Source organism: Carcharodon carcharias, chromosome 5 (assembly GCF_017639515.1).
Source record: "Carcharodon carcharias isolate sCarCar2 chromosome 5, sCarCar2.pri, whole genome shotgun sequence".
In the NCBI taxonomy this organism is placed as follows: domain Eukaryota; kingdom Metazoa; phylum Chordata; class Chondrichthyes; order Lamniformes; family Lamnidae; genus Carcharodon; species Carcharodon carcharias.
In genome coordinates, this window is record NC_054471.1 from 195732215 (window position 1) to 195804303 (window position 72089).

General features: G+C 46.9%; 1 long non-coding RNA gene across 2 annotated transcripts; it reads left to right on the forward strand.

The window, feature by feature from the left end:
- Positions 1-14746: 14746 nt before the first annotated feature.
- Positions 14747-56779, forward strand: LOC121278315. 2 transcript variants are annotated; one of them, XR_005943098.1, is made up of 4 exons: positions 14747-14832; positions 22376-22542; positions 30530-30710; positions 56134-56779. It is a non-coding gene; the product is annotated as an uncharacterized LOC121278315 (long non-coding RNA). The 2 variants fall into 2 exon arrangements; XR_005943099.1 differs by having other exon boundaries at positions 30530-30676.
- The last annotated feature ends 15310 nt before the right edge of the window (positions 56780-72089 follow it).

Below are 72089 nucleotides of genomic sequence, written 5' to 3' on the forward strand. Positions count from 1 at the left end.
ACTAATTGACCAACACTCCTGTGCTGGTCCTAAGTCCACCGCATTTTGCATCCATTTCTAGAGGTATGTTTGTAGCCCAATGTCTCCATTATAAAATGGTGACATCAGGACTTTAAGAGGGGAAGAATAGCAAAATCAAGCACTGGAATGAAGGTAATTTGAATATAACTTCTCTTCAGAAACTGGACAGATAAGCTGGCTAGGCAGTTTAACACTATTGTCTGTGCGTAACAAGGAAACTAGTTATAACTGACAATTGCTTTTAATCAAACTTAGGCAGTGATCCTTTTGATGGTATAGGAAAATATAATTTAGCTGAGCATCAGCTTTCTGTTCCCATTTAATTACCCGACTTGTAGATATCAATTAATAATTTTACTTCCTTCTTGGCCGTGATAATATACCACAAACCTAAAATGATTTCAAAGTTTCTGAGCTTGAGGATCGTTTTGAGTCATGGGTGGCAAAGGATTTCCAGGAGCTGTTCTAGGAGACGGTCATCTTGCAGCTGCAGAGAATTTAGGATAAGCTGAGGTAGGCAGTGCAGGAATTCTCTGTGAGTGTCTTAAATCAATTTTCAGTGCCATATACCGTTGAGAGTGATGAGACCGCAGGGTTTCATGGGACAGTTGACTGCCTGGGGGAGTTGTACAGCAAATTTGGAAATGCAATGGATGTAGGAAATTAAATATTCCAAGAGATAGAAAGGGACTTTTACAACTGCTGATATGAATACCGGGGTATGATGCCAGGGTATAGGACATCATTAAAAGGGTGCAGAATGTTTTGAGGGGGAAAGGGGAACAGCCAGAGGTTGTGGTCCATGTGGGACCCAACGACATAGGAAGGATTAAAGGAACAGTGGCAAATGGCTACGAGACAAAAAGCAGAGAGTGGTGGTGAACTGTTGTTTTTCAAACTGGAGGGAATCATACAGAGGTGAGGAACAGTGTTAGGACAACTGCTCTTTTCCATATATACTAATGATCTGGACTTGGCTATACAGTGCATAATTTCAAAGTTTGCAGAGTGCACAAAATTCAGGGATCAGTTAGATAGAGCTAGCATAGGCTAAATGGGCCAAATAACCCCCTTCTGTGTCATACCATTCTATGACTCTTGATCATGATTAACTTGTTAAGCCAGACATCATACTTGTAAATATAATTATTGAATAATATATATTCTTTGTATGTTAGCAACTTCAACATCCTCAGGGTGTTGCAATGCATTATAATTCTTAATTGTGGAACTGGAAGTTTATTCCCATGGAACATTCTTATGTTCTCAACAAATGGGATATTTCCACTTGCATTCCTGCATGAATCAGAGTAACTAGGACAAATTGCAAATGGTAGAAAGTTGTGTGCTTGCAATATTTGTATTACTTTTTTCCATCTTAATTTTCTCTCATTAACAAAGAGTTAAATTCAGGATCCACCCTATACAATTTGCATTTGTATCATACTTTTCACATTGTAACAGCTCAAATAACTTTAAACGATTAATTAGTTCTAGAAGGCAGTGCTTTTTATTCTGTGACTGATTGAAAAGCGTACCAATATGTGAGCGAACAGCTCTTAACTAGTTAAGAAGATTCTGCACAAGAATGGTTCACACGTACCACAAGTCACTGATTTCTCAGCTAGATCTCTAAGCAAAGCACTTAGCATTAATTGAGCATTTTACTTGAAGCAAGATGATAAAATAACATTGCCCATTTTGGCTTACTGCTCTTGTCAGCCAATCATGAGAGATATGACAGTTGTTGATGTGACTGTGAACAGTGCGGCTGTCTGCATAATACTGCATGGAGACATGGTACCATATGCGGGGGGTGGATGGGACGTGGTGGTGGTGGGGGTGGGGGTAACAGGATGAAATGGAAATATGAAATGTCATTTATAATAGTTACATGCCATGAGAACTCAAACAATATACATGTCACTTTGTTTAATGAAAAACTTTTGATTAAAAGCTAAGCTCAAAGTCATTCTAAGCCCTTTGCTTTTATTGAATATGTGGCAGAGAATATTTAAATATCCCTTAGGATATTCTAAATTGAGCTTTTTAAAAGCCCACCACTATAATGGAAATTTGCACTTTGCTGTCTCCGGCAGAATAAATTACAAACTGGTGTAGCACTCACAAATTAAAAGCTGCAGACAACTGCTGATGTCAGTATATTAGATGCTTTGAAGCCTTGTACTGTAGATTTTAGTGTATCAGACCATGGATGTCCGATAGTATATTAAGCTTTTACCGTACTTCAGGCCAAATATAAAGTTCTGTACTAGTAAATTTTATATGAATTTGTTTTAATATCCAATAATCAAAACATTGTTTCTAACATTCTGAAAGCTTGCTTGCCCAATTTTATTCTATTGCAATGTGACACAGATCTTCATTTTGAGGCTGTAAAGGGTGATGTAGCACAATTTAGCATATGGCAAATTCTAAAGTTTATGCTGTAGAATTTATTTGGGGGAGGGGGGAGGAAATTTAACACCCACCCCACAAAAAAACAGGTAGGCTTAGTTCAGGTGTGAGGTTAAAAAAGTTAACAATATTAACTGCCTCTCCAGCCACCATCACCCTAGTGATCTCTCCTAAATCCACCCATTTCCCCACCCCCACTAGACTTAGCTGTTCTCATAGCGTCATAGTCAGAGTTTTACAGGATGGAAAGAGGCCCTTCGGCCCATCATGTCCGTGCTGGACATCAAGCCCCTGCCTACTCTAATCCCGTTTTCCAGCATTTGGCCCATGGCCAATGGCACTGGCTGTGGCATTTCAAGTGTTTATCTAAATACTTCTTAAATGTTGTGAGGGTTCCAGCCTCTACCATCCTTTCAGGCAGTGAGTTCCGGACATCCCCCCACCACCACACCACCCCCCCCACCCCCACCACCCCCCCACCCCCCCCCCAAGACGAGCAGGCAATGCCAAAGCTTTCACCTTTCAGAAATATACTTGCAGACTCATTCAGCCTGATTTCCGGTTTCGCTGGATGATTGGCACAAATAAGAATCAACATGAATTGGGATACATTCCCTTGGAAAACAGGTATTTAAATTGCTGATAAATTAGTGGTTTGTTCTGTTCCTTTCAAATAGTAATGACAGTCCCGGTGATTGCTTCACATTGTACTGAGTCCACAGCCCTGCTCGGTTTAATCCGCTGGCACATGTGTAACAGCCAGGGTGAAAAAACATTTTCCTCAAACCCCCTCTAAACTTCCTGCCCCTTACCTTAAATCTATACCCCCTGGTTATTCTTCCTTAAGAAGGAAAGTTGCTTCCTAACTACCTATCTATGCCCCTCACAATTTTGTACACCTCTATCAGGTCCCCCGTCAGCCTTCTCTGCTCTAAGGAAAACAACCCCAGCCTATACAGTCTCGCTTCATAGCTAAAACACTCCAGCCCAGGCAACATCCTGGTGAATCTCCTCTGCACCCTCTCCAGGGCAATCACATCCTTCCTATAGTGTGGCAGCCAAAACTGTACACAGTGCTCCAGCTGTGGCCTAATTAGTGTTTTATACAGCTCCATCATAACCTCCCTGCGCTTGTATTCAATGCCTCGACTAATAAAGGCAAGTATCTCATATTCCTTCTTAACCACCTTATCTACCTGTGCTGCTGCCTTCAAGGATGTACAGACACGCCACCAAGGGTCCTCTGATCATCTACTTCCTAGGGTCCTACCATTCATCATGTACTCTCTTGCCTTGTTAGTCCTAAAATGCATCACCTCACACTTTTCAGGATTAAATTCCATTTGCCATAATTCTGCCCATCTCACTAGCCTGTCTATATAGTCCTATAGTCTAAGGCTTTTCCTCTCACTATTTACCACCAATTTTCCTGTCATCTGCGAATTTACTGATCATACCTCCTACATTCACGTCTAGATCATTAATGGACACTACAAACAGCAAGGGACCCAGCACTGAACCCTGCGGTACGCCACAGAACACAGGCTTCCAGCCACAAAAACAACCTTTGACCATCACCCTCTGCCTCCTACCACTAAGCCAATTTTGCATCCAATTTGCCAAATTGCCCTGGATCCCATGGGCTCTTCCCTTCTTGACCAGTCTCCCATGCGAGACCTTGTCAAAAGCCATACTGAAGACCATATAGACTATGTCAACTATACTATTCCCATCTACATACCTGGTCACCTCCTCGAAAAATTCAATCAAATTTATTAGATATAATCTCCCCCTGACAAAGCCATGCTGACTATTCCTGATTTATCCTTGCCTCTCCAGGTAGAGGTTAATTCTGTCCCTCAAAATTTTTCCAAAAGTTTCCCTACCACTGATGTTGGACTCAGTGGCCTATAGTTCCCTGGTTTATCCCTACCAGCCTTCTTGAATAACGATACCACATTAGCTATCTACAGTACTCTCCCAGCAATGTGATTACCCCCTTTTTGTTTTTAAGTTCTACCACACATTTGAGGAACCTTCTAAGATGTCATCCCTCTTTATTGCAGTAATTGACTCCTTGATCAATATTGCAACACCACCTCCTCGTTTACAATCCCACCCCCGGCTTGCCTGAAGACCTTATACTCTGGAATATTGAGCTGCCAATCCTGCTCCTCCCTCAACCATGTCTCCATGATGACAATGATATCCATGTGTCAATCAACGCCCTCAACTCATCTGCCTTGCTCGCAAGACTCATTGCGTTAAAATAAAAGCCATCCAGCCTTGCCATGCTCCCTTGTGCCTTAACTTGACTACATAGGCTCTGCCTTCTACACTGACTTGGTTTTACTTCTATATTTATAATTATACATCATCCCCTACTATACCTCCACTGTATATGCCATCCCCCTGCCAAATTAGCTTAAACCCCCACCAACAGCACTAGCAAACCCTTCTACGAGGATGTTGGTCCCGTTCCGGTTCAGGTGCAACCCGTCGGACTTGTACAGGTCCCACCTTCCCAGAAACAGACCCAGTGATCCAGGAATCTAAAGCCCTCCTTCCTGCACCAACTCTTCAGCCACGCATTCATCTGCTCTATCCACCTATTCCTATATTCACTAGCACGTGGCACTGGGAGTAATCCAGATTACAACCTTTGAGGTCCAGCTTTTCTATCTGCTGCCTAGCTCCCTAAATTCTTGTTGCAGGATTCATCCCCCTTTCTACCCATGTCGTTGGTACCAATGGAAACCACGATCTCTGACTGTTCGACCTCCCCCTTCAGGATACCCTGCAGCCGTTCAGTCCCATCCTTGACCCTGGCCCCAAGAAGCCAACACACCATCCTGGAGTCACATCTGCAACCACAGAAATGCCTGTCTGTACCCCTTACTATTGAGTCTCCTACCACTAATGCTCTCTTTCTCTTTCTCCTCTCACTTTGTGCAGCTGAACTCTGGCTGCACTGTCCATCACTCTTACTCTTCTAACACAGAAAAGCTGTTCTTGAGGGAGATGCACTTTGGGGCTTTCCTGACTCCCTGCTCACCTCCCTTTCTCTGACTGGTGGTCACCTATTCCTTCTCTGGCTTCACTTCCTTAACCTGCGGGGTGACCGTGCCTAAAAATGTGCTATCCACGTAACTCTCAGCCTCACAGATGCACTGCTGTATCTCCAACCAACACTCAAACTCCAAAACCCGGCACCCAAGCTGGTCAAACCAGTGGCACTTCCTGCAGATGTGGTCATCCAGACTGCCAGGAGCGTCTAAGACTTCCCACATACTGCAGGCCGTACAACACACGGGTCTGAGCTCCCCTGTCACACCTTTAGTTAAAATACTCTTACCCTAAATTTAAGCCAAGTAGAAAACTATTTAACTTTCTTCCTTTTTTTAAAAAAAAAGCTAGAACTCTTACCTTTCTTTAATGTAGCTTTAAAGTGGAGAAAAACAACTTACCCACTACCTACCAACCAGCTCTCTGCTTTGCGCTGACGTCACTTTCGTCGGCCTTTTTTGAATTCTGGCGGGGTTCCTGTTGGGGTTAGCTGTTGCGCCGACTGACTCGATCTGGGCCTTGACCCTCAGGCTTTTATTGAGAAGCTCCACTGGCACCATTCACCCCCAGGTTCACTCCGCTCCGCTCTGGCTGCTATATCTGACTGGCCCGCAAGTCTCCTTACCTTAAACTTTATATAAAGTCTTTACTCAACTGTCACTCACCAATTGTCTCCTCTTTTCCCTCCTGCGCCCCTTTATGAAGTCCCGCTGCTCCCTCCCTCTCGCACTTTTTTATCACCTGAGCTCCTCTCTAGTTCCCCATGACTTTACACTTGATTTTCTCCAAATCTGGTCAGTCCGCTTGAGACCCACCCTTTGAACTCCCGGCACATCTCACGCTATTTTATTATATGTTAATTCATTTAATTATTTTTCTTAATTTAATTTATAATTAACAAATCCTATTCTTCAGGATAAACTTACTACAATTTATAAACCATGCTGAAGCCAATAAAACCTTACAATTACAAAAAGGTGACCAATTTGAATGACAATCAAAGCAAAGGCAATCACCAGCCAATCACCTACCTGCTCCTCTGTGATATCAAACCTTGATTTTTGTTTTAGAATGCGGAATCTGGTTAGAGGTTGCTCCCCGCTGTTCTTGTCAACTCTCGGAGTGAACTCCCACTCTCTCTCTCTCTGCGCTATCAGCCCCCGCTGTTCTTACTGACTCTCAGGTGAATTCACGCTCTCTCTCAATCTCTCCGTGCTTTCAGCCCAAGCTGTTCTCTTCAACTTTGGAGTGAACTCCTGCTCTCTCTCTCTGCGCTTTCAGCCCCCGCTGTTCTCGTCGACTCTCGGAATGAACTCCCGCTCTCTCTCTTTCTCTGCGATTTCAGTCCCCACTGTTCTCACCAACTCTCAGAGTGAACGCCCGCTTTCTCTCTCTCCGTGCTTTCAGCTCCCGCTATTCTCACCGACTCTCAGAGTGAACTCCCATTCTCTCTCTCTCTCTACGCGCTTTCAGCCCACGCTATTCTCGTCAATTCTCAGAGTGAACTCCCGCTCTCTCTCTCTGTGCTTCCAGCTCTCACTGTTCTTGCCAACTCTCAGACTGAACTCCCACTGTCTCCCTCTCTCTTGGTGCTTTCAGCTCCTGCTGTTCTCATCAACTCTCAGACTGAACTCCCGCTCTCTCCCTTTCTCTCGGTGCTTCCAGCTCCTGCTGTTCTCATCAACTCTCAGAGTGAACTCCCGCTTTCTCTCTGTGCTTCCAGCTCTCACTGTTCTTGCTGACTCTCAGACTGAACTCCCGCTCTCTCCCTCTGTCTCGGTGCTTTCAGCTCTCACTGTTCTTGCCGACTCTCAGACTGAACTCCCGCTCTCTCTCTCTGTGCTTTCAGCTCTCACTGTTCTTGTCGACTCTCAGACTGAACTCCCGCTCTCTCCCTCTCTCTCGGTGCTTCCAGCTCCTGCTGTTCTCATCAACTCTCAGAGTGAACTCCCGCTTTCTCTCTGTGCTTCCAGCTCTCACTGTTCTTGCCGACTCTCAGACTGAACTCCCGCTCTCTTTCTCTCTCTCGGTGCTTTCAGCTCTTACTGTTCTTGCCGACTCTCAGACTGAACTCCCGCTCTCTCCCTCTCTCTCGGTGCTTTCAGCTCTCACTGTTCTTGTGGACTCTCAGACTGAACTCCCGCTCTCTCCCTCTCTCTCGGTGCTTTCAGCCACCGATGTTCTCGCCAACTCTCAGAGTGAACTCTGGCTCTCTCAGCTGCAGCCCTGCATTGCAGGGTTCTCCAGCTGACAGGCAGCCAGATGTAACTGAGAAATGTAAAGAAAGAGAAATTAAAGAGAAAGTTGGGGAAACCAGTAGTTTCAGGTTTGCTGACCTCAGCACAGACTCCCTGCTCCCTCCCTGCCTGTCAGTTAATATCCATATATTTTATCCTCTTAAATCAACTGCTCCCATTACTGTAGGACACATGGAGCTGGATTTCCAGCTTTGGTGGAGTCCCAGGCTGGAATTTTCCTGCACTCCCATCATGGGTCCCCTGTCGCATGCTGAACAAGCCATTAAAATCTTCATTGACAATGGGGGGGGGACCGGAAAATCCCCCCATTGGCGCGAGGGGCTGGAAAATTCTGACCCCAGTGTCTGTACGACTGAATGGACATTCCAGTGGCCTCAATGGTGGACCCCCCAAACTATGCTCTTTGCTGACCTTGGGGAGTTAAGCTTGAGGGAAAGAGGAAAATCATTGAGTCTGCTGTAGTGTGACTGAGCCAGGTGTCTCCGGGAAAGCTGGAAAAGGCTGGGAAGTTGAACAAATCGGCCCTCGTGCACCGAGGCAATAATGGATGGCAAGAACATAACAGCACACCCAGGACCCAATGCTAGTGGGGTGTGAATGGCAGGATAGATGCTGAGTGACATGCTCTGATCATTTGCATTCCCTTGGAATATGCACCCCCCCCGCCCCCAACCCATATTCAACATTCCTTGACATTTCTGCATTAAAAGTTCCTGAAAGTGGCAGTAGAAGTTAGCAGAATAACTCTGAAACAACTCTTCCAACTCCTGCTCACAGGGTTAACGTGGAGAAGCCAAAATAAACCCAGTGGAAATTCTGCCCTCTGGTATATGAAATCAAGTACTTTCAACACACTCCTCATCAATATGATTGTTTTATATAGGGCTTGAATACATACTAAATTGCTTGATTAATATGAATTTTGCTTATTGTTTGTCTGGAAACTTTAGTAAAACAACTTGAATTAGAATTTTTGAGAATTTCTATGCATAATAACAATAATATAACTGGATTCAGATCTATTCTAAATACCTATGTTGTGGTCACTTTGACAAATGGACCACAGGAGTCTCAGGTACAGGTCACGATCATTTATTCGAGCAATTGCAGGTGGGGAACCATCTCAATGCAGCTTGAGGTAGCACTCTGCTAAACTACAAATGTTCAACATATTTATACATTATTGGTCACGTACAAGAACAGTTTCCAGATTCCGATCTCGTCAACATACAGGTTTACATTAAACAGACATCTCTGGTAACAAGTATATACATCGTATGTCCCTATTTGGTTTCACCCAGGCAGAGACCCTCCCTGCTACCTAAAGTAGGACCATCTGTTCTTCCCCTATCTGTTGAAGAGCACACTTAATCTTAGTTGTTATTGGCAATGCTCTGACTGCAGTCCAGCTCCCAAAGCCTTTCTGTTGTTTGCAGGTCCTAAGGCTGTGCACGGTTCATTTGGTAACCTGTAACTGCCAATGTGCTTGGAGATTTTAAGTAACTCATTCCCTTTCAATAAGTTCTTACTGTACCCCTATATTCCCCCTAATAATTACTGTATCTCTTTATTTCCCCCTAACACCTACTTAAATTAGTCTTTTGCCAAGGATTTAAACATTTCAATGGCATGAAAAGAAAACACTTCAATGCTCTGCCATCTGACTCTGACACAGATTGATCTGGAGATCATTATATCGAGCTGTTTTGATTTTCTTCTTCCGTTGCTCCTAAATTAATTAATCAAATTTTCAGTTTGATACCAAGTTCTAAAATGGCTTTACTGAAGTCTGGCAGTTGGCTTAACCTGCTAGTTTTCACGCTAAACAAGACTTTTACAGCAGTTGTATGGCGTTTAAACTTGACAGTTTTAAGGTTAAGAGGAAATTCTGTAACAGCTTGTGTGCTCCTGACATAAGCGTGGAGGTATGTCTTAAATGCTATGGGGCCACTAAAGTTATAACTTTGACAAACAACTCAGGCAAATCTCCGCAATATTTTATGAAATAGAGTTTAATATGGAGAACATCAACTTCATCATCCAATGGGCTGTACAGCTTTGGACTACTTGAACATATCTGTTGCACAACTGATTTAGCTGTTTGTTGTAAGATTTAGCTAAGCTACATCAAGCTCTGCCAAGCAACGTACTTGTCTGCTAAAACTGCCCACTCCTTTGGGCTCATCCTGTAGACCACTACCATTCACTCCTTTCAGCTCCTCTGCGCTGCCCCACCATCTTCATCTCTAACAAGTCATGAGCAGCTCATGGCTTTCTTTGTTATCAAAATTTGCGACTTGCTAGTTCACCTGCCTTTTCTGCTTTCCCTTTGTCTGCCAAGGCAAACCTCTTGCCATGTCCCTCCAACCACAGTGTTGAACACTTTGCGCTCTCTCTCATTTCACCCTTACATTCTCCTGTGTGAACTCCAAACCCAATTCATCCATGAGACCCACCTCACGCTTCTTTAACCCCATTCCCATAGAACTCCTAAACTATCTAACTTTTTCTTTGCCTGCCCCTGCAATGACCTCAGCCCAACTTTGGCTGGAAGCCTCAACCATGCCTTTGTCACTTTTAGATGCAACTACTCCAATGCACTCCTGGCTAGCCTTCCATCCTCCACACTCTGCAAACTTTAGCTCATCTAAAACACTGTTCCATACTCAATGCTGGCTTGTTGACCTAAATTGGATCTTGGTCCCCTGTTTCCTCCACTTTAAAATTCTTATCCTGTGTTTAAATCCTTTCATGGTCTTGTGTCTCCATTTCTGTATCATCTTCTGCAATGTTATGACACCATCCCACTAAGCTCTCTCTTCCTCTGACCCAAGCTCTAGTGCATCCCTCCCTCCTTTTGACCCATGGTGGCGTGCTTTAAGCCCTGATATTATATCCCTAAACATCTCCATCATTACACTTCCATCTTCTCTTGTATGATCATCATTTAAACCTATCTCTTCTCCCAAGATGTCTTCCAAACATCTCTTTTGAAGCAATTGGGGCATAATGGCATGCTAAGGGAGGTGCATAAATGCAAGTTTCTCCTTGTATCTATTGTTGCTAGTGTGCAACTGCTGGGAAATGTATGAAATATTCTTTTACATTTGCAGGTTTTTACAATATCCACCAATAAATGAAGAGGTACATTAAGGGCCTCTTTCAAAACAACATATTCTTCATTCTAATGGGCAGCTTTGATTCGGATCTCCTGCAGAAAGTATGTTCCACTCATGGCATCTCTGATGTTAAATTGTAATCCTAAGGACCCAACAGCAAGGTACAGATAGGGCAAACACCATTGCTAATCCTGGTAAAGTTGCGGCTGTGTTGAATCAATCATGTCGTGAGAATGGATGCAAGTCAGCTGCCAAAATAGTTCTTTTATGGCAGGCTCGAGGACAAAACTCTTTGAGTATAAACATTTTGAAGTGACCCTTGTAGAAAATGCTTGCTGTTAGTAGATTATTTGTAAGATGCCAAACTGGCATGATACTGTTAAGAAAGAAGTGGTGCACAGCTCCGAGTTGAATTATATCAGAAAAACAGAAAGGAAAAGACGAGTTGGCTGATAGCCTAGTTTGCTGATGTTGAATTCCAATGATAAAATTGTACAAGATTTTTTTCTGAGTCTTCAGCCTTGCTTGCCATCTGCCACATTCATATAACACAAAATAAATATGCCCAAGAATACAAAAAAGTTTAGAACAAGCAAAGGCTGCTATGTCTGTGTTAAACTATTCATTCTTGGATATGTTTTCCACCCAAACTTATCAATTGATTGAGAATTTCTAATAACCTGCTCTACATATTCACTATTTTATGGTAAACATCTAATTTGAATGTTGTAATTGTGTCCTTACGTTTTGTGCTTAATGTTCAAGCCTAACCTCTATTTCATGTATAGCTTTTATTTATTTATATATATATATATATATACACATACATAATGATAAAGGCCTCAGACTCTATTGTCATCTGACAACAATCATCTGTGCTGTGGTTACTCTAGCTTATAGCTACATAAATGTTTGAAGCTAATAATGAATAGCACCTACAATAAATTAAGCAATAATGAGTCATGAATGTGCAGGTGCACTCAGTTGTAATTTAAGAGCTACAGCTTGATTGAAAGCTAGGATTGGAGAGCAAATCTTTCAGTCAAATTAGCACCAATTACAATTTGATCCATGGCCACAGCATCATTTTTTCCAACAAATCCCTTTTGCCAAAGCATCTCCCTTCTCTCAATTATAATGCTGGAAATAATTGATTCCTAATCGTTAAATCTACTGCTGTCAGTGTCTGGGATTTCCACCCTTGGTGGTGCTATAACTTATGGACTGATCATTTACTTTAAATATTTTTGTGATAGAAGTACCACTTTAACTTCGGTGCTCTATCGCTAGGCAAAATCTACCGTAAGAAGGTTTTCCTATTATCATTATATCAGGAATGTGTACAAGATAGCCTAACCAGATATGAAGCAGTACCCCAGGCAGCTAAACATTTGGACTGTGATCCTTCTCTGAAAGTGAATATTTTAAAGTACAGATGACCTGGCAATGTAAAGATAAGCCAGAGATATGTTTTTGTTTTCTTTACTCCTTTGCCTTGTTGATTTCTAAGGGTCATTTTTTCCCCAAATGGGAATGCATCTTGGGAGTTCCTGCATTCCAGGAGGACTAGGCTCCATATCCAGACGGCATGTTTCTAAACTCTTCCCCCTACCGTCAGATCAATTCAAAGAAATTACTCAAAAATGCACCAAATTCAATATGTAAGCCTTCTGCACTTGTTTTCAGTTCACAAATTTCAATTACCAAAACTGCATCATTTTTTTTTTGAAAATCGATCAAATACCCATTATTCATAATTGTTTTTGACCTACTAATAAATGGTGAGACTGTGCACTTTGAAGCGTACAGCTTCTGAGTATGCAATTTTGTAAGAGGTCAAAACAATTAACCGGAATGTACCAGGAATAATGATCCTGTTACTCTTTTCAAGCAGCTGTACCGTCTTTATAATTTACTAAAGAGAAATTAAGTGCAGCAAAAAAAAATGTCAGTGCAGTTGTGGACTGATCAAATTTATTTGAATATGGCTCAGCAACAGCAGGAAAGAGGCTGATTTGGCTACCTGGCATTGCACACCCTTGTGGTCGATATAATGGAAGATTCTTTGATGCAGGACAATAACCCAATATGTGATATGGTGGCAACAAACATACGAAAATGTCCCAGGTAGCATGAATTCAACGTCAACAATTCTATGGACCTGTCACAAGTTTAAGAAGATGCTGACTGATTTAAAGAAGTGCAAACTGGTATAACCATACATTATCAATATAGGACAAATGTGGACCTGGACAAAAGTCATGTCATTATAAATTTAAATAATGCTGCACCAACGTATGTTAGCAAAGTTATAGTAAAGAAGTTAGTAAGAGAAAAATTTATGGTTATACAAATGCAATGATGTACTTCAGAGAAGCCATGGGCCCCATCACCCTATCTCAAATCACATTGTTCTTAATTTAAATGTAAAGCTGTCACCTACAGCATAACATGGAATAGCTAGTGGGATACATATGCACAAATAACTCACTGCATAAAAGGATAGAATAGTAAATTTATTTAGAGGAAGAATTTGGAAGGCTCTGGGGACTGCCAATATGGAAGGCTTATAAAGTTGATTTCCATCTAGAATGTTTATTCTATTTCCATATGTGTGAATAATCACATCAGTATATTCATACACATTGATTGTGTACAATAATGCTTTCAATAAAAATATAAAGCCTAAATGTGTGAATAAAGTTTTATAGTGTCTAGATTTTTCTACTCAGAGAACAATGTTAAACCAAACCATATTGATAGAGGACCAGTCACCAAAGTGCCAGACATCACTGCCCCCATTTGAATCAGACACAGGTTGAAGGGGAAATATGTATGCAAAATACTATGACCAAGGGCTAGCAATGGTGAATATTAATTTGTTTTTTTTTTTACCTTCACACACATTTTTTCTCCCCTGTGGGAATAGTGAGCAAACATTAGAAGACTAACAACCAACCCATTTGAACCATGTCCTGAACATTCCTTCCCTTGCTTAAGAGTCTTGGCATGAGACTTGAACCCAGAAACTTCTGGCTTAGAAGCAGGGCCACTAGTTACTGAGCCTCAGGGCCTCCTTGTTAATGGTAATGGAAGAATAGCAGAGGGTGGTCTAGTATGGCGAATGTTCCACCTCAGTTGCATGTGAACACATATATATATGCAAATCATGTATCTGCTGTCCAACAGAGGATGTTGCAGGATATGCTCTGTGCTGAACAGTCACTTCGCTCATGATATAAAGATGGAATGCTCAGGTGGGACCAATAGCTCTCTGCATTGCAACTTTTCATGGAGATGTGGTAACAATATTACAGACCTCAGTAAGAAAGTCCATTGATACAATAGGAGCAGCTCCCACGAAAGCTAGTATTGCTGCTATGGATATTTAGGATCCAAACCCGTTGGTTTCAACTCATTTGGTGTAAGCTTCAAACCTTAACCTATGCTAAAATGGCACTGGAGTAATATAAGAACTCCAAAAGGGAGACAGTTTCAGGAACAGTTCTATGTCATCATGTAGTCACAGCAAGTGTCCCTTCTGCAAACAGTGAAACCACAAGCTAAAGATACAGATCCATCAGTGTTTGCTGTAAATTCAAGTAGTGATCCTGCATCCTTTCTAATGAAACAGTCAGTTATCTAGGCACTTAGTTTCAGATTTCCAGCATCTGCAGTCTTTTGCTTTTAACTTAATTAGCCAAAGTAGCATTAAAGCTAGCGTTATGTGAACATCCATCGTGCAAAGATTTAGGATCCACATAAGGAAAACGTATCAATAAAGCACATCAAACACATATGCAGTGAAATACTTAATAAAATTTATTGAGTTAAAGCTTATTTTTCAGTCTCTCATTCTTTGTGCAGGAAATAAAACATTAGTTGTCCAAAAAGAATGTATGCTGTTCCCCGAAAAAGCATCCAGATAAAGGAGCTGGACATCCACGCTTGTAAGTATGATCAATTGTAAGCCCTTGTCCCGCAATATACTGACCAGTGCCATCATTGATTTTGCTCCCAGTGGATGGAAACTAAATTAAGCTTATTTTTAAGTCTGATTTGGGCACCGCACACCGAGCACAAGTCCCCAACCAGGAAGCAATTTTGTGCTTGTTATCAGACAGCTGGCTAAAATATGGATTTGGGGCTGCTTACCTCATCAGGGTAGGTGTGGAGCTGCAACAAAGAGGGGTGATTAAGATACTGTGGAATCACCGGAACCCCAAAACATTTTTTTTAAACAAACATTTAGTGGTGACTGCTGCCTAGATAATGCCCAATTTAGGTAAAAGGACTTAAAACAGGCTTTAGGCATTTTATCAACACAAGCAAAGATGCTAACACCCGTTTTAGGCAGCTGCCAGGGACGCCTGAAATGTGGCTCAACTTAGTGTCAAGTCATATGCCTTTCAGGTAGCTTGAGGATGTGACACTGGCCTTCGAAATTGGCTATCATTATATTCATTCTACACCCAAATATCTAACATGTACTGGAGACATCTGGCGTACTGGAGGGAATACTGATGCTAACTATTCATTTTGCATCTTTGCATTAATTCTGTTGGAGTTGTGATGATGTGCATTTCATCAATATTCAAATTAATCAATGGTATAAAAAGCAAAGCAATTTTTAAATTATACTGGGTTGCCTCCAATGCCAGTATATCTTTCCTTAGATAAGGGAACCAAAACTATTCACAGTATTCTAGGTGTGGTCTAACTGGTGCCTTGCACAATTTTAGCAAGCCTTCCTGATTTTTATACTCCATACACTTTGAAATAAAGGCCAACATTCCATTTGCCTTCCCTATTACCTGCTGGACTTTATGTTAGCTTTTTGTGATTCATGCATGAGGATTCCCAAATCCATCTGTGATGTAGCTTTCTGCAGTCTTTCTCCAAGTAAACAATATTTGGCTCCTCTATTCTTCCTTCCAAGATGCATAACCTCACATTTTCCCACATTATATTCCATCTGCCAAGTTTTTACCCACTCACCTAATCTGTCTATATCCCTCTGTAGACTCATCCTCACCACTTGCCTTCCCATCTGTTTTTGTGTCATCTGCAAACTTGGCATTAGTACATTCACTTCCCTCATCTAAGTCATTAACATGTATTATAAATAATTGTGGCCCCAGCACTGATCCCTGTGGTACACCACTAGTTACAGGTTGCCATCCTAAAAATGCTCCCTTCATCCCAACTCTCTGTCTTCTATTAGTTAGCCAAACCTCTATCCATGCGACTATACTACCCCCAACACCATGGGCTCTTATCTTATTAGTAGCCTTATGTGTGGTACCTTATCAAACACCCTTTGGAAATCCAAATATATTACATCTACTGGTCCCCCTTTATCTTTCCTGTTTGTTATCTCCTCAAATAATTCTAATAAATTTGTCAGGCATGATTTCCCCTTCATGAAGCCATGCTGACTCTGCTTGGTTAGATTATGCATTTCTAAATGCTCTGCTATTACATCCTTTATAATAGACTCTAACATTTTCCCAATGACTGATGTTAAGCTAACTGGCCTATATTTACCTGCATTTTGTCCCCAACCCTTTTGAATTAGGGCATTACATTGGAAGTTTTCCAATCTTCTAGGACTTTTCCAGAACCTAAGGATTTTTAGACGATTACTACCAGTGCATCCGTTATTTGTGTAGCTGCTTCCTTTAATATCCAAGGATGCAACCCATCATGTACAGGGGACCTATCAGCCTTTAGCCCCGTTAATTTCCCTAGCACTTTTTCTCCACTGATAGTTATTGTATTTATTTAATTATAAATTTAAATTTTAAATTATAAATAATTATAATATTTTTATTTTATTTATTTTCATTTATTTATTGAATTTTTAATCAACCCCCCTCGCCCACCCCCCACCTCATGGGGTGATCTGTCACTTGTTTTTATGTTGTGCTTTCACAGAGTGCTTCCCCTTGTTCTGCTATTAACACCTGCTATTATCTTACCTTAACGTCACTATCAGCACCTTCTTTAGTCTTTACCACTACCATTAACATTCCCTTTGTCTTGTATCAGTGACATGTTTGTCAATCTTTCCTGAGCTCCCACCTATCCCTGACCTTCTATCTTGCTCCACCGCCCCACCCCCCCCACCAAATAGTATAAAATCCATCACATTTCTACTTCTCTTTAGCTCTGAAGAAGTCATATGGAGTCTAAACTTTAACTCTGTTTCTCTCTCCACAGAAGCTGCCAAACCTCCTGAGTTTTTCCAACATTTTCTATTTCTATCACCTTTGGGGTTCTGCTTCTTAATTTGGTGCCTAGCTCCTCATACTGACTATGCAGAACTTCTTTCCTCAACCTGCCTATGTCATTGGTGCTTACAGGGACCATGACCACTGAATTTTCACCCCCCGCTTTGACTATACTGTCCCTGATTACTACTACATTCCTCTTTGCTCCCCCCACTTGAATGGCTTCCTGTACCACAGTGCCTGGTTAGTCAGCTCATCCACCTTGCAGCCCCATTCTTACCCAAACAAGCTGAAAGAACCTTAAACCTGTTGGACAATTGCAGAGGCTGACACTCCTGTAACCCTGCCCTCTGGGTCCCCTTACCTACCTCTGCTACAGTCATACCATCCTGACCCTGACCACCTCCCAAATCAGAAGATTTTATCCTAATGGATGTGGCCACCTCCTGGTGCAAAGCGTCTAGGTAATCTTCCCGCTTCCTGATGTGTCACAGTGTCTGCAGCTCAGCCTCCATCTCAGTGACTCTGAGCCAAAGCTCCTCAAGCTGTGGACACTTACTGCAGGCATACTTATCCTGGGTAACACCAGTATTCAGGAGTTCCCACAAGCTGCAGCCATGACACATCACCTGTCCAGCCATACGTATGTGCTGTAATTAATTACCTGATTATGTTAGTCAATTATTTATTTTCTTTTATATATTTATTAATCTTATCACAAATTCCTGTACTATTTTAAACCTTAGGAATAGAATGGACCTTGACCACTTACCAGTTACTCACCAGGCAGTTAGCTTCTTCCCCCGTAGTAGAGCAAGAACCAGTTCTAACAGGGTGAAAAAGTTAGAAAAAGTAAAGGAGCACCACCCTCCCCTCCTCACTAAACTCCTTCAGCTCACCAAACTCTCACACTCCACTGAGGTCACACATTCAGTGCTGGTCATAGTAAGAATGTCTGAATTTATATTCTCTATATAAAGGGACAAGCTGAGCCCAGGTACAGCAAGACCAGTTCAAGCTGGTTTCCTTAATTAACTATTTCAGCTGCTGCCAGTGGATAGCTTCTATCTTCCTGCTTAGGCCCCTGGATAAGGTTTAGAATTCAAACAGTACTTGCAGTTAAATGTTGAATACAAACAATATTGGATTTTTAGAAAGATATTTAAGTTTCCCTCATCTCACCAAATCCATTGAGGTTGGAGCTGCACTCATCCAGACAAGTGGAGAGTATTCCATCACACTCCTGACTTGTGCTTTGCAGAGAGTGGACAGGCTTCAGGAGTCAGGAGGTGAGTTACTCTCTGCAGAATTCTCAGCCTCTGAACAGCTCTTGTAGCCACAATGTTTATATGGATGGTCTAATTCAGTTTCTGATCAATGGTAATCCCCTGGAATATTGATTAAGGAAGATTCAGTGATGGCAATGCCACTGAATGTCAAGGGGAGATGGTGAGATTCTCTCTTGTTGGAGATGATCATTGCCTGGCAATTGTGTGGTGCGAATGTTACTTGCCACTTATCAGCCCAAACCTAAATATTGGCCAGGTCTTGCTGCATATAGTCACAGACATCTTCAGTATCTGAGGAGTCATGAATGGTGGTGAACATTGTGCAAACATCCCCATTTCTGACCTTATGATGGAAAGGAAATTGATGAAGCAGCCGAAGGTTATTGGGCCTAGGATACTACCTTGAGGAGCTCCTGCAGTGATATCCTGGCACTGAGATGATTGACCTCCAACAACCACAACCGTCTTCCTTTTTTTTTAGGTATGGCTCCAACCAGCGGAGAGTTTTCCCCCAATTCCCATTGACTCCAGTTTTGCTAGGGCTCCTTGATGCCACACTCGGTCAAATGCTGCCTTGATGTCAAGGGCAGTCACTCTCACCTCACCTCGGGAGTTCAGCTCTTTTGTCCATGTTTGAACCAAGGCTGTAACGAAGTCAGGAGCTGAGTGGCACCAGCGGAACCCAAACAGAGCATCAGTGAGCAGGTTATCGATATGCAAGTGCAGTTTGATAGCACTGTCGATGACACTTTCCACCACTTTGTTGATGGTCAAGAGTTGACTGATGGGGCTGTAATTGGTCATGTTGAATTTGTCTTGCTTTTTGTGTACAGGACATACCTGGGCAATTTTCCACATAGCCAGGTAGATGCCAATGTTGTAGCTGTACTGGAAAAGCTTGGTTAGGTGTGCGGCTAGTTCTGGAGCACAAGTCTTCAGTTTTATTGCCGGAATGTTGTCAGGGCCCATAGCCTTGCAATATCCAATGCTTTAGCCTTTTCTTGATATTATGTAGAGTGAATCAAATTGGGTGAAGCTGGAAACCTTGTGAGGAGGTCAAGATGGATCATCCACCGGACACTTCTGGTTAAAGTTGGCTGCAAATGGTTCAGTCTTGTCTTCTGCACTGATGTTCTGGGCTCCCTCACCATGGAGGATGGGGGTATTTGTGGAGCCTCCTGCTCATGTTAATTGTTTAATTGTCCACTATAATTCACAACTGGACGTGACAAGACTGCAGAGCTTAGATTTGATCCATTGGTTGTGGGATTGCTTAACTCTATCTATTGCATGTTACTTCCACTGTTAAGCATGCAAGTGGTCTTGTGTTGCAGCTTCACCAGGTTGACACCTCATTTTTAGGGATGCCTGGTGCTACTCCTGTCTTACCTCATTCTTCACATGAACACATTAGTCTGAAAGTAGGATCACACCCGAGTTGGTGCACAATTAGCTTCCACTGCCACTACAAGTAGATCCACCAGCCTCATTAGAATATTACTCCATGCTGTTGGCTCCAGTCACAGCCCCAGAGGCAGCTCATTGATCATTGAGGGGGTGAGAAATTAGCTGGTTGAAGTGCTGATTAAGGGTCTCAGGTGAGTGTGGAGGGAGATGGGACAATCTGAAGGCAAGAGTACGATCTGGCAGTTGACCACAGTTTTAATGCAGCACCAGAAAGAGCACTCCTCCTCTTCCTGGCCCTACATTCAGAAAAATATTTTTTTAAGCTTAATCTTTTGGGTGGCAACCTCCAGCTGTTCCTTTAAGTTCCTTTGGTTAGGCTGCATGTTGACCTAAGAGAAATCCAGAATAGAGTCAGCCCGAAGCCTGCTATGTTCAAAGTAAACCTGTTCCTGGTTTGAGTCCTAAATCAGGTGATATACTTTTAATCAACATATCCAATGGGCCCAATATTTATTTTAGGCAGTCATTCCGGAGACTTCTCCGGCACCTAAACCAATATGCTGTCTGTCATATATTTCCAGTGATGTTTAGATGCAGGACGGTAGCCACCTAGGTTGACAAGTATATGCAATTCTGCAAATGTTAAAAGTTTTTTTTTGCATCAATCATGGTCCATCATCGATTTTTAAAAAATAGTGTGGTTGTCAGTATTTTCTTTCCTTCCACTTTGTCCCTTGTACTGCACAACATAGTGTTGCTGATCAAACAACCACATTTTTCAATGCAGCCATGAAACAAAACAACTGCTCGTTTTTTTTTACATCCAGAACATCACCATTAACCATTGCTCAGCAGGTAATTTACTTCGGTGCCAAGATGTGAGCCGGGCCGATTAATCTCTTTTGGGGTGGGATAGCTAGGTCCACAGTTGACTGCCAACATGATTGATTGATAAATGAAGCTGTAAACCTCACAGACAATCCAAAAGTGCTGATCATACATCTTTATAATAAAGTACCTTGTGTCTGTCATATATGTTAACTGTGTCATTAATGTTATGACAGTAAATGCAACTTGTCAATTGTTCTGCTCCTGTTTCGTTGTCTGTTTTCTTCCTTTTTAATTGTTCATTGATCATATTGTGCAAAATCTTTCTTCCCAATTTCAATTATTGTCCCATACATATTTAACCAAAAGAGTTCTGATACAGCTGCCGAGATAGATTGTCACTCACCCACAATTGAGCTCTAAATTGAAAATAATCATATAAACACATAAACCCTTAATGGCAGCAGGGTGAAGGTGAAAAAAACATGAGTTAATTTGGGTTTAAAGATAGACGATCGGCGTAAAAAAGCAAAGAAATCATCTTAGAATCCCTGATTACACATCAGCTGAAATATTCTGGGCACTGCTTTCAGGAATGATGTAAAGGCCTCAGACAGGGTACAGAGGAGGTTTGCCAGCATGCTGCCAGGGACGAGGGACTTCCATTATAAGGAAAGGTTTAAAAGTCGGACTGTTCTCCTTGAAACAGAGCAGGTTAAGAGGTGGCCTAACCAGAGGTTTCAAGATGATGAGAGGTTTAGACGGAATAGAGAAAAATGATTCCCTCTGGTGAGTGGATCAAGAACGAAAGGGGATAGATTCAAAATTATTAGCAGAAGATCTAGAGGGGAGATGGGAAAAATATTTTCACACAAAGAGTTGTCGGGATAGGGAATGGTCTATCTGAAAAGATGTAGAAGCTGATTCCACAAATCATTTGAAAAGGGTGTGTTTTTCCTTGTAGGATTACAGACAAAGAGCAGGGATCGGGACTAAGCACAGCTGCTCCTTCAATGGGGTAGCATAGTTAAAAGGGCCAAATGGCCTCTTTCTGTGCTGTATGTTCCTATGACTCTACGAATCACTAATGTTCCAGAAGCTTCCACCCTTTCAACAAATATGCACAAATGGCTTCTGAACATCCTGAACACAGGGTACACCTTTGCTTTTCATGCCCTCCCCTCCATGCTTTATCACCTCCACCTAACCAGCTAGTTTCTCATATTCAGGGACCTGCTGTAATGTTTTTGATAGTAAAAATGCATGTGGTCCACCTCTAATGCTAAAGACTACGGGGATAAATTGGACAGCCCCTGAAAACAGGTGCAGAGTTCCAGATGCACAATTATCCTGTAACCATTCAGTGTGATGCAGGCAGCACACCAACTTCATGCTGCTTGCTCATTGCCAGGATTGTAGCATGCAGCCAGTGCTAACTGTGTTGCTGAGTGGCTGCACACTTCAGACAGTGGGTCAAAAATTGTGAGAGGCTAGCGGGAGTTAAAGCTAAAGCCTCTACAACATAAAGGCTACCTGCACCTCTTAAAGCAGTGATGCATTGTGACTGGAGTAAACAGTGGAAGTCCTTGTGCATGTCATCCTGATGCAGAAGAAGACTCAATAATGGCATTACATGGCAACTTCATCACATAATAGATTATGAAAGGTTCTTGGATGGTGCACTGGTGGCCTTGATAGAGGACCACACTCACTAACACTTACCTTCTCTCTTGCAGGAGAAGTGACATACAACCAGAGGCAGTAGGAACTAACCAGTGGGGGATAAATGCATCTGGATTTCCTCAACCCCACAAAGGAGATGGTACCTGTCACCATTGGAGTGGCCACTGCTAAGGACATGACCAGCAACAGGCCTCAAACCAGAGAAGGTGATGAGGGAGAGGTGAGAGAGCAACTCTTATTGGGTGGGTGGGGAATAAGGGGAAGAGCTATTCCATTGCAGGAAGTTTTGAAAGAAATCCTGCAAAAAGGTAAAGATCCAAACAAAGTAAGCACAAGATAGAAGCAAAATGTTGTGTGGCTCATGGACAACACTAGTTATGAAGAGTGGGAGCAATGGTCATTTCTGGGGTGTTGGCTGTTTTCCATGGGTATGCCCCTGGTCTCCAGATTTTAGGAGAAAGCTTAGGCCTTCCCAATCTGATTTCCCTCTCCCACCCTCCATCTCAAGAACCTCTCAAATCCCCTTACAATTCTTTATCTGCCTTTAGGTTCTTTGTTCGCTTCCTGACACTTGATAATCCACTTTCACCTGACTGCTCAGCATCTTTCTATGAACCTAGGGGCCTAGGTCAGATTTGGAAGTAACTATATGGAACTCATCTCTATAAACCACATTTTACTATTCCATGGAGAAACACGTTGGAGCCACCATTCCATCCACCTATGTAACTCACATTAACATCCGCTCATAGACTCAGTCGTTTACAGCACAGGAGGAGGCCATTTAGCCCATCATGTCCACACTGGTCAAAGATCTGACTACACTAATACCATTTTCCAGCACTTGGCCCATAGCCCTGGAGGCTAGAACCATGCAAGTGAATGTCTAAATACTTCTTAGATGTTATAAGGTTTCGAATGTAAGCACCCTTTCAGGCAGTGAGTTCCAGGCTCCCACCACCCGCTGGGTGAAAAAAATTCTCCTCAACTCCCCTCTTAGCCTTCTACCTCTTACCTTAAATCTATGCCCCCTTGTCATTGACCCCTCTACTAATGGAAAAAGTGTCTTCCTATCCACCCTGTCTATGCCCCTCATAATCTTACACACGTCTATCAGGTCCCCTCTCAACCTTCGCTGCTCCAAGGAAAACAATCCCAGTCTATCCAATCTTTCCTCATAGATCAGACCCTCCAGCCCAGGTAGCATCCTGGTAAATCTCCTCTGCACCCTCTCCAGTGCAATCACATCCTTCCTATAATGTGGTGACCAGAACTGCACGCAGTACTCCAGTTGTGGCCTAACCAGCATTTTATACAGTTCCAACATAACCTCCCTACTCTTGTATTCTATGCCTTGGCTATTAAAGGCAAGTATCCCATATGCCTTCTTAATCACCTGCTTTATCTACCTGCCCTGCTGCCCTCAGGGACCTGTGGATATGCAAACCAAGGTCCCTCCGATCTTCAGTACTTTCCAAGTCCTACCATTTATAGTGTAATCCCTTGCCTTGTTAGCCCTCCCCAAGTGCATTACCTCACACTCTACCGGGTTGAATTCCAAATGCTACTGCTCTGCCCACTTGACCAGTCCATTGATATCCTCCTGCAGTTTACTGCTCTCCTCCTCACTAATTACCAACCTACCAATTTTCGTGTGATCTGCGAACACTTTGATCATACCCCCTACATTCAAGTCCAAATCATTTATGTACACCACAAACAGCAAGGGCCCCAGCACCGAGCCCTGTGGAACCCCACTGGAAACAGACTACCAGGCACAGAAACATCCCTCTACCATCAGCCTCTGCTTCCTGCCTCTCAGCCAGTTTTGGATCCAATGTGCCTCTTTGCCTTGGATCCCATGGGCTCTTACTTTATTCACCAGCCTGCCCTGAGGGACCTTATCAAAAGCCTTGCTAAAGACCACGTAGACCACACCAAATGCATTACCCTCTTCGACACTCCTGGTTACCTTCTCAAAAAATTAGATCAAATTTCTCAACACGACTTTCCCCCTTAACAAATCTGTGCTGACTATCCCTGATTAATCCATGGGCAGAATTTTCTGTTTGATGGACAGGGGTTGGGCCCCGCACGTCTGCGTGTAAATGATGTGCGGTGACATCAAGCGAGCGTCCCAATGTCACCGCGCACCATTGTGATATTTCACTGGGCGGGCGCGCAATGAAGTTCGACAGGTGCCGGCCATTAATTAACGGGCCAGTTAAGGCCATTGAGTGTTCAATCAATGCTGATTTTTCGGCATCCATGCAATCTTCGGATCAGCACTCGAGCACAGTGGGCAGGCGGGTAGGAGACATTTCTATTAACCTCATCCATGGTTGGGGTAAGAGGGGTGAGTGGGGTCGTGAACCTGCTCTGTGAAGTATTTATTGGAGAATTTGCCTGTGTGATTTGCAGAACTTCAGAACACATCCCAGCTGCTTTTTCTGGGCTCTTAACCTTTAGGTCAGCACTCTGCAGTGAGGAATCTTTTCAGGGCCTATAGTTTTCAGGAAGCCTCCCTTAGCCTGGATGTGGGATCTGATCTGTCCACTGGAGGCAGCTTCTCTGGGGAAGAAGGGAGGGCTAGAAAGAGGAGGAGGACAGGAGTGCACATTCAGCCTCCAGGGGAGCCACCTTTGGGAGGACAGGCGCAGGCACAAGGGGTGCAGGGCCAAGAGGTTGTTCAAGGTGGAAGGGGCCGTAGAAGATGCCACTATCCTGCTGCCAGGGTTTACAGGTGGCGAAGCAGCTACCCTGTGATAGTAGCTGCATGCTGCGCTGTCCACAATCTTGCGCTGAAAAGGGGGGATGTAGTGGACGATGAAGACATAGACACAGTGTCTGCAGCTGCACACGATGAGTCCAGCACTGAGTCTGAGGACGAGCACACACAGGGAAATGCTGAGGGGTTAGACGCTGACCCGGGCATACTCCAGGGAGGCAGGGACACCTGGGAGGCTTTAATCCAAAGAACCTTCAGCTAGCACACCCCAGATGGACCTCCCGGACAAACCTGAGCTGTAGGCTCCATACTCAACACCTAAGTGCAAAATCTGCCAGGTCATCAGCACTAACTAAGGGCCTGGTACACAAAGGCGAATGTCCAAAGAAACACTCATGTCACTTCTCTTAAACATACTCGTGAAGAAGAAGTGAGGCACCCTCAGGCATGGTCACACATCTGGCATTTAATGTATGAATCAGAAGTTCTCACAATTATTAAACAATAATATCAATAATCCAAAAGAAATCATAAGGACCTCATCTCAGGCCAACACAAAAGCACCAGTGAGAAACCCATTATGTGCCTAAGGTGCCTTATGCTTTCATTTCTGGGTGCTATGTCTTGGTCCTGCCCCCTCACTGGGAGGGGTATCTGAGCCAACCTGCTGACCCTGCTGTCCTGTTGGCCTCGATGACCTTGGCGGGCGTCCTCTGGCCCGTGGAGCCTGTGCTGGCCCCGCCTGGGAGGGATTGGCCAGTTCCACAGCTGCATCTCCCCAGTCATCACAGCCTCACTGGATGATACAGTCACTGGGAGAGGGACAGAGGAGCAGCCGCCCTCATCTGGAGCGCCCTGAGAGGTGCCCACAGATACAACAGGCAGCTGCTGTGCCGACGTGAGGTCACCCCGGACCTCCCTGCTCAGCGTGGATGGGTGGGCAACGAGCTGGGAAACCTGGTGCCCAGATCATCTCCCACACTGGCACTGACCAGCTGAGGTCAATGCCGATGTGAGGTACTTGCTGGTCCGAGCGCATCTCCAGGAAGCCCTGATGGGTCTCCTGGAGGAGCCTCTCCACCAGAGTCGCCACTCTCTCCATGGAGGACGCATAGCGCTCGGACATGAGGCTTTTTGCTTCAGTGATCGTCTACGTAGACTCCTCCACCACGGAGACTAAGCCAAGCATGGCCTCATGTATCCCCCCACCGATGCTCCCACACACCCGGCCGCATTTCCTGCAGCTGCAGCATCGCGGACGATTCCAGAGACACAACATCAGGCACCGACTGAGCATGTGCCTGGTTCCCTGCAGTCCTCCGACTGCTGGCACCATGGGCACTCTCTGTCTCTGCCATCTCCTCCAGCGACTGTGAAGTGCCCTCACCGCTGTGCCCCAGGACATGAGGCGATTTTCTAATTCCCATCGAGGTGCCAGTATCTGCGCTGGTGCCTGCCTGGCAGAGATGGTGTGACGCTGGTGAGACTTCAGGGCCCTCAGGTGTGAGAGGGGGCATCTGCTGCTCCTCCCCCCGGCCCTGCTCTGATGATGCTGAAGGAAGAAAAAGGACATTGGATCAGTTAACATGGAGACAACGACAAAGTTCATTCCTGTCCCCCCGGCTCATTATGCGCTCAACCTTCCGTACCCAATGACCCAGCAATGTTGCAACAATAACTGATCTAACAATCTTCAGTGCTCTGGCTGTTGGGAGGACAATGCTGACCTCGCTGTTGGGGATAAATACCTGGCCGAGCCACCCCAGCCTCACCGACGCCTGTAGGCCTGGGTGCATGGCGCCTTTCCAGCTCAAGGGCCTTCTGCTGGAAGCAGCTTAGTATGGAGAGCTGTGCCTGGCCGCCTCTAGTCCTCACACGCTCGGCTGCGTTCTGCACGTTCTTCTGCTGTAAGTGAGAGAAGAGCATTGATTAGGGCAAATTGCACATGGACGCTGGTTGGGTTGTGGTGTGCGCAAGCAGAGTGGGACATATCAGGCCTCCGGTGCCTCATCTCCCTGCTGCTGCTGCTGATCACTCAGACAAAGATGCTAGGCCTGCTCCCTGGGACACATGCTGCCTACATCACATTAGGAACCACACGGTATTTCCTCCCAAAGCAAGGAGGCACAACTAGGTGCAGCGTCGAGGGCTGCAGGTGATTCTTGGCCACGAGACCTTGAGGCTCCCCTTCCACCATCTCATCACCCTGAATAGGGCATGTCCTGGAGTTCTGAGTATGCGCCGAGCTGCGTCTCCTGCAGGTTACCCCCAAACTAGTCATGTGCGACTAAGAGCAACACATGGTGCGGAGGAGAACTCATCTCCTCATGACCCACTCAGGCTGACCTCAGCATGGGCACAATCTGCTTGGACACCCAGCAAAGGAAAAATGCTCTACATGATTCAATGCAGTCACAAGAGTAAGGCTTGCAGGGGGTGGGGATGGGGGTGGGGGGAGTTCCTCGAAGGCTAAGGCTACCTGCTGGGTTAAATGCCCAATGCCAACATGGTCCTCACTCTTCCAGAGTGCAACAAATTATTGAAGTGATTCTGGCACTCGTCCAGGTGCACCGCACCACATTGCAGGAGCTCACCACCCCCACCACCTTCTCCCATCCTGGGAGTGTGGGGGGCGGTGGGGTCAACACCTCCCTCCGTGCTGCCACCTCCTGGAGGAGGGCAGCGAGGCAATCGTCAGAAAAAGAGGGGCCTACCCTGCAGCCTGGCCTGCTCACCCAACCCCTCTGGTGAGTCCTGGAACCGGCCGTTGTGAGCAGCCTACCGGAGGCTGCCGGGTCGCTGTTGGACCCGGAGGTCTGTACACACCCGCCACGGCCCGCCCACCCCCGCTACCCACGGGAGTCGGAAACGCGCTGGGCGGGCCTTAATTGGCCACCCGTGCAAAATGGCGGCGCGGCCCCGATTGCGGGCAGCGATTGGGTCTGTGCCCACCCGTTCTGGCTTACCCCGCCCCCACCCGAACGGAAAATCCTGGTCCACGTCTCTCCGAGTGCAGATATATTCTGTCCCTCAGAATTCTTCACCCTGTTCGCCTTGCGCTTTTATTTCTAGGTGCTTCCCAGTACTTTTGTTTTCTCCCTGGTTTTTACTTTTAGCCTCAGATTACCCTGCGCACATACCTCCTCCAGTTCAGCAGCCACCAGGTTTTATGCTGCTTCTTGCATCCTTCTCACCACCGAGGAGAGTGATTACGTCAGGAACACTGAAGTGCTGGGCACGCAGCCCCAACTCCTACTGTGTAATAAAAGTCCGACTGATGTCATTGCCCTTTATTTCGAGGACATGATAAAGCGTGAATCATGCATAAGGTTTCAGGATAGCTGTAAAGGAAATAAACACCTGCTGTTTGCTCTACATCCTGACTGAGTGGCTACAAATGTCATTCAATGTTTCTTACTGAATCTGAAAAAGATGGATGTCTTTTTGGAGATCAGTTGTCAAAATCTGGCACATCTCATTAAAATTGGCATGCGATTTATCCGTTGTGCTTAGCAAGCAGCACAATGGGCTGCATTTCAATGAACAAACTGTGCAGCTCTGCTAATCCTGACCAAAGTGCCAATGAGCAGGTCCAATTGTTACACCTTCAGCACAGTCTGGTTCCTGAAGCTGAAGTTATACCTTCTGATTTTTTTTTCTGAAATTCAAATCGTCTGGATGAACAACTCCATCGCACATTGATATAAGCAAAACACTGCTGATGCTGGAAATCTGAAACAAAAATGGAAAATGCTGGGAAAAAAACTCAGTAGGTCTGACAGCATCTGTGCAGAGAAAAACAGAGTTAACTTATTGAGCCTTACGGATTCGAAATGTTAACACTGTTTCTCTCTCCACGCATGCTGTTCGACCTACTGAGTTCTTCCAGCATTTTCCGTTTTTGTCCCAGCGCTTATTGGCTAATCAAATGTTCTCTTCACCACAGGACAACATGTTATCTATTTGAATTCCTATACTTTGCAATTTGAAATTCTGCAAAATGTTATGGGAGCAAAATTCAATAGCCCCCAAAAACAGGCACAGAAATCATGATGTGTGATACACCCGTGCCCATTCCTCCTGATTCAGGCACCACACAAAATTCATGCTGCCTGTTAATTTAAATGATAGTAGTGTGGAGCCCAGTGCTAAACACGCTGTTGAATGACTGTTTGTTTACCTCAGCAGAGGGCTCAAATTTGTGTGAGACTGGCACTGCTTTTAAAATTAACCTGCACTATTTAAACCCTGCCTGTGCGGCATAAAGGGGAAGTACATTCTGGCTGAAGAAGATGGTAGATTTGGCTGATGAAGACACTCTGAGCAGGAAGAGGTCTGACTAATGATGCAACAAGGTAGAGGGTATGCTCCAAAACTCACAGACTCAGCATTGGAGGCCTTGGTGGAAGGGGACAGGAGGCCAGATGTCCTCTTTTCACAAGGGGCTAGAAAGCCGTTCAGATAAACTCAGAGAAGGAAATGGGAGCAGATAGCCATCAATGCAGTGTAGTCCCAAGGACCTGGATGCAGTGCCTCAAGAGGTTTAATGAACTACAAGAACTCGTAGAGATCAGGGAATTTATCTTCAAATGTCATATCCTGAACCATCTGAACCATTAGCCTCCTCATTCAGGACAAAGCAGCCCGCTTGATTGGCACTCCATCTACCACCTTCAATATTCACTCCCTCCACCACCGACGCACAGTGGCAGCAGTGTGTACCATCTACAAGATGCACTGCAGCAACTCACCAAGGTTTCTTCAACAGCACCTTCCAAACCTGCAACTGCTACCAGCTAGAATGCCAGTGGCAACAGATGCATGGGAACACCACCATCTACAAGGTGCCCTTCAAGGCACACATCATCCTGACTTGGAACCATATCACCATTCCTCCACTGTCACTGGGTCAAAATCCTGGAACTCCCTTCTGAACAGCACTGTGGGTGTATCTACACCACCACCTTCTCAAGGGTAATTACAGATGTGCATTAAATGCCAGCAATGACCACACCCTGTTAAAGAATTTTTAAAAACGTTCAATTCATTGCATTCTCCACTCACCCACCAATTTCTATCAACCCTGGCTCATACCTCGCATCCATGCCTTTCATGGACCTCAAGTAGCCCTCCAAGCCTCACACCCATATCTCACAGCTTGCCCAAACTCAGCCATTTAACTATGACGGGCACATCACCCAAACACATTGTGCCACACTCACTGGCACACTTTGCCCTCTCTTACAGACAAGTGGCACATAATCAGAAGCAGTAGTACCTAACTGGTGGGAGGCAGGCACAGCTGTGTGTCCTTACCCCCCATGGAGAACATATACTGTCCATAATCAGAGCAGTCCTGACTAAGGTCACAGCCAGCAGCGGGCTGAGCCTTCGTAATCTCTTCGTGGCATAAACATGCATCTCCTGCTATCTGCTCCACCCCTCACTGAACCCTACCCTTGTGCTCTTTATCTTTCAGGCACCCAAGAGCTGATGCCTGGCTAGGCAGTGGTGAAAAAGCATGAGGTGGAAGAGCAGGAAGACAGTGATAAAGAAGGATTGCCATCACTCGCTCTCACTGTCTCTCAGATACTGACACTTCTGTACTTTGGAGCGTAGTTTCAAGGTGAGACCTGCACATCAACTGCAACAGGACATAGGTAAGCTAGCAGAATAGGCAGACAAGTGGCAGGTAGAATTCAGTATGGGGAAGTGTGAGGTGATGCATTTGGCAGAAGGGATGGGCAGAGGCAAGTAGACTTAATGGGCAGAATTTTGCCCTTGATGGGTGGGTGGGCCCCACCGGCTTGACACCGGGCGGGCAGCCAATCGCAGCCGCCGAAACGGGCCCCGCCGCCATTTTGAGTGGGCGGGCCACCCGACAGGAAGTGCTATGCTATGCACTTCCTGTTTGGGGTTGGGGTGGACATTGGCTACAAAAGCAGAGAAGTTTTGTTGAACCTTTCTGTATAGGCCATAACTAGAGTATTACATCCAGTTATGGCCACCAGACTTTAGGAAGGATGTGAGGGTCCTTGAGAGGGTGCAGAGGAGATTTACCAGAATGGTTCCAGGGTGAGGAAATTCACCTACAAGGTAAGGTGGCGAAACTGAGGTTGTTCTGCTTAGAGCGAAGGAAATTGAAGGTACAAAATTATGATAGGTTTGGACAAGGGAAAGCTGTTTCCATTAGCTAATGGTAAAAGGACTAGGGGGTCACAGACTTAAGGAGCAGGAGGTTCCTGTCAGCGGGCGGGGGTGGGGCCTGCTCACCCATGCGTACAATGACACGCGGGTGACGTTGGGTGGAACTCTCACCGCACCCGATTTAAATTTTCCGGTAGGCGGAGGCTCAACAAAATCAGCCGTGAGCCTGCCAGTCGGAAAATGGCCAATTGAGGCCATTGACAGAGTCAGTTAAGTAATTAATGGACCTGCCCGTCCAACCTTAAGGCTGGAGGACAGGCCGGGAACCCCGGCGGGAATTAGAAAAAGCATCAAACCTCATCCACGGGCAGAATCAGGTTTCATGTAGATTTTTAAAAATTTTATTAAAGTTTTTGTAAAAATGATGGACATGTCCCAACTCATGTGACAGTGTCATATGAGGGGACATGTCAGAGAAATTCTTTGCTCTATTTTTAATATTTTTGAGAGTAGAGCCGATCTCCCCGAGGTTGCACTTAGCCACAGGGAGATGAGTCACTCTTTTGTGCGCATGCGTGAAAGAGCACACTCTTGGGTTTAGGGAATCACCCCCCCCCCCAGCACGCATAGGGAACACACAGCACTTCCATGTGGACATCGCGCTGGGCGGGCCTTAATTGCCCCGCCCATGTAAAATGGCGCCCGGGATTCAACTTCACCCCCGACGGGGGGAAAATCCTGTCCAAGGTTTTGGGCAAGAGATACAGGGGAAATGTGAGGAAGAACTTTTTAATGTAGCGAGCATTAATGACCTGGAACCCACTCTCTATCGGCAGAATTTTCACCTCGCCATCAGGGGTGGAAGGTCAGGAGCGGGCGCGCCTCCGATCGGCACCCCTGATTGGCGGTGCACCTCCATTTTATGTGGGTGGGCTAATTAGGGCCCGCCCAGCGTGATGTCCGCCAGGAAGCGCTATGCCCTCCTGTACGGGCAGGGGACGATTCCCTCAGCCGGGAGTGCGGTCTCTCGCACATGTGCATGAAAGAGCGTACTCATACCCCGAGGCTAAGTGCTGCCTCAGGGAGATCGGCTCCACGTTTAAAAATGGTAATGGAACAAAAACTAAATTTCCCGGACGTGTCCCCCCATGTCCATCACTTTAACTCTAACCTTTATTACATTTTTAAAAACCCTCATGAAACCTCTTCCCGCCCGTGGATGAGGTTTGATGCTTTTTCTGAAGCCCACCAGGGCTCCCGGCCTGACCGACAACCCTAAGGTTGGACGGGCAGGTCCATTAATTATGTCAATGACTTTGTCAATGGCCTCAATAGGCTGTTGACAGGTCGACGGGCGCACAGCTGATTCGGCTGCGCCCCCACCGAGCTGAAAATTGAAATGAGGCGGGGTGATGTTGGGAGTTCCATCCGATGTCATCCCGCGTCATCTTACACCTCAGAGAGTGGGCCCCGCCCCCCACTTGCCAACCTCAATATCCTGGCTCTAGACTTTAAAGTATAATTAAAGTCTTTAGCTTGTGTTTAGGTCTCTCGTCCTTATTTTCTCTTTCATAAAAGTAGCTTGTTAGGTACAAGATCGATACGAATATGTAAGAAAATTAATTACATTGAAGTGTAAAGAGTGGGGGAATCTTCAAGTGTAAAGATCATGGATACTAGAGTAATTAATTAATAAATTAAATCAAATACAATAGCGATGGCAGGACAGGTGATGTGTTGCTGCTGTAGCATTTGGGAATGCTGGGACCAAGGTGATTCAGAGTGAACACAACTGTAATAAGTGTTTGCAGCTTGAGGAACTTCGGATCCAAGTTAAGGAGCTGGAGTCCGAGCTGCAGACATTGCGCCACATCAGGGAGGGGAAAGATACCTGGACATTTTGCTCCAAGAGATGGTCACACCCCATAGGTTAGATCATTCGAACTTGACTTGTGATCAGGGACAGGAGGGTATGACTTCAGGTGAAGCAGGTTTGGGGACCCAGGGGGTAGCGTTCGAGGAGCCTCGGCCCCTGAAATTGTCCAACAGTTACAATGTTCTTGCAAGCTATGCGGACGAGAGCAGGGTCTGCGGGGAGGTTGAGAAAACTGACCACGGTACCCTGTTACAGGGAGCCATTCAAGTGGGGGGAGGAAGTAGACCATAGTAGTGGTAGGGGACAGTATAATTAGGGGGATAGATACTGTTCTCTGCAGCCGTGAGCGTGAGTCCCGAAGCCTGTGTTGCCTGCCCGGAATCAGTGTTAAGGACATCTCCTCAGAGCTGGAGAGGAGCTTGGAGTGGGAGGGGAGGGATCCAGTTGTCATCGTCCACGTTGGTACCAACGACATTGATAGGATTAGAAAGGAGGCTCTGCTGAAAGAATTTGAACAGTTAGGAGCTAAATTAAAAACCAGAACCTCCAAGGTAATAATCTCAGAATTACTACCTGAGCCACGAGCAAACTGGCATAGAGTAAATAAAGTCAAGGAGTTAAATGTGTGGCTCAAAGATTGGTGTGGGAGGAATGGATTTCAGTTCATGGGGCACTGGCATCAGTACGGGGGCAGAAGGGAGCTGGCCCGGTAGGACTGGCTTCACTTGAACTGTGTTGGGCTGTAGAGAGGACTTTAAACTAAATAAAGGTGGGGAAGGGTTCTGGAAAGGGGATACGTAGGCTTACCAAGCAAAAGGATATGGCAGCATTGCAGGGCAGCTATTTAGGTAATGATACCCAGAGCATGACAGGAAGGGACAGAGTGTACAAACATTCAAAAAAGCAGCAAATAGGGACAAATGGGGGAAAAAATGGCAAAAAGACAAAATTAATGTCTCTTTTCTTAAATGCACGTAGTATTCGGAACTAAATAAATGAATTAATGGCACAAATAGAGGTTAATGGGTATGATCTTATAGCCATTATGGAGATGTAGTTACAAGGAGATCAAAGCTGGGAGCTAAATGTTCAGGGGTATGTGACCTTTCGAAAGGACAGACAGGAAGGAAAGGGTGGTGGGGTAGCGTTGTTAGTGCGAGATGGAATAAGTACAATAGCAAGAAATGATCTTGGATCAGAAGATGTAGAATCCATAAGGGTAGAGGTAAGAAATAAGGGGAAGAGGACACTGGTGGGAGTAGTCTATAGGCCCCCTAATAGTAGCTATACTGTAGGACAGAGAATAAATCAGGAGATAATGAGGGCATGTAAAAAAGGCAACACATTAATCATGGGTGACTTTAATCTTCATGTAGATTGGAAAATCAAATTGGCAGAGGTAGCCAAAAGTAAGAATTCATAGAGGGCAGGGTCTTCCCCCCATCGGGGTGGTTGAGCGGGCGCAAGCAGGCAAGTTCCCGATTGGCACCCCCAGTCAGGGCCATGCTGCCATTTTATGTGGGTGGGCCAATTAAGGCCTGCCCAGCGTGATGTCTGCCAGGAAGCACTATGCGCTCCCTGTACCAGCAGGGGGCTGGTGATTCCCTCAACTGGGAGTGCGCTCTTTCAGGCATTCACGTAAAACAGCGCGCTGATCTCCCTGAGGCTAAGTGCTGCCTCAGGGAGATCAGCTCAGGTTTGAAAGTTCCAATAAAGAAGGGTAAAAAAGTTACTGACATGTGCACTCAATGCCTCTGTCACATGAGCTGGGACATGTCAATTTCTTTCATTTCAACATTTCATGAACATTTTAAATACCTCATGTTTTTTCTAACGTCCGCCTGACCTCCTCGCCTGCCCGACAACCTTAAGGTTCGACAGGCAGGTCCATTAATTACTTTAATTACTTTTTTAAAGGCCTTAAGTGGCCATTGACAGTTTGGCGGGTACGCAGCCGACTCGACTGTGCGCTTGCTGAGCTGACAATCTAAATGATGCGCAGTGACATCAGGATGCCTGCCCGATGTCACCCCGCATCATTTTACGCATCGTTGAGCAGGCCCCACCTCTGGATGAGGCGACTGGAAAATGCAGGCCAGAGTGTATTCGGGACAGTTTCCTAGAACAATATGTTGTGGATCCAACCAGGGATCAGGCTATTTTGGATCTGGTAATGTGTAATGAGGCAGGTTTAATAAATGATCTCACAGTAAAAGATCCTCAAGGAAACTGTGACCATAACATGGTAGAATTTAGTATTCAGCTTGAGAGTGAGAAACTTGGGTCAGAAACAATTGTGCTAAATTTAAATATGGGTAATTACAAAGGGATGAGGGCAGAGTTGGCTGGACTGGACTGGGAAAGGAGTTTAGCAGAAAAGACAGTTGATGAACAATGGCAGATATTTAAGAAAATAGTTCGTGACTCACAACAAAGAAATATCCCAGTGAGGAAGAAGGATTTTAGGAAGGGGATAAACCAATCATGGTTAACCAAGGAAGTTAAGGATAGTATCAAATTGAAAGAAAAAATGCACAATGTGGCAAAGGTTAGTGGTAATCCAGAGGATTGGGAAAGTTTTAAAAACTAACAAAAAATGACCAAAAAGTAATAAAGAAGGGGAAAATAAAATTTGAGGGTGAACTAGCAAGTAATGTAAACACCGATAGCAAGAGCTTCTTTAAATATATAAATAGAAAACAAGAGGCCAAAATGAACATAGGCCCCTTAGAGAATAAGGCTGAGGAAATAATAATGGGGAACCAGGAAAATGGCAGAGGAGTTGAATAAATACTTTGCTTCAGTCTTCACAGTAGAAGACACTAATAGCATTCCAAAAATACTAAATAACCAAGGGGAAAAAGCGGGGGAGGAAATAAGTACCAGGGAAACTAATGGGGCTAAAGGCCGATAAGTCCCCTGGACCTGATGGGTTGCATCCTAGAATATTAAAGAAAGTAGCTACAGAGATAGTGGATGCACAAGCAGTAATCTTCCAATAATTCTTAGATTCTGGAAAAGTTCTGGAGGATTGGAAAACTGCCAATGTAACACCCTTATTCAAAAAGGGAAGGAGACAAAAAACAGGTAAATATAGGCCAGATTAACATCCATTATTAGGAAAATGTTAGAGTCTATTATAAAGGACGTAATAGCAGAGCATTTTAGTAATGCATAATCTAATCAAGCAGAATCAGCATGGCTTCATGAAGGGGAAATCATGCCTGACAAATTTATTAGAATTCTTTGAGGAGATAACAAGCAGGATAGATAAAGTGGAGCCAGTAATTTGGATTTCCAAAAGGCATTTGATAAGGTACTGCACAGAAGCCTACATTATAAGATAAGAGCCCATGGTGTTGGGGATAGTATATTAGCATGGATAGTGGATTGGATAACTAATAGAAGATAGAGAGCAGGGATACGGGGGAGCATTTTCAGGATGGCAACCTGTAACTAGTGGAGTGCCACAGGGATCAATGCTGGGGCCACAATTATTTACAATATATATTAATGATTTGGATAAGGGAAGTGAATGTACTATCGCTAAGTTTGCAGGTGACACAAAAACAGATGGGAAGGCAAGTGGTGAAGGTGACACAGAGTCTACTGAGGGAAATCAGCAGGTTAAGTGAGTGGGCAAAAACTTGGCAGATGGAATATAATGGGGGAAAATGTGAGGTTATGCATTTTGGCAGGAAGAATAGAGGAGCTGAATATTACGTAAATGGAGAAAGACTGCAGAAAGCTGCAGCACAGAGGGATTTGGGGGTCCTCATGAATGAATCACAAATGCTAGCATTCAAGTCCAGCAGGAAATAGGGAAGGCAAATGGAATATTGGCCTTTATTTCAAAGGGTATGGAGTACAAAAATAGAGAAGCCTTGCTAAAACTATACAAGGCACTAGTTAGACCACACCTGGAAAACTGTGAACAGTTTGGTCCCCTTATCTAAGGAAAGGTATATTGGCATTGGAGGCAGTCCAGAGAAGGTTCAGTAGGTTGATCCTGGGTATGGAGGGATTTTCTTATGAGGAGAGTTTGAGTAGGTTGGGCCTGTACTCATTGGAGTTTAGAAGAAACATAAGGGGCTTTACAGGGTAGGTGCTGGGATGGTGTTTCACCTTGTGGGAGAGTCTAGGACCAGAGGGCATAATCTCAGAGTAAGGGATCACCCATTTAGGACAGAGATGAGGAGCAATTTCGTCTCTCAGAGGGTAGTGAATCTGTGGAATTCTTTACCGCAGAGGGCTGTAGAGGGTGAGGCATTAAGTATATTCAAGGCTGAGATAGACAGATTTTTAATCAGTAAAGGAATCAAGGGTTATGGGGAAAAGGCAGGAAAGTGAAGTTGAGGATTATCAGACCAACCTTGGTCTCATTGAAGAGTGGAGCAGACTTGATGGGCCGAATGGCCTACTTCTGCTCCTACGTCTTATGGTCTTACAGTCTAGGATGCAGTCGCACACGAGTCCAACCACAGAATTTGATGGAGTGGCAGTGGCCTAAGGAAAAAAACTGATGGATGTGCACAATTAAATGCTTGGTGAATCTGCAGGCCTGACTGGAAAGCCTATGGTGAATGGCAAAGAGCTTGGACAAGCCCAACATCACCGATGCACAGGGCTTTGCACAGAGTTTGGAAACAACTCTTCCAAAGTGGAACAAGTGGCCAACTCCAAGAAAACACTAAGATAAAAGCAAAATCCTGCGGATGCTGGAAATCTGAAAAAAAAGCAGAAAATGCTGGAAAACCTCAGCAGGTTTGGCAGCGTCTGTGCGGAGAGAAACAGAGTTAACATTTCGAGTCTGTATGACCCTTCTTCAGAGCTCTGAACAAGAGTCATATGGGCAGAATATTGTGCTTGACGTGGAGGGGGGCAGGCCCCACATGTCAGTGTGTAGAATGACACACGGTGATGTTGGGCGAGTGTCCCGAAGTCACCGCGCGCCATCGCGATATTTCATTGGGCAGGTGCGCGATGAAGTTCGACACACGTCCGCCATTAATTAACGGGCTTGTTAAGGCCCTTAACCCGGCAATCGATGCCAATTTTCAGGCGCCCGTACGATGTTCAGCTCAGCACATGGGCCCAATGGGCAGGCGGGTAAGAGACTTTTTAATAAAACTCATCCACGGGTGGGATAAGAGGCCTCAGTGGGGTTGTCAATCTGATCGATGAAGTATTTATTACTGAAAGTGTTTTAAACTTGCCTGTGTGATCTGTAGCAGTTCAGAATGAATTCCAGCAGCTTTCTCTGTCCTGTGAACATTCAGCTCAGCTCTCTGCAGTCAGGAATCTTTATCGGGCCTGAAGCTTTCCAGAAGCCTCCCTTTAGCCTGGTTATGGGTTCCGACATGTCCACTGGAGGCAGCTCCTCTGAGGAGGAAGGGAGGGCTAGAAGGAGGAGGAGGCCAGGAGTGGACATTCAGCCTCCAGGGAAGCCACCTTTAGGAGGACAGGTGCAGGCACAAGGGGGACAGGGCCAAGAGGTAGTCCAAGGTGGAAGGGGCCACAGAAGATGCCACTATCCTGCTGCCAGGGTTTACAGGCAGCGAAACAGCTACCTCAATATGTCTGAGGTGCAGTGCTGAAGGAGGCTCCATCTCTGAAGGGAGACAGTCAACTCTATCTGTCAGATGATTGGCTCTGAGATCTCACTAACTGTGTGGGTGGACACCCCATGCCAGTGCCTCTGAAGGTCACAGTTCTCTCCCACTTCTCTGCCTCTGGCTTCTTCCAGGGCTCGGTGGGTGATCTTTGCGGTGTCTCCCAATCAGCTGTCCACACTTGTGTCAAGCAGGTCACAGACGCTCTGTTCAGACGGGCATTGACCTTCATCCACTACCACTGGGACCAGGCAAGTCAGACACAGTGAGCCAGAGGCTTTGCGGCCATTGCTGGCTTCCCCCGTGTCCAGGGTGCTATAGACTGTACACATGTGGCCATCAAGGCGCCAGCAGGTGAGCCCGGTGCCTTCATCAACAGGAAGGGCTTCCACTCCATGAACATGCAGATAGTGTGTGACCACAGGATGCTGATTCTACAAGTCTGTGCAAGGTACCCAGGCAGCTCCCACGACACCTACATCCTCAGACACTCCCAGGTGCCGGGTCTCTTCAGTGCTCCAGCCCGGCTGGATGGATGGCTGCTGGGTGACAAGGGCTATCCCCTCAGAAGGTGGCTCATGACCCCTCTCCACCATCCAAGAACAGAAGCTGAGCAGCGGTACAATAGGAGCCAGGGCTCCACAAGGGCTGTGGTGGAGAGAGCCATCGGTCTTCTCAAGATGCTCTTCCGATGCCTGGACCGCTCAGGGGGCGCACTCCAGTACCCCCCAGATCATGTCTCGGTGATAGTGGTTGCATGCTGCACTCTGCACAATCTTGCGCTGGAAAGGGGGGGACGCAGTGGACGATGAATATGTAGATGCAGTGGATGCGGCTGCACACGATGAGTCCAGAACTGGTTTGGAGGATGAGGGAGCACAGGGGAGTGATGAGGGGCTAAACACTGACCCGGGACTACACCAAGGAGGCAGGGACACCCGGGAGACTTTAATCCACGAACCTTCAGCTAGTTCCACACAAATGGTTCAGGAGGACCAGTCTTGCCTGGCGCTTCCATACGCGACACTTGAGTGCTACATCTGCCACTTCATCAGCTGCAACTAAGGGCTTTGGACATGAACCTCAATGTCCACTCAAACACTCATGACATTTATGTAAAACATACAACTGCAGCACAAAGGAGACACCCTCAGCCATGGTAACACTGGTTTTAATTTTCTCCATCATAAGGTCAAACAAAATCAAATCAAAATGTTTTTCAAACATAAACAAATAATAATTTTCTGATCTCGGGCCAACACAAAATCACCAGTGAGAAACCCGTGGTGTGCCTAAGGTGCTTTATGTTTACGTTTCCTGGTGCTACGTCTTGGTGCTGCCCCTTCGCTGGGAGGGGTATCTGAGCCAACCTGCTGACCCTGCTGTCCTGTTGGCCTCGATGACCTTGGTGGTCGTCCTCTGGCCCGTGGAGCCTGTGCTGGCCCCGCCTGGGAGGGAGCGGCCAGTTCCACAGCTGCATCTCCCCAGTCATCACAGCCTCACTGGATGAAGCGGTCACTGGGAGAGGGACAGAGGAGCTGTTGCCTTCATCCGGAGCGCCCTGAGAGGTGCCGGCAGATATGACAGGGCAGCTGCTGCACCAACATGAGGTCACCCCGGACCTCCCTGCTCACCGTGGATGGATGGGCAACGAGCTGGGAAGCTTGAAGCCCACACCATCTCCCACACTGGCACTGACCAGTTGTGGCCACTGGCGCTTTGAGGGTTTGCTGGTCCGAGTGTAACGCCAGGAGAAGCTGCTTGTTCTCCTGGAGGCCCCTCTCAACGAGAGTCGCCACTGTCTCCATGGAGGAAGCATGGCACTCGGACATGAGGCTCATGGCATCACTGATGCTCCGCGTAAACTCCTCCACCACGGACACCAAGTGAAGCATAGTCTCATGTATCTCCCCCAGATGCTCACGCACACTCGGCTGCATTTCCTGTGCTTGCTGCGTCATGGATGACTCCAGAGGCTCATCATCATGGCCCGACTCAACATGCGCCTAGTCCCCTGCAGTCCTCCGACTGCTGGCACCATGGGCACGCTCTGTCTCTGCCAGCTCCTCCAGTGACTGTGAAGTGCCCTCTCCACTGTGCCCCAGGACACTAGCCGATGTTCCAATGCCCACCGAGGTGCTAGTATCTGCACTGGTACCTGCCTGGCAGAGATGGTGTGACGCAGGTGACAGTTGAGGGCCCTCAGGTGTGAGAGGAGCATCTGTAATGGAGCCTGGTTGCCAGCCTCTGATGATGCTGAAAATAACAACAAGGACAGTGGATCAGTTAGCATCCACACAGTGACACACTTTATCCCTTTCCCCCTGGCTCATTATGTGCTCAAACTTCCAGAATCTATGGAGATGAGTATTGGTGGGGTGGCAAATAGTCAGGAGGAGACCCAGACATTACAGGCGGATACAGATGGGCTGGTCAGATGGCCTAAGGAATGCCAAATGGAATGTTATGTGGATAAGTGTGAGGTGATGCACTTGGGCAGGACAAACAAGGCATGGGAATACAGGAGGAATGGTAGGACCGTGATGAGTAAGGAGGATCAGAGGGACCTTGCTGGGCGTGTCAACAGGCCCGTTAAGGTAGCAGGACAGGTACACAAGGCGTTTAAGAAGGTAAGTGCTATACTTGCCTTTATTAGCTGAGGACTGGACTATAGGAACAGGGAGGTCATGTTGCAAATGCAGAAAACGCTGCCTAGGCCACAGCTATAGTTCTGTGTGCAGTTGTGATCAGCGCTTCATGGGAGGGATGTGATTGGAGTGGAGAGAGTTCAGAGGTCATTGACCAGGATGCTGGCTGGGCTGGAGAGTGTGACTTATGAGGAGACAAAGCATAGACTCGGGATATTTCCCCTGGAGCAGGGGAGATTGAGGGGGGACATTATTGAGCTTTATAACATAATGAGAGACAGAAAGGAACTTTTCCCCTTGGCGGAGGAATGAGTAACCTGGTGGCATTTATTTAAGGTAAGGGGTATGAGGATGACAGGTGAGGTGATGAGGAACTTTTGCACACAGTAATGTGGGATGCACTGCCTGAAAGGGTGGTGGATGCAGAAACCCTCCTCACATGTAATAAGTATTTGGATGTGCAGTTGCGATGCCATGGCATACACAGCCATGGGGATAGTGGCCAGAAATGGGATAAGGTGACTTTGGAAGGCGCTGGACACGCACATCTTCCAAAGGCCGAGGGCCCTTTGTCTATGACCCACACTCTGACTCTATCAGTCTGTGAATGAGCAATGTTGCTACAATAACGATTCAAACAATCATCAGTGCTATGGATGGTGGGAAGACAGAGCGGATGTGAGTGTGGACCTCAAATACCTGGCCGCTCCACCCCAGCCTCACCAACACCTGTGGACCTGGGCACATGGCGCCTCTCAAGCTCCAGGGTCTCCTGCTCGAAGTGGCTTAAAATCATCAGCTGGGCCTGGCGGCCTCCAGTCCGTGAACACTCACAGGCATTGTGAGCATTCTTCTCCTGAGAAACAGAGACCATTCAATGTGGCTAATCGCACATGGACTCTGCACGCGTACACCTCACCCCAACCACAGTGGCCCATACCAGGCCTCCAGTGCCTCCTCTCCACGCTACTGCTGATCACTCACACAAAGATAGTACGACTGCTCCCAACCCCCACCCCTCCAACGGCCCCTTGGACACATTCTGCACCCATCACTTTAGGAAACACACGGTCTTAGCTCCCATAACAAGGAGGGGCCACTAGGTGCAGCGTCGAGGGCAGCAGATGGCTCTTGGCCATGAGACCTTGAGGCTCCCCTTCCACAATCTCATCACCGTGAATAGGACATGTGTTGGAGTTCTGAGTATGAGCCTAACTGCATCTCCTGCAGGTTCCCCCAGTCTACTCATGTGCAACTAAGAGCAACACATGGTGCAGGGGAGAACTCATCTCCTCATGACCCACTCAGGCTGATCTGAGCATGGGCACTATCTGCATCGCCCACCCAGCGTAGGAAAAATGCTCTACACTATTCAATGCAGTCACGACAGTGAGTCTTGGGCTGGGGGCCCTCAAAGGCTAAGGTTGCTGGGTTAAATGCCCAATGCCAACATGGTCCTCACCCTGCCAAAGCACAACAAATCGTTGAAGCGCTTACAGCACTGGATCCAGGTGCACCGCACCACATCGCGGGAGCTCACCACCCTGCCACCTCCTCTCAGGCACATATCGTCAGGTGGGGGGCCTCCTCCTCCCATCCTGGGGGACCAGCACCTCCCGCCGTGCTGCCACCTCCTGGAGGAGGACAGCAAGGCAGTCGCCTGAGAAATGAGGGGCACTCTGGCCCCTCCCCGCTGGCCTACCCTGCAGCCTGGCCCTGCTCCTGTACCAGACCCTGCAGCCTGGCCCTGTACCTGTGACAGACCCTGCAGCCTGGCCCTGCTCCTGTACCAGACCCTGCAGCCTGGCCCTGTCCCTGTACCAGACCCTGCAGCCTGGCCCTGCTCCTGTGACAGACCCTGCAGCCTGGCCCTGTACCTGTGACAGACCCTGCAGCCTGGCCCTGCTCCTGTACCAGACCCTGCAGCCTGGCCCTGTCCCTGTACCAGACCCTGCAGTCTGGCCCTGCTCCCTGTACCAGACCCTGCAGCCTGGCCCTGCTCCTGTACCAGACCCTGCAGCCTGGCCTGTCCCTGTGACAGACCCTGCAGCCTGGCCCTGCTCCTGTACCAGACCCTGCAGCCTGGCCCTGTACCTGTGACAGACCCTGCAGCCTGGCCCTGCTCCTGTACCAGACCCTGCAGCCTGGCCCTGTCCCTGTACCAGACCCTGCAGCCTGGCCCTGCTCCTGTGACAGACCCTGCAGCCTGGCCCTGCTCCTGTGACAGACCCTGCAGCCTGGCCCTGTACCTGTGACAGACCCTGCAGCCTGGCCCTGCTCCTGTACCAGACCCTGCAGCCTGGCCCTGTCCCTGTACCAGACCCTGCAGTCTGGCCCTGCTCCCTGTACCAGACCCTGCAGCCTGGCCCTGCTCCTGTACCAGACCCTGCAGCCTGGCCTGTCCCTGTGACAGACCCTGCAGCCTGGCCCTCCTCCTCTGCCCTTCCCCCCCAGGCTGCCCTGCTGAGCTGACCCCCTGTGGTTGGATCTCCAGGTGGCCATAGTGAGCAGCCTACAGGAGGCTGCCGGGCCTTCCTTTAAACAGGCTGCCGGGTCACCATTGAACCCGGAGGTCTGTGCACACCCGCCGCAGCCCGCACACTCCCGCTATCCACGGGAGTCGGAAATGCGCTGGGTGGGCCTTAATTTGCCACCCGTGCAAGATGGCGGCGCGGCCCCAATCGCGAGCACCAATCAGGTCCACGCCCGCGTCCACGCCTGCTCCACCCGCCCGCCAAACGGAAAATTTTGGCCATGGACTGGAAACGTTAACTCTGTTTCTCTCTGCTCAGATGCTGCTGGACCTGCTGAGTTTTTCCAGTATTTACTGTTTTTGTCCAAGAGAACACTAATGGATCCAACCATGATCCACCATCTGATGGCCAATGTCTCAGCTTCCAATGCAACATGAGCAGAAGCCACACAATATCTAAATGCTTCAGTGGAAGCTTTGACTGCGTCATCCAAGGTCAGCTTCCTACACACACGCTCAGACAGACATCATCATGGCTGTGATGCCGGTGTTCAATGGAGCTTACAGGGTTTCACAGCAATCCTGCAATCTGTCCTCCATCACATTGCTACGACTGTTGAGACCCCATCCTGGGCAGAGTGGCACTGGTTTCCTGGAGCACGGACTCGCTGTCCTCTCCCAGGATTCGCTGTCTCACCACTGCTGCTCTGCCAGTGCCTCACCTGACAGCCTAGACCGCTGCAGCGTATGTTGAGGCACTGCAGCTTGGAGTTGGGCCTCGCAGGTCCAGAGCTGCTCACAGTCAGCTTTTATAACACCATCTGCAGTCTGGCCCACTGAAAAATCAATCACCTTCCACCAGCCATGCAGCAGACATTCAGGTGGCACTGGATAGGAGCACTGGGACAGGCAAAAGGACATAGAAGACAGGCACAGAGCGAATTCACGTGACATCTAGTTGACTTCTATGTGGTATATTGGATAGTTTGGCTTATAAAATTGTTTCGGAATGTTTGTTTTGTGGTGGTTTTTATTCCAACATTATAGCTAAGAGGACACAGTGACAGTCAGTAGCAAAGGAAAGGTAAAGTTTGGAAATGTCGTTGAATGGGAAATTGGAATTGTGTTCACTGCTTCCACAGTCAGAGGAGTTGATCACTGTCAGCTCCCCAACAAAGGACAAGTGCTGGTTACCCCCTCACTTCCTCCTGTTTGTCGTCCTCCACCTCAGCTGCTGACAAGAGCTGTGCCCTCATGATGCATCATTCAGTCAACCACAACACATTGTCACACACGCTCGCCTGTCTCGTAAAGGGCTCCTCCAGTGTCGTTTAAACACCCTGATGATCCCGTTCAAGGACATTTCTTGTGGAGCATGGCTTTCATTATATGCATGCTGTCCACAACGTGGGTGGCACACAGGAGTCATTACTGCCAGTGGATATTCTTGTCACCCAGTAACCACCCTCTGGCTTGTTGTTGTGCCCTAAATGACAATGGGACAGCAGATTGCCACAGAATGAAGACATCATGACTGTTGACGGCACACCACATGTTGTTCTTCATGAAACACTGAGTCTGGTCACCCACCACCTGGACATTGATGGTGCGGAATTCTTTCTGGTTGTAGTACATCACAGAATTTACATGCGGTGCCCATAAGGTGACAGGGGTACAGTCAGTGGTACCCGATACCATGGGGAAGCCTGCAATTCTTATGAAGCTGCACACGGCCTGCTTTTCCCTAATAAGAGAGAATACAATGTGTTCAGGCCTCTTTGCCTACAGGTTTGCAGTGACCTCCCTTACACAACAGTGGACGATGAATTTGGACTTGTTGCAAATATGGTCTGCTCCAGCCTGCAAGGAACCTGACATTTAAAAATCCATGGCTGATTTCACCTTCACTGCCATTGGCAATACCATCCTTCCCCTGCTCTGAGATTGCAGTCCTGGCTGCAACAGGAGGCATTTCACGGTCAGCACCTCCTTAGTGAATCAGAAACCTCTGACACTGTTCCTCGCCGAGGTTAAGGTGCGAGAATTGCATCCTGAAACCTATGAGCAGATACGCCCTCCTCCTGGGAGCCCTTCTCTCATTCCTCCTCCTCCCTTTTTGAGTAGCTTGTCCTCTGCTGTGTCACTTCTACTCATTCTCCCGCTCAATGCTTCAGGCCAGGGATGATACTAACTACTGCACCACAGTTTGGGACTAAATCGTCTGAGCAGAACCCTTGAACTCAGGACCAACTCCTGCAGCGCATGTCACAACACTCCCTGTACTTCAGTAAGTTTAAATAGCAGTACAAAGTACCAAACCTTTCTAAAAAATCAGTAACACCCAGTAGAAATCGATCAGCAATAACCTGAATGTAATTCACAATCTCTTTTAATAGTCTTTCCTGTTGCTGAATGCATGTTTAGTTGTGCAAGGCTCAGGGTGTTATCTGGAGCATTGAGGTGAAAATGACAGGATTGGCATCAAATCCAAATGGTGAATAATGTCACAATCTGCCTTTTCCACATACATCTGACGCATGCTTTCTGTGCCCACAATTAACGCACTCACCAAAATATCATTTGGCATTGCCAGCGCCAGAAGTGAACTCAGATGCCATGGATATTGGAACTGATGCAGCACCGAAAATACCAGTGCTACAAAATTGAATTTTGCGGCAATATTCCCACCATGGAGAGGTAATCCAGCTTTTCCCCCATTCAATTTCTCAAGACAATTTATATTTTATTGTTAGCTATTATCAGTAGCATTACTCACTGAGAACGTGGTCACTGTATTAGCTATCCTTGTGTTAATGATGCTCTTAATGTCGCTCCTCTTCTGCTTCTGTCTCTCTGTCTTCTCCTCTGCTTCTCTCCATTTGATTCTTCCATTTGCTTCTCTCTCTCTCTCTGCTCTGCTGCTTCACTCTGCCTTTTACTTTTTATCTTTCAGGTGAGAGGTGGTGGGTGATGTGGCATATTTTGATGAGAAAATGGCACACCAATAGCTGCAGGTTTCATTTGTGATGAGTCTGTGAGAAAATGCGGTCTCTAGCAGCTGCCTTTATATCCTTCCTCCTGATCACTCATGTTTCTCCCTAACTCCCTCTCTCCTATTGCATCCCTTCATCTTCCCACTAAGCATTCCCACTATCAGCTCTATTACTACCTCCACCTCTTCTATTGGTGAATGACCCACTCAATCCCTGTAAGCTCACTATACTTTCCACTGTACACTCCACTATCACTAACTCTACCGTCAACTCTCCAACTATGGTACTGCAATTCCACACAGTCCAGCCAGGGGCCTTCTCACCCTCCCTGACTTTTCCATCCCCTCCCCCACCCCCCCACTCCCCCCTCCTCCTCCACCTAAACTCACCTCCTGTTTCCTTCAAAGACTTTGGTTCTTTTCAAAATTCAGCGGCTGAGATTTTCCACACCCCGTTCACAGCCGACATCTTCAGTGGCGAGATTGGAGAATCCCGTGAGAAGACCCTAGTCGTGTTCCCCAATGATATAAACCTAGGACACGATTGTCCCCTCCCCCCTGTCAATGGCTGGCTTCGTTTCCCACCATCAAACATTGGGAACTTAATTGTAATACATTTGCATCTAATTATTGTGGCGAAATGCCAGAATCATCCCCCACGTCAAATTTAAATCTCACAACGGCGTGATTTACAACCGCCTTGAAAATGCAGGAAGCTGGTGACCTCAACTTCGAAGGGAGCTCGGAGCTGAGCGCACACAACTTGGCACAGCGCCCACAGTGATCCCACTGGCTCTGTAGATTCAGGGGGCTTGGAACAGGCAAGTCTCTGCAGTGGCTTCTTCATGGCTGGCTTGTGGTGCTGGGGCAAGAGCGATAGTGCAAAAGGGGGAAGGGGGAAAGGCAACCTCGGGGCAAAGGTGACAGTGCAAAGGGGGAAGGGGGAAAGGCAACCTCGGGGCAAAGGTGACAGTGCAAAGGGGGAAGGGGGAAAGGCAACCTCGGGGCAAAGGTGACAGTGCAAAGGGGGAAGGGGGAAAGGCAACCTCGGGGCAAAGGTGACAGTGCAAAGGGGGAAGGGGGAAAGGCAACCTCGGGGCAAAGGTGACAGTGCAAAGGGGGAAGGGGGAAAGGCAACCTCGGGGCAAAGGTGACAGTGCTGTGGGGGTGGTGAGGTGGGGATGGTCATAGCAGCACCGACTGAATTTTGAGGATAAGCACATGGAGGGTGGGGGTGGGGGTTAAAACGGCCGGGCTAATGGCAAAACATGTCAAAGGTGAGCACTCCACCACAGCCGAGAGCGTTTAGCTCGGGCTTAAGTGATATGCTTGGAGTCAGCCTAGTCAAAGCAGCACTAATTCCTCATAGTGCCGGTGATTGCTCCTCTACTGTTATCCCCTCGCGTGGACACTTCAAATTCCAAAAGTGCTATGGTGCTGCAGAACCATTGCGTGTGTGGGCAAGCCAGAGGATCCTCTTAGGAAAGGTGGCCATCAAACACTGACAGAGGGATGCCCACCTAGTCCCTTGCATTAAGTTTCGGTTGACATTGAAAAGTCACCCTCATGATACAAGCAAACCGCAAGGCCTTGGAGTCCAGGTTGGGGAAGATGCCCGTGCCCGAGATAAGAGTTCAGGATGCAGTCGTGTGGCTGAATCTGCTGCCACTTGGTCATGTGGTGCAGGGCAGTGCTGGGTGTGGGTAAGATGAACCATCATGCGCACTAAACACTGGGCAGCCATGTGGTGGCCTGGACTCTCCGACATGTGTTAAGGGGCCTTGAGAGGCAGCCCCAGGTGATGACTTGATCAAGAGGGGTTCTTAGGAGATAATTGGTGACCCTTGCATCTCTCTCTTTGATACTTCAGTGAGGACACCATCAGGAACATGGAGTCCGGTGATCTGGCTGTCTGCCTGATTACTAATAGACAGGAGAAGATAAAAGATAAGAATGCAGCAGAGGCACCTGGCTCGCCAAAAGGAGGAGCAGAACCCTGAAGACCAAGGGACAGAACGGCCTCCTCTGCACACAGACGATGTACCCCATAGAGCCATTGTTCATAGGCACATCACTAGGCCCAGGGTCTGCAGTCGGCGTATGTACTACCTACAGATGAGCGAAACCCAGTGTAACTGGGTCAAGAAAACTGATCACTCACATACAACACCTTGTGCAGCATTTGGCACCATGGGGACTCCAAGGACATCCATTGCCAGTTAAAGTTACCATTGTGCTCAATTTCTATGGCTGTGGCTCCACTCAGGGCTCCACTGGGGACCTTTGTGGGATCTCACAAGTCTCCATCCACAAATGTATCCAGGAGGCCATGGATGCTCTTTTTGCCAAGGTGCACGCCTTTGTCAATTTGGACAGGGATCAGGCAAACCTGGGAAGCAAGACCGCTGGGATTTGTTTAGACTTCCAGCTTTCCACAGGTGCAGGAGGCCATCGACTGCTCCCACACAGCCGTTAAATCTCCTTGACAATAATCAGTCCGGTACGTGAACCACAAAGGCTTCCACTCTCTCAATGTTCAGCTGGTCTGTGACCATAACAAATGGATCGTGCAGGTTTGTGCAAGATACCCCGGAAATGTCCACAACTCGTACTCCTCAGCAGGTCTCAGATCCCTGACATTTTCCAGGGGCCACAAAGGATGCAGGACAATGGCTCCTCGGGACAAGGGCTACCCACAAAGAACATAACTGGTGACACCCAAGTGGCAGCCTCAGACCCCTGGTGAGAGGAGGTACAACGAGGCTCATGCTGCGACCCGGAGTTTGGTTGAGCACACCATTGGCATCCTGAAGATGAGGTTCCAGTGCCTGGACTTTAGGACGACTTCATCATTTGTCAGGTTTCATCACCTGTTCTCTTCAGCACCGCACCTTCACCGTCAGGAATGGTGTTAGGATTGGGGGGGGGGGGGGGGGGGGGGGGGTGGGGGGGTGGTGGTGCGGGGGGGCAGCCCCGCCTTAAAGGTGTGAGAGCATCACAGAGAACATCACAGTGCAGGCATCACTGACCCGGACAGTGACTATGAAGCCGGACAATCACTGTGCTCCAAAGGTTAAACACTGCACGGGGGAAGAGGCCCTGGACATGTCACAATAGCTTTCGTTTTAAGAAAGAAACAAGGTCTCACATCTGATTGACATAAATACTGCTCAACATAACAAGGAGCCAAAGACAAGGAGACTTTCTTGGGAGTGTATGTACAATGGTCAACATTAAGTACAATCTGCGCCCACATTTTGCAACTAAATCTTCTTGATCTTTCTAACCCTGCAATCACGTCTGGGTTCTCCCCCAACATCCACTGTGGAGGTTGAGGCAGCCTGCTGACTGATACGCTCTGTTGTCTGGAGGGCTGAGACCTGGAGGGCTCCAGCCTGCTTTCAGGGTCCTGCTGTGTGGCAGTGGCCCTCTCCTCGGCCTGTGGAGCTGGAGCTGCCGAGGTCACAGGAAGGGGGGAGTCGGATGGGGCAGACACTCCCGGAGTCACCTGGGTGGGTGGCCCCAAGATGTGCACCGGCTGATCCTCCTCCCGATGGGTGCCCGAAAACCTCCAGCTGACTCCTTGAGAGGAAGGGGCAGCTGGAGCGAGCTTGAGTTGCCCCACCCCCCTCTCACATTGGCACTGATTGGTGCCAGGAACAGAGTGTAGCTCCTGCAGCAGTGTCAGTCTGATGTCCTGGACCAAGGTCTCCATGACGGCTGCCAACCTGCCAGTGTTGACCTCAATGCATTGGCAAGCTGGTGCTATCACCTCAGACTGAAGGCAGATGGACTCCTCCGTCACCCCATGCAAACTGAGGAGTGCAGCAGACATCCCCTCCTAATGTTCCCGAGCTTGCCTTTGCAGCCCAGCAACTGTGATATGACTGAGTTCAGATTTCTGGCCTTCACCAGTCTTCCTAGTGCCAGTCATCTGGGAAGCCCCTGCCTCCACCTGCTGTGGATCAGACAATGCGATGTGTTCACCAGATTGTGATCCCAAGGCTACTCTAAAATTAGGACCCACCGAGGTGTGTTTCTGCGCCGGTGGAGTTGAACACTGTGACGAGTCTTCAATTAGGGTGTCATCAGATTCCTCTTCCGAGGTGTCTTCAGAGCTTGAGTCGAGGACTTGGCCCCTGGACAGCTTCCCAGATGTGCCTGGGGAGAGATAATTATTGTCCGGCAGGGGATTGCGGAACAGAGGAACTCACTCACAGCATGGTTGTCTGATGGATGTTGCACTGCTGGATCCTTACTTGGTTGAGTGATACCAACCTCACCATCAGCAGAGGAATGGTCCAGATCGCCATCAGCCAGCCTGATGGCTTTATTTTCAAAGTCTGCAAGGACTTTGATGTTGGGTATTCCTCCACCAGTCTCCAACCTCCCCTCTTGTTGTGTGCCAGCTTGTCCTGTATGAATACAGGTGGAAAGAGTGTAGGCAGGATGCCTGCCAGGCCAGATGATAAGTATGCCTGGCCTGTGTGGGTGGTGAGTGGTCACATATGGATGGGATGAGGACAATGATGGTGTGTGTGAGAGAGTGAATGGTGATGTCCCTTGAACTGGCAGTGAGTGAGGGCCCTGTGGGTGTGTGATGGGTTTGTGAGTGTGTGTGAGTTGTGAGCGATGAGGAGAGTGACTTACCCTGGCAGAACGGAGGAGATCATTCATCTTCTTTCCGCACTGAGAGGCTGTCAACTTTGGCAAGGTTTTGGCACTGACCATCACTGCTATTGCAACCCATACTGGACCAGTCACCTTGCTTGCTGGTCTTCACCCAGGCCGGGAGTAGAGGACTTCACGTTGGGTCTCCACTGTGTCCAGCAGGCGCTCGAGGGAGACGTCCCTAATCTTGGGGGCAGCATGTTTCCTCCCTTTGGCAGCCATGTCTTTGCGGCAGCTTTCGATCCTATAGAAAGCGCTAGGTCTGTGCAGGAGCACCCTTTAAATATGGCGCCCGGATTCCTGAAGGCCCAAGGTGAAGATGGGGGGTGGCGGCTGAATCAGAATCCGCCCCACCAGTGATCTGATGTGAAACCTGCGCCTCTCCATATTTGAAACAAAGTGCTGCACGCAAAAGCCGCCATTGCTGTTGGTTGGTCAAACTCAGCCTTCCCCGCCCGATATCGGACTTTGCCGATTTCACCCGATGTTTTTTTAAATAAAACATCGAATTAAAATAATGTGTCTTCCTCCCTCTCTCACCCTCTCTACCTCATAGGTGCTACTAATTGGAACCTCTGTCTCACACAGAACGGGTGTCCAGCTTTGCTGTCAATAAAGCATGGATGGAGCTAACTAGTGGTTTGAAAATTTAATATTTTTATAATTGAAGTAAGTTAAATGAAAAAAGCACATTTCCCCTTCTTTCCTTTTGACTCCAATCTCTCTCATCATCCTAATTTAATACACTTTTTAAAAGTTTGCCATTCAATGACCTGGCATTACACGTTGAATTTTCCCAGCCATGCAGGTTCAGAGGTTGGGCTACAATAGAACCATTGGAAAAATCAAAGACAAGTGAAAAGGGAGGAGGTGTCGAGAGAGAGAGGGAGGGGAGGGTGGAGGGAAGAACAGTGGAGAATAGTGTGGAAGGAAAGTTGAGGAGGGGGAAGAAAGGAAGATTTGAGAGCAGGTGAGCATGCAAGTGTAGAGGTGAAAGAGGAGATGAGGGTGGGAAACACCAGTGGATGTGGAGGTGATGGGGAGCCAAGAGAGAGGGAGAGGGGAAGGGAAAAGAGAGATAGGAGAAAGGGTGGTGGAGAGGAATGAAGAAGATAAATTCAGTTTGGCAGGGGTAAGAATTGAAGCATGGAACTGCCGACCATTGGGAAAGGATGAGACTAGCCTGTGGGGAGGTATGGGTGCATGGCCGGGGTCAGTTTGTGAGTTAGATTACTATAAGGTGAATTGAAGCAGGATACTCAGAGGGGTTGGGGATCATTGGAAGTTCACTGGTAGATTGCAACAAGAGCTTTGTAACAAGACATTCATCCAGCTTTTGGATGGGTGGAAATGGGTTAAAGTATTGTTCCTAGAGACTAGGATTGAGGCCAATAAACATACTTAGCGTGAGAAGGAAGGGTATTAAGTCTGAAATCCTGCTGAGTGTGGGAGAAATTTTGTTCAGTGAGTGAGAGAAGGAGTTTGAGGGACACGAACATGCTCATGTATCGGGGGGGGGGGGCGGGGTGTGGTTGGGGGGGTTCAGGGGGATGATTAAGGTCTGAAAACCTGTAAGTGAGGTGGGATAAAGCTGAAATTTTGTTCTGTGGGGTTGGCTTGTGTCAAGCTCAGAAGGGGAGGGGTTTAGGTCAAAGTCTAGCTCATTGGAAGGGTAGGGCTGAGGTTTGGAATTCAGGGTTGAGGACAGAAAACATGATGAGGGAAATATCAAAAATCTTGCTCACATTGGGAATGTTTTTTTATCTGTATTTCACTTGGGGGCTGTCAAGTAACAATACATCCAATCTCATGGGAAGAATTTTCCCCCCGTTGGTGGGGGGTAGGAAGTGCAGGAGTGGACACGTCTCTGATCGGTGCCCCCAATCAGGGGCCCCGCCGCCATTTTACGTGGGCGGGCAAATTAAGGCCCACCCAGTGTGACGTCCACCAGGAAGCGCTATGCACTCCCTGTGCGGGTGGTGGGTGATTCCCTCAGCCAGGAGGGTGCTCTTTCGTACATGCGCATGAAAGAGAGCGCTGATCCCACTGAGGCTAAGTGCTGCCTCAGGGAGATCGGTACCAAATTTAAAAATGATGCAGTTGTAAAAATAAAGTTTCCCTGACATGTCCCCTTATGTGACACTGTCACATGAGTTAGGACATGTCCATCACTTTTACTGAAACATTTATTAAATTTTTAAATACCCTCATGAAACCTCACTGCGCCCGTGGATGAGGTTTGATGCTTTTTCTGAAGCCCGCCAGGGCTCCCGGCCTGTCCACCAACCCTTAGATTGGACGGGCAGGTCCATTAATTATCTCAATTACTTTTTAAACGACCTCAATAGGCTGTTGACAGGTCGGTGGCCGCACAGCTGATTCAGCTGCACCCCTGCCGACCTGAAAATTGAAATGACACGGGGTGATGTCGGGAGTTCCGCCCAACGTCATCTGGCGTCATTTTACGTGTCGGCGAGCAGGGCCCGCCCCCCCTCCCCCCGCTCCCCCCTCTCTGACCTATAGATCCTGGCCATGGTAACTCAAACATTACATGATGCTTCCAGAACCACCTACACCTGTAGTTTCATTACAGTCTTGACATCACTCTGTTTTTGATAGGTTATTTGTATAGCACAAAATACAAGCTAGAATTGTATAATTAGAACATTATCATCTTTTTTTCTCATACACAAACATATCTAGCTCCATGTGAGACTTTTGAAATGTATCCTCTTGTTCTTTATAAATATTTCTTGAAAAGCTGCTGAACTGAATGTGTAGGAGGCAATAAATAAAATTCAGTCCATCAGTATAGCTGGTTGAACTGATAGATCCTGGAGAATTAGGTATAGTGCATATGCTCAAACTGCACAATCCTGATAACTCAGAGACACAGCTTTTCAACAAAAATTTATTCCCAGCCTTAAGCGTTCGAGTAAAAATATAATGGAAGCTATAAAAGGTAATTCAATACATTCATTTAATAATGTTTTTGTGGAGTTTGTAATTTTAAAAATAATAAATTTTGTTTAAACACTTATTTTGGATATTAGCAATTTCAGTTGCTGTGGGGAAAAAACAAATGGATGAAAAAATAATTCATAAAGCATTTTGAACAATTTACTTGAATACAGGGTCTAGATTGTGCAACCTTAGGGTTGTAGACTCTAACTGTACAGTAGCCAGTCTATGTTACACAGTGTAGCCCCTTTAATACTGCAAATACCCACAGGAACAACAGATTAATTTTCAATGAAAATGTGCACCATGCACACTCAGCTTAATATATAATGGATTATGTTTTGTTCTATTTTACTGTAATGTATTAGGGTAGCAGCATTTATGTGTTTGTTACTTATGCAGAAAAGACTAGCAAATAATATGGAGAAAATCATCATTTGACTTTTAGTGTATATGAAAAGAGCTTTTACCAAGCTTGGATTCTGACTTCATTTTGATACTGCTAAAAAATGTATCATTTGATAACAGCCTCAATTGTTCTAAGCTATTAGTGCTATTGTTTAGATCTAATTCATTCTGGCCCTTTATACAGCTGATTTAGATATTAGGCCAACTCTCTCCCTACAAATGACCAAAAAATAGCCAAATTAAGAATATATTTCAAAAACTGAAGAAAAAGATACCCTTTATCAAACAGAAGAAAAACTTTAGTGTTCAGTCATTTGTGGATGTAGCTGATGCAGAAGCAAGAGTTACACAAAGCATTCTTTTGCAAATTGCAACTTCATGCCACAAAAGTCAGAGTTTGGCATAAGGCTTACTTATAATCCATTGCAACCTTTGAAGCAAACTGAGCAAATATGAAATATTAGAAGAGTTACAGAATTTATCCTTTGGAAATAAAGCAGGAAGATTTCCTCTATCTGCTGCATGTATTAAAAAAAACTTATTTTTGATATACCTAGGTTCCTTCCACAGAGACTTAGATCATCAGTAAAAAACCTGTCATTCACAAACATTAACCAGCACAAAGTAGCATTGACTTTGTTCAATCTAGAGCTTTTTTTCAAAAGCAGACTTGTCAAGTTGCTACAGGCTGTTGTGTTATTTTTGAAAATGAGATAGAGATGGCTCTAATTCTGAATTATTCACCTCTCATGATCTTTACAGAACAGTAATTATGATAAATCATTGAAAATAGTTGAAACTGTTCTAAGGCATGTCACTGTAATGAATTGTTTTCTGAAGCCCAAATCCATTGCTCAGATATTAATCTTCCTGGAAGTCCCAGAGATGAAGTGGAGGAAATTAATTGACAATCATTTTATTTATGATCTCCAAGTTGACATTTTCACCTCTTCTATATTTCACAACATTATTTCAGCTGCCTAAGGTCACATGCAACTGGGTAATATTGCAAATGTAGAATTCCCTATGTTACCATAACATTTGCATGGACATTAACATTCAATATATGGATGACATCATATCTCCAAATACAAAAATGTAATGTTTCATAAGCGAGTTACATCATGATATGGCTTGTGGTAGCAATGAAACGGTGGATTAAATTTAGATCTTTCAGCTAATTCACATCAAATTACATTCTTAATTTGAAAAAATCTGGTATAACACAAAGGTGTAAATAATTTATTATTTTACTCGTTCACTCACTGTTGTGTTTGCTCTTGCATTTTTTAAAGGTACAATGAAATCAAAGTATGCCGAAAAATGTAACACGCATCATCAGGGAAATGTTACTGGCATTTAATCTCTGGGAAAAATAAAGACTGATGCAAGAAATTTTGTTCTTTCATAAGGATATGTGGCGATAAGCCCAATTCTAAGGAAATTTCTAGAACATCAATAAAACAGAACTTGGACAACCCAAGGGTAACCCGTTTTCAAACTGCAAGGTCATAAGTTTTATTCCAAGGCTGCCTGTCATTTGTTGAGCAAGTTCAGTCAGCTCTTAGCTAGTTTGCTAAACCGAGTTTGTCAAGATACAACAGCAGGGGTTTGAATAAACTGCCTACATCTGACCCATTCAATTTGAAACTAACCTTCCGTCCAGTAATGATGAAGCGGCACTGATGGGAATCAGGACACCTCTCAACTGGAGAAAAATGTGGGTGACAACCAGTTCAAGGGGGAGGGAAAATTCAAGGGTTCATGTCTTTCTTTTAACAATCCAAAATACTAGCTGTTCCTGGCTATCACTTCTTAATCTTTTTAGTATGTGCATGCATCCAATTATTCTGATATACGATATATAAATCTGATATATGTGATTATTTGTAATTGTCACTTATACTGGGTAGAATTAAAATTTGTTTATTTAAACCCTCACTAATTTGGTCCATGTCCAAAATCCTTAAACTTTATTACCTTATTATGAGTGGTAAATTTTGGCACAAACAGAGCAATTTGTTTTGTTGACTGAAGTGTAGCTCTGGAGAAAATGAATCAAGTGTAAAGTGTACATCTGGAAGTTTTTGAGCCATTGCTTTTTAGAGTTACTTTATCGCAGGGGTAACACATCTTTCAGACATATTCATGCAACAGGACCGTATGTATACTTTTTCCTTTCTCCTCACAACCAAAGTTTTCTTTCAAACATGTAGAGGAGATATAGTTACTTTTTGAAAGGTCATATACACATTCATCTAAATAAATGATAGGCTAGTTCTGAAGATGGATCTTTCTTATTCATGATAGAACCATTAGGACAGATATGGACAATGCACTATTGTGATGATAATAAAGATTTTAAGTTACATGTTTTAAGTTCCTTGAGAAACATAAAATTAAATTAAATGCCAGGAGAATGTGAAAAATGCATAATGAGGTTATTTCTTATTTTTTAAATATCTTAGTGTTCATGAAATTACAACAATGTAACATACTGTATTCATGGTTCAGCTGTGAGGAGATTTTAGGTTTATCTGACCAAGTAGCGGAATACAATTCAGTTACTTTTACTTTAATGTACACCCTAATCTCCGCATTTAATTGCTGCTGTTACTTCTCAGGATTCTTATATTCTCTTGTACACTTATTGATGGGAGCCACCTGGGTTAGACCGAAATCTTTTCTTTCTATCTAGAATTGTGGGCAATTTAGTGCTCAAAAGAACGGAAACTGCATAGCTGAATTTCTAGGGCGAGGTCTGGAATGCAATTTGTCAAGGTTCAATAACATCGATGCTAATATTAGATTGACGTCCTCGGTTTTCCAATTACCTTTTGTAGAAGCAGGGGGATAAGGAAAAACTTTGCAGTTTTCTTTCCTTAGAGATTTTGTAGAGACCTGTGCATGGTTACTTGATAGAAGATTAAGTAACTTTGTAATCAATGGTAGTACAAATTACACTTGAGTTGTTGGAATGGGCCAATAATGTGAATTTTCTTTTCCTCACACTTTCTCATGTTCTTTTTGGTGCATATTGATGTTGGCCATGTGAAACGAGACATACAAGAAACTTAAGTAAATGTTGTACCACAGTTGCACAATCTTCCTGAGCTATAACTAAATTTTTTATTCATACAGTACCTTGCCATATCAAAATATCTCCAATTACTTCACAGGCTGAACAACTTGAAATTCAGGGCCATATTTTTCCAGTCCATTAGCCACAGGCTGGGCAGCGGGAGGGCTGCCAAAATGGCAGAGGGAGGAATGCTGATATCTTCCCACTGCCATACAATTTCACCAACAGTGGGAAATGTAATTGATTGGCTATGCAATGTCCATTTTTTGAGCAATCAATTTCCCACAATTCTAGGTACAATTAAGCTACTTAAGTGACCAATTAAGGGCCACTTGCTGCCTCTGTGGGCATGTTGTCCATGTCAGGGGGAATCTGCCAACTTGTAGGGAGACTGCCGGGTGAATCTGGAGAACGCCTCCTTTATGGGCATTCTATGGCTCGCAGAGGAGCCCCCTAGCAACAATGCCACCGGTGATTCAAGAACTCCACTGCCATGGCCAGGGCCTGGCTGCCAGCTCCCAACTTCCTCCAAGACCTACCCTGATCATCGAGACAAGCTCACCATGAAGGTACCCTCTCCCTGGTGTTGCAGTTCCAGGAATGGTGCTACTGAGATAGCAGCCCTCCAACTGGAAGTATGCCACCCTGGATCCCACCAACCTCTAAAGTAGTGCTGCCTCCTGCTTTTGGCCCTTAGTGTCGGCTGCTCTGCACAGCATCCTGTTCTGTCTCAGCAACATCAGCAGCAGCCATTAGATGAATGACCTGTCTGCTTTTAGATGGTATTAGTTTAAGGGAGAACTCCATGCTTTTCTTCAAATAGTGCAATGGAATTTTAACATAACTCAAACATGCAAATGGGATAGCAGCTTGAACAATTCAGCATTCTTTGAGTTCCGTACTGGTTGTCAATCTGAATTATGAAATCAAGCCTCAGCATGACCCAGAGATGGTGAGTGCTCAGGGCCAAGATAAGATTGTAAACTAAAACTTGATGAGTTGGATTTTGGGCAACTTTTTGTCAGGTAAATATGGCTGCAGTTACTGGCCAGCAACAATAGACTGACAGTGCAAGTAAACAGGCTAGAGTGTTAATCCCTGCTATCATCAGGTTTAGCTAGTGGTCTTTCAACACGTTTTCAATTTTATTTTTACTTAACTATTACTTATTACAGTTTAAAACTATTTGACATGAAAAATTTGAACTAATGTCTAACATCAAATATCTTTCAAATTAACATGGCCACAGTGGAAAGTTTTGACATTTAATGCAGCAACATGGGACCAGTGATTCATGTTAGAGGGAATGGGAGAGGAAGAGAAAAGTCTGGCAGAACTTGTCTTCCATATGGTTTACCTCAACAATATTCTTCTCTGGAAAATCACAATAAACCAAACAACAACAACATTAAACAAACTCTGCTCTTTTATCAGCTGTCAAAACATAAATTAAAGCTGAAGTAGTTCACAGTTGCTTCACGCTTATATTTTCCCACATCTACAAAATATATATTTTCCCCATGACTCTCAATTCAAACATATTTAACTTAAGATCGTTTTGAATAACGAGTGCTTTGTCCTTATGAGACTGACCTCCACTTTATTCTTACATTTTTGTCATTCACAGCCAGTAATGTGGCTGATAAGTGCATAGTTTTTAGATCCTTGAAATGGATCCCTGCTCCAGAAAAAAAAAAGGCCAATTTTTCTCACACCAAATCTTTTTGCATAAATCTTTAGCGTAAGCTGCTACTTTGCACAAAGGAAAGAGTTGTGATGGAATGGTGAACATTGTGCCACTTTATTTTTCAGAATTTATCATGCATAGCCATATATTATGAACCCATCGCATATTTTAACCGGGGGCTTAATTTTACCGCGGTCATTGACACCCCAATGTCAGGGTAGGAAGCGAGTCCCAAGCCCAAACTTGCCAGCAGTGACAATGTTGCTGCATGTGGCCGCTTAATTGACCACTTGCAGGCACTCTGCCCAGTTAAGGATGGCAGTCAGGTTCCTGCTGTCACTGAGCCAGAGGGAGAGGTAGGCACTGCTGAAGTAGGTCAGAAATCTCAGGGTGCCTCAAAATGGTTAACCCCGAGGGTCAGAGGAGAAGCATTTCAGGGAGGGGGCTGGGCGAGGAGAGAAATTATTCGGGCCACAAGAGCTGCCTCTTGTGCCTCCCCAGCCTTCTGAGTCATGGAGCCTCTGGGTTCTGAAGGGCACCCTGGGCTCCTGCAGGGAAGCTGCCTCCCTGAAGCTGGTGGCTTCCCCATGTGGTCAGGGGCTGCTCTGCCAATGGCAAAATACTGGGGTCCTCATGAAATGGCCCATTATTGGAGCCTCACGTATGGAAATTTACTGCCCACCTCTGGGGAGCAGGCCATTTCACAGCCCACCTCCTGCCCACTGCTGGGAAACTAGCCTGGCATCAGGGCACTGCAGCTCCCACCTCCAATCCTGCTACCAAACAGCCAGTGAAATTGAGCCCTATTTTTCAGGAAGTGGTCTTTGATGTTAAGTGGGGCTGGTTCAGAAGAAGCCCTGTCTATGTCAACTGGCACTCATGTTGGGTTTGGTAGCAGAACAACCTTTAACAACCAGAAATATATATGAAACTAATGCTAACATTTTCTATGCTTCCAAATTTACTTGTAAAAGAAGTCCTGAAGGAAAAATGTCCCTTAAAATTGTCGATATACGCATGCTTCCACACCCTTAGAATAATAGTTGATTTCCCTTTGTTAAGTGCCTGGGAGTACTCAATTCCCAGTTCAAAACAAAAGGAAAAGGAGCGTAAACCCATTAGACCAGATTTCAATTTCCTTTCTGTTACCCTGGGATCTTGTGGAAATTGAGCTTGTGTTTGGACAGCAGCCAAAAGGCTAAGAGCCAGCAGCCATTAATGTTTCTATGGGCCTCTCAGGCTTACAACAGTGTTTGAATTTCCTCTCCTACATTCAGTCGAACACGTTCCAAGGGATACCTCAACGCTGGGGAACCATCTGGGCTTGTGCAAATGTATCGAGCCCAGAAATACAGGTGGGTTCATTAATGTCAGCCAGAACAAGGGAAGCAACACCTCATCTGTTGAGATACATGTCAATGACTTTGAACTATAACTGAAGCAAAATTTTCTTTCCTTCCATAGAATATCATAAATGCTGATTCACCAATAATGTGTGGTTTTGGACAGGTTACCTTTAAAAGGAATGCCAAGATATCAGAAAGAGTTCAAAGAAAAGCAACAAGGGTTCGAGATCTTAGAAAGGGAATTGAAGAACTGGAGAGAAATTTTCCAAAGTCTTCTCCTTCTTCATTGGCCCGAAGCTTCTCTACTTGTGTCCGCTCAGGGGATCATGTGACTGCAGGTCAGGGAGGCAGGCAGGTAGGTCTAGTTATGATAATCCAGCTATTATGAGTGTGGGGCAGACTTGATGGACTGGCTTGTCCTTTCCTGCAATCCTTTCATTCCCTACGTCTTTATACAAGAAAGTATTTAATGTTATGTTAATTAAGGTCATTAGAAAAGCTAGCTAAGTATCTGATGAAGAATAGGATTGAAGCTTACTGGGTTAAGTACAAACAAAAATGAACAAATATTTCAAATATTTCATGGGGAACTCCCCTATTGTGCCTGGTTGCCACAAGTGCAATCTCACACTCTCCATCTCTCAATTTAGCAGTTAGCTACTTCTGAGTTCCTGGGGTGCCTGACTAAATCAGGGGTTATGTTAATCATCAGCCTAACACTTGTTTCAGTACTCTGACGCTAAATTCAGCAACATCAACACATTGTCCATTCAGATGTTCAGGGTTTATGTTGACATCACCAACCTCCCCTTTTTAAACTACCCTTAATGTGGAGCGAGGAACAGCAGGAGCACTCACCCGACTCCCGGTCATCTGCCCACAACCCCACCCCCAACCTCTCCACCTCCACCACAGGACTTAATTGCATGCTGGCTTGGCAGCTAAACAGGCCAATGGTAGAAAAAGCCCAAATGACAAGTTGCATCAGGATTTCCAATTGGTCATCCTGACTGGGAATATAAAGATGAGACCCACCGTCCAATTAGAAGCAAACCTCAGGCCTCCATACTTTGGGCACGCATCCAAGACCCATCACCATTTTTTATGCTGGTTCCTGACAATACCTGAAGTTCTCAGCCATGGTTCCGATTTTAAAGGCATTATTGGCAACATCATCTGTAGAAAATAGTTGGCCAGAGCTGATGAATTTTGAGGTATGGGTACATTCATGCACAGCAAATAATAGGTCATACTGCTGGTTAGATATCCTGGAGGTCAAGGAAAGATTTCTCACAGCTTTCCCTCTGGGAATGAATAAATCAAATCAAACCCACACAATGCAAATTGTACATGATGAACAAGTTTGATGGTGAGAGTGGTATTTTCTCATTTCATTTTCCTTCCATTAGATACCAAGTTAAGAAATTAGACACTGAAAGGAGGAAAAAGGATGAAGGATAAATGATTAAGAACATCTGATTTGAAATTCTTGTGCATATGTTATTTGGATAGTTTTTTAAAATGATCTAATCCTTGCTTCCATGAAGCACAGATACTTACCTTACCGCCCTTTCCCCACCTTCCCTGTTCCACCCCTACTCATATGGAAGTCAATACACGTACCCATTGAGGCATAGGGGGCCTCAGCTGATGGCTGGAGACCTGGCGAAAGGCTCGCAGTGCCCCATTGGAAGGCCTGATGAACCACAAGCCAGTCAGCAGCGGCGAGGCCAGCGGCAGGCCCTCCCTTGGAATCAAAACCCTGGTGGCTGAACTCTCACCTGAGCGCTGCCGGCCAATTAGAGGCCGGTAGCTCTTGTGCTAAGCAGTGCCACAGAGGAGGTGGTGACTGGAGTAAAAACACCTACCAGAGTCCCAGGATCACAGAGCGACCCAAGCTACAGTCAAGTAATGTTGGGGTGAGGGGTCTGGAGGTCGCTGGAAGAGGGGTGAATGGGGGGGTTGGTAGCAAAGGCATGGGGTGGCTCTCAGTGGCACCCTCTTCCTGATAGAGCCCCTCGGCCAGGAACTGAGTGCCTTTGATTGAGGTACCTCCTCACCTCTCCCCAAGGTGACAAGCTGGCCGTACAGTTTTACCTGTCCTGGTCACCGCATGTCGACATGCTCCTAAGAACATAAATAGGAGGAGTAGACCATTCGGCCCCTCAAGCCTGCCCCGCCATTCAATAAGATCATGGCTGATCTGCCCCGGGCCTCAACTCCTCTTTTGTGCCAGTTCCTCATAGCCCTCAACTCCCCGATATTTAAAAAATCTATCTACCTTCTCTTTAAATACTTTGTGATCTAGCGTCCACAACTCTCAGGGTAGAGAATTCCAGACATTCAATACCCTCAGAAGAAATTCCTTTGCATCTGAGTTACAGAATAAGGGGACACTAATTTAAAACTATGTCCCCTAGTTTGAGATTCCCCCACTGGTGGAAACATGTTCTCAACATCTAACCTGTCAAGTCTCCTCAGAATCTTGTACCATTGCAATAAGATCACCCCTCATTCTTCTAAACTGATGAAAAGAGGCCTAACCTGTTTAGCTGTTCTTGATAAGTCAACCCTTTCATCCCAGGAATCAGCCTCATGAATCTCTCTTGAACTGTCTCCAGTGCCAATATATCCTTTCTTAAATACAGGGACCAAAACTGTACACAATACTCCTACACACTGTACTGCATAACTAGATTCCCTATTTTTAAACTCCAACCCCCTAGCAATACAGGCCAAAATTCCATTTGCCACCTTAATTACTTGCTGCACCTGCATGCTAACTTTGTGTCTCATGCACAGGAAAACCCAGATCCCTCTGTGCTGCACTTTTTTGGAGTCTCTCTCCATTTAAATAATAGTCTGTCTTTTGTTTATTCCTACCAAAGTGCATGATCTCACACTTTCCTACATTAAACTCCATCTGCCAAATTTTTGCCCACTCACTCAACTTGTCTCTATCCCCTTGCAGATTCCTTATGTCCTCATGACAACATGCTTTTGTATTGTCAGTAAATCTGGATACATCACACTCTGCCCCCCTCCTTCAAGCCATTAATATCGATAGTAAATAATTGAGGCCCTAGGACTGATCCTTGTGGCATTCCACTAGTTACGTCTTTCCAACCTGAAAAAGACCCATTAATCCCAACTCTCTCTCTTCTGTGTGTTAACTAATGTTCAATCCATGCTAATACATTCTTGAACAGGGGCAGCACATTAGCAGTTCTCCAATCCACTGGGACCCTCCCGGAATCCAGTGGGATCTGGAATATTTTGACCAATGCCTCCACTATCTCTGCAGTTACTTCATTTAAGACCCTAGATGCAGGCCACCAGATCCTGACAATTTGTCTGCCTTTAGTCTCTTAGTTTGTCAAATACTTAGTCCCTCGTGATAGAGACAATTATAAGATCTTTCCTCCCTTTAGTTCCTTGCTTATCTGATATCTTTGGGAAGTTTATCGTATCCTCAGACATGAGGGCTGATGCAAAATTTGGTTAAATTATCTGCCATTTCCCTGTTCTCATTATCAGTTCTCCAGTCACATCTCCAAGGGTCCCATGCTCACTTTAGCCAGATTTTTTTAAATACCTGTAGAAGCTCTTGCTGTTTGTTTATATATTTCTTGTCAATTTGCTTTCATAATTTTCTCCCCCTTTATTAGCTTATCCACTACAGGTTCCTAAAAATTTTCCAATCCTCTGGTTTACCATTAGTTTTTGCCGCTTTGTCTGCCTTAGTTTTGATTGGATGCTCTCCACAGGTGGTTCATCCTTCTCATCGAGTCTTTCTTTTTGACCGGGATAAATTTGAGCGTAATGAAATATCTGATTAAATGTCTGCCACTGCTCATCCACTGACCTTCCCCCATTTTTCCAGCCTGCTTTAAGACAACTCTTTCTTCATACCTTTGTAATTGCCCTTATTTAAGTTGAGGACACTGGTTTGAGACCCAAGTTGCTCACCCTCAAACTGAATTTGAAATTCTACCGTGTTGCAATCACTACCCCCTACAGGATCCCCAACTCATTACACATTACTAGATCTAAAATAGCCTGTTCCCAGTTGATTCTGCAATGTATTGCTCTAAGTGCATCCCTGATGCACTCTACAAATTCATCTTCCATGTTACCCCTGCCAATCTGATTCATCCAGTCAATATGCAGATTAAAATTACCCATGATAATTGTAGCACCCTTCTTACATACCTCCATTATTTCCCAATTTATACTTTGTCCTTCAGTGAGGCAATTCTTTTGGGACCTATAGACAACTCCCACCCATGACTTCTTCCCTTTGCTATTCCTTATTTCCACCCAAATTAATTCCACGTCATAATCTATTGCACCTATGTCACGAATCACCATTGCGCTTGATACCTTCCTTTATTAACAAAGCTACCCTACCTACTTTTTGCCTTTTATTCCAGAATGTCAAGCACCCTTGAATATTGAGTTCCCAGTCTTGGTCACCCTGAAACCATGTCTCTGTAATAGCTATCAAGTCATATTCATTTACTTCTATTTGTGCCGTCAACTCATCTATCTTGTTACAAATGCTGCATGCATTCAGATAAAGAGCCTTAAGCTTTTTTTTACCATTATTGCTCATCCTGGTTCTGAATTCTGCTGTACTCTTCTGCTTATATTTTCTTCCCCTTCCTGTCGCACTTTGATTTTCGTTCACTTCTTCACTACCCTGCACCTCTGCTCTCGTTTCTTTTTGATTTTTTAAACTTACCTTCAATTTAACCCCTCTCCACTAATTAGCTTAAAATCCTATCTACAAACCTAGTTATGCGATTCACCAGGACACTGGTCCCAGCCTGATACAAATGAAGCCAGTCCCACCGGAACAGCTCTCTCCTTCCCCAGTACTGGTGCCAGTACCCCATGAATCGGAACCCATTTCTCCCATACCAATCTTTCAGCCACAAATTTACCTCTTTAATCCTATTTACCCTACACTAATTTGCATGTGACTCAGGTAGTAATCCCGAGATTATGACCTTTGAGGTTCTGCTGTTTAATTTAGCCCCGAGCTGCTCAGCCCCTCAGCAGAACCTCTTTCCTAGTCCTACCTTTGTCGTTGGTACCTCCATGGACAACGACAACTGGATTCTTCCCCTCCCACTCCAAGTTCCTTTCCACCCCAGAAGTGATGTCACCGTGGAGGGCGCTGGTGTCCCCCAGATCCCACATGCTACAGCTGCAACACATCACCTGCCCAGCCATCTCTATTCTACTTAATTCATTAATTAAGATGGTAAATATTTTAAGTGAATTTCTTAACTGTACTCTTCAGCTGTAATAATGTCTCCTGATTTAAACCACTTGGTCAATCAAGAGAGACATAGAAGAGATACTCACCAATCACCTACCCATTTTACTTTGACAACACACTTCGGCTCTGACAGGTAGAAACAGGTTCTCCTCTCACACTCTCCTCTAGGTGCTGCTGACTGTCTGTCCCAGGGTCCTCCTCTCGCACTCTCCTCTAGGTGCTGCTGTCTGTCCCAGGGTCCTCCTCTCACACTCTCCTCTAGGTGCTGCTCCCTGTCCCAGGGCCCTCCTCTCACACTCTCCTCTAGGTGCTGCTGACTGCCTGTCTGAGGGACCTCCTCTCACACTCTCCTCTAGGTGCTGCTCCCTGTCCCAGGGTCCTCCTCTCACACTCTCCTCGAGGTGCTGCTGTCTGTCTGTCCCAGGATCCTCCTCTCACACTCTCCTCTAGGTGCTGCTGACTGCCTGTCCCAGGGTCCTCCTCTCACACTCTCCTCTAGGTGCTGCTCCCTGTCCCAGGGTCCTCCTCTCAAAATCTCCTCTAGGTGCTGCTGACTGCCTGTCTGAGGGACCTCCTCTCACACTCTCCTCTAGGTGCTGCTGACTGACTGTCCCAGGGTCCTCCTCTCACACTCTCCTCTAGGTGCTGCTGACTGTCCCAGGGTCCTCCTCTCGCTCTCTCTCCTCTAGGTGCTGCTGACTGTCCCAGGGTCCTCCTCTCACACTCTCCTCTAGATGCTGCTGACTACCTGTCCCAGGGTCCTCCTCTCACTCTCTCCTCTAGGTGCTGCTGACTGACTGTCCCAGGGTCCTCCTCTCACACTCTCCTCTAGCTGCTGCTGACTGTCCCAGGGTCCTCCTCTCACACTCTCCTCTAGGTGCTGCTGACTGACTGTCCCAGGGTCCTCCTCTCACACTCTCCTCTAGGTGCTGCTGACTGACTGTCCCAGGGTCCTCCTCTCACTCTGTACTCTAGGTGCTGCTGACTGTCCCAGGGTCCTCCTCTCACACTCTCCTCTAGGTGCTGCTGACTGACTGTCCCAGGGTCCTCCTCTCAATCTCTCCTCTAGGTGCTGCTGAATGTCCCAGGGCCCCCCTCTCACACTCTCCTCTAGGTGCTGCTGACTGTCCCAGGGTCCTCCTCTCACTATCACCTCTAGGTGCTGCTGACTGTCCCAGGGTCCTCCTCTCACTCTCTCCTCTAGGTGCTGCTGACTGTCCCAGGGTCCTCCTCTCACTCTCTCCTCTAGGTGCTGCTGACTGTCTGTCCCAGGGTCCTCCTCTCACACTCTCCTCTAGGTGCTGCTGACTGTCCCAGGGTCCTCCTCTCACACTCTCCTCTAGGTGCTGCTGACTGTCCCAGGGTCCTCCTCTCACACTCTCCTCTAGGTGCTGCTGACTGTCTGTCCCAGGGTCCTCCTCTCACACTCTCCTCTGGGTGCTGCTGACTGTCCCAGGGTCCTCCTCTCACACTCTCCTCTAGGTGCTGCTGACTGTCCCAGGGTCCTCCTCTCACACACTCCTCTAGGTGCTGACTGACTGTCCCAGGGTCCTCCTCTCACACTCTCCTCGAGGTGCTGCTGACTGTCCCAGGGTCCTCCTCTCACACTCTCCTCTAGGTGCTGCTGACTGTCCCAGGGTCCTCCTCTCACTCTCTCCTCTAGGTGCTGCTGACTGTCCCAGGGTCCACCTCTCACACTCTCCTCTAGGTGCTGCTGACTGTCCCAGGATCCTCCTCTCACTCTCTCCTCTAGGTGCTGCTGACTGTCCCAGGGTCCTCCTCTCACTCTCTCCTCTAGGTGCTGCTGACTGTCTGTCCCAGGGTCCTCCTCTCTCACTCTCCTCTAGGTGCTGCAGACTGTCCCAGGGTCCTCCTCTCACACTCTCCTCTAGGTGCTGCTGACTGTCTGTCCCAGGGTCCTGCTCTCACACTCTCCTCTAGGTGCTGCTGACTGTCCCAGGGTCCTCCTCTCACACTCTCCTCTAGGTGCTGCTGACTGTCCCAGGGTCCTCCTCTCACACTCTCCTCTAGGTGCTGCTGTCTGTCTGTCCCAGGGTCCTCCTCTCACACTCTCCTCTAGGTGCTGCTGACTGTCCCAGGGTCCTCCTCTCACACTCTCCTCTAGGTGCTGCTGACTGTCTGTCCCAGGGTCCTCCTCTCTCACTCTCCTCTAGGTGCTGCTGACTGTCTGTCCCAGGGTCCTCCTCTCTCACTCTCCTCTAGGTGCTGCTGACTGTCCCAGGGCCCTCCTCTCACACTCTCCTCTAGGTGCTGCTGACTGTCCAAGGGTAATCCTCTCACACTCTCCTCTAGGTGGTGCTGACTGTCTGTCCCAGGGTCCTCCTCTCACACTCTCCTCTAGGTGCTGCTGACTGTCCCAGGGTCCTCCTCTCACACTCTCCTCTAGGTGCTGCTGACTGTCTGTCCCAGGGTCCTCCTCTCACACTCTCCTCTAGGTGCTGCTGACTGTCTGTCCCAGGGTCCTCCTCTCACACTCTCCTCTAGGTGCTGCTGACTGTCTGTCCCAGGGTCCTCCTCTCACACTCTCCTCTAGGTGCTGCTGACTGTCCCAGGGTCCTCCTCTCACACTCTCCTCTAGGTGCTGCTGACTGTCCCAGGGTCCTCCTCTCACTCTCTCCTCTAGGTGCTGCTGTCTGTCCCAGGGTCCTCCTCTCACACTCTCCTCTAGGTGCTGCTGACTGTCCCAGGGTCCTCCTCTCTCACACTCTCCTCTAGGTGCTGCTGACTGTCCCAGGGTCCTCCTCTCATACTCTCCTCTAGGTGCTGCTGACTGTCTGTCCCAGGGCCCTACTCTCACACTCTCCTCTTGGTGCTGCTGACTGTCCCAGGGTCCTCCTCTCACACTCTCCTCTAGGTGCTGCTGACTGACTGTCCCAGGATCCTCCTCTCACACTCTCCTCTAGGTGCTGCTGACTGTCCCAGGGTCCTCCTCTCACACTCTCCTCTAGGTGCTGCTGACTGTCCCAGGGTCCTCCTCTCACACTCTCCTCTAGGTGCTGCTGACTGTCCCAGGGTCCTCCTCTCGCTCTCTCTCCTCTAGGTGCTGCTGACTGTCCCAGGGTCCTCCTCTCACACTCTCCTCTAGGTGCTGCTGACTGTCACAGGGCCCTCCTCTCACACTCTCCTCTAGGTGCTGCTGACTGTCTGTCCCAGGGTCCTCCTCTCACACTCTCCTCTAGGTGCTGCTGACTGTCTGTCCCAGGGTCCTCCTCTCACACTCTCCTCTAGATGCTGCTGACTACCTGTCCCAGGGTCCTCCTCTCACTCTCTCCTCTAGGTGCTGCTGACTGACTGTCCCAGGGTCCTCCTCTCACACTCTCCTCTAGGTGCTGCTGACAGTCCCAGGGTCCTCCTCTCACACTCTCCTCTAGGTGCTGCTGACTGACTGTCCCAGGGTCCTCCTCTCACACTCTCCTCTAGGTGCGGCTGACTGACTGTCCCAGGGTCCTCCTCTCACTCTCTCCTCTAGGTGCTGCTGACTGTCCCAGGGTCCTCCTCTCACACTCTCCTCTAGGTGCTGCTGACTGACTGTCCCAGGGTCCTCCTCTCACTCTCTCCTCTAGGTGCTGCTGAATGTCCCAGGGCCCTCCTCTCACACTCTCCTCTAGGTGCTGCTGACTGCCCCAGGGTCCTCCTCTCACTCTCACCTCTAGGTGCTGCTGACTGTCCCAGGGTCCTCCTCTCACTCTCTCCTCTAGGTGCTGCTGACTGTCTGTCCCAGGGTCCTCCTCTCACACTCTCCTCTAGGTGCTGCTGACTGTCCCAGGGCCCTCCTCTCACACTCTCCTCTAGGTGCTGCTGACTGTCCCAGGGTCCTCCTCTCACACTCTCCTCTAGGTGCTGCTGACTGACTGTCCCAGGATCCTCCCCTCACACTCTCCTCTAGGTGCTGCTGAATGTCCCAGGGTCCTCCTCTCACACTCTCCTCTAGGTGCTGACTGACTGTCCCAGGGTCCTCCTCTCACACTCTCCTCGAGGTGCTGCTGACTGTCCCAGGGTCCTCCTCTCACACTCTCCTCTAGGTGCTGCTGACTGTCCCAGGGTCCTCCTCTCACTCTCTCCTCTAAGTGCTGCTGACTGTCCCAGGGTCCTCCTCTCACACTCTCCTCTAGGTGCTGCTGACTGTCCCAGGATCCTCCTCTCACTCTCTCCTCTAGGTGCTGCTGACTGCCTGTCCCAGGGCCCTCCTCTCACACTCTCCTCTAGGTGCTGCTGACTGTCCCAGGGTCCTCCTCTCACTCTCTCCTCTAGGTGCTGCTGACTGTCTGTCCCAGGGTCCTCCTCTCTCACTCTCCTCTAGGTGCTGCAGACTGTCCCAGGGTCCTCCTCTCACACTCTCCTCTAGGTGCTGCTGCCTGTCTGTCCCAGGGTCCTCCTCTCACACTCTCCTCTAGGTGCTGCTGACTGTCCCAGGGTCCTCCTCTCACACTCTCCTCTAGGTGCTGCTGACTGTCCCAGGGTCCTCCTCTCACACTCTCCTCTAGGTGCTGCTGACTGTCTGTCCCAGGGTCCTCCTCTCACACTCTCCTCTAGGTGCTGCTGACTGTCCCAGGGTCCTCCTCTCACACTCCCCTCTAGGTGCTGCTGACTGTCTGTCCCAGGGTCCTCCTCTCTCACTCTCCTCTAGGTGCTGCTGACTGTCCCAGGGTCCTCCTCTCACACTCTCCTCTAGGTGCTGCTGACTGTCCCAGGGTCCTCCTCTCACTCTCTCCTCTAGGTGCTGCTGACTGTCTGTCCCAGGGTCCTCCTCTCACACTCTCCTCTAGGTGCTGCTGACTGTCCCAGGGTCCTCCTCTCACACTCTCCTCTAGGTGCTGCTGACTGTCCCAGGGTCCTCCTCTCACACTCTCCTCTAGGTGCTGCTGACTGTCCCAGGGTCCTCCTCTCACACTCTCCTCTAGGTGCTGCTGACTGTCTGTCCCAGGGCCCTACTCTCACACTCTCCTCTAGGTGCTGCTGACTGTCCCAGGGTCCTCCTCTCACACTCTCCTCTAGGTGCTGCTGACTGTCCCAGGGTCCTCCTCTCACACTCTCCTCTAGGTGCTGCTGACTGACTGTCCCAGGGGCCTCCTCTCACACTCTCCTCTAGGTGCTGCTGACTGACTGTCCCAGGGCCCTCCTCTCACACTCTCCTCTAGGGGCTGCTGACTGTCTGTCCCAGGGTCCTCCTCTCACACTCTCCTCTAGGTGCTGCTGACTGTCCCAGGGTCCTCCTCTCACACTCTCCTCTAGGTGCTGCTGACTGTCTGTCCCAGGGTCCTCCTCTCATTCTCTCCTCTAGGTGCTGCTGACTGTCCCAGGGTCCTCCTCTCACTCTCTCCTCTAGGTGCTGCTGACTGTCCCAGGGTCCTCCTCTCACACTCTCCTCTAAATGCTGCTGACTGTCTGTCCCAGGGTCCTCCTCTCTCACTCTCCTCTAGGTGCTGCTGACTGTCTGTCCCAGGGTCCTCCTCTCACACTCTCCTCTAGGTGCTGACTGACTGTCCCAGGGTCCTCCTCTCACACTCTCCTCGAGGTGCTGCTGACTGTCCCAGGATCCTCCTCTCACACTCTCCTCTAGGTGCTGCTGACTGTCCCAGGGTCCTCCTCTCACTCTCTCCTCTAGGTGCTGCTGACTGTCTGTCCCAGGGTCCTCCTCTCTCACTCTCCTCTAGGTGCTGCAGACTGTCCCAGGGTCCTCCTCTCACACTCTCCTCTAGGTGCTGCTGCCTGTCTGTCCCAGGGTCCTCCTCTCACACTCTCCTCTAGGTGCTGCTGACTGTCCCAGGGTCCTCCTCTCACACTCTCCTCTAGGTGCTGCTGACTGTCCCAGGGTCCTCCTCTCACAC